Consider the following 72,089-nt stretch of genomic DNA (forward strand, 5'->3'; position numbering starts at 1 on the left):
TGAAGTATTATTCACGATAGCCAAGATATGGCCAACTGTTGTTGATAGATGAATGGTTAAAGGAAATGTGGTGTATATATGTAATAGAATATTACTCATCCTTAAAAAAGGAAATTCTATAATTTATGACAACATAGATGAACCTGGAGGATATTATGCCAAGCAATATAATCCACTCACAGAAGGACAAATGCTGCATGATTCCATTTGCATGAGGAAACCATAATAGTCAAACTCTTAAATATCTGCATCTTTCCATCTTCACTGCTATCACCCTCGTTTAGGATATCACTTTTCTACCCTAGACAACTGAAATAGCTTCCTAACTGGTCTCCCATTTACTTTCTTGCTGCCCTCCAATCTGTTCTCCCGACTTCAGCTGAAATGCTATTAAAATTCAAATATATTATTTCCTGCTTAAAACACACCAATGACTTCCAATTTTCTCAGGATAAAGACCTAAATATTTAACTCTTGGTCTGCAAGTATCTGCATGATTTCGTGTCTGCTTCCTCCTCCAGCTTTGTTTCATACCATACTCCCCCTCACAGTCTGTGTTCCAGCCATATCAATTTTCCTTCAGTTCCTGGAAATACGCCCTGCTTCCTCCTCCTACAGGGCTCTGCATAAACTCTCCCTTCAGCCTGAAACACGTTGCTTCTCCCTTTCTGATTTATCTTCTACTCATTCTTCAGAGTTCATTCTTCTTTAATGCTTTGATTAGGCCTAATGCTCTCTTATATGTGCTCCTAGTTCTGTGAACCCTCTTTGCCATTTTATCACAGTGTATTAGTTTGCTATGTCTGCCATAACAAAATACCACAATCTAGGTAGCTTAAGCATCAGAAATTTACTTCTCAAAATTCGGAAGCTGGAAGTCCAAGGTCAAGTTGTCGGCAGGTTTGCTTTTTCCTAAATCCTCTCTCCTTGGATTGCAGGTGGCTGTCTTCTTGCTACATCTTCACGTGATCTTTTCTTTGTGTGCATGCATCGTTGGTGTTTCTTGGTCTGTCCACATTTCCTCTTTTTATAAGGACAATAGTCAGATTGTATTAGGGCCCATCCTAATGCCCTCCGTTAACTTAATTACCTCTCTAAAGGTTGTATTCCCAAACACAGTTGCAGTCTGAGATACTGGAGGCTCCAACATATAATTTTTTTTTTTTTTTTTTTTTTTCTGCAGTGGAGTGAGAGAATACAATTCAGTCCATAACATACACTTATAGTTTTTATTCCGTTTTGTAATTATTACTGTCTTCTCCAGTAGCTTATAATCTCAACAAGGATAGAGATTTTGTCTGGCATGAACGACCATTGTTATTACATGATCTGGCAGTACTGCAGATGGTCTGTTTGTTGAATAAATGAACAATTAAGAATTAGAAGAGCCTAGCAGAGTGTGATACATAATAAATGTTCTGCAAATGTTAGATGCTATTAATAATGATGATGATAAACAGATGGTTCAGCTGACTCAGGGGATCTCTCTCAATTTTGTTCTCATGATGTAGTTGCTGCTATTAGCACTTACTTCTGAGGTCCTACAGCTGATTTAAATCTTCAGGTTTCCTTGAAAGGATTTAATCATTGAACACAAGGCAAACCAGTACTAGCACAGCTTTAGTAAATATAGACTGATAATTGTGGATTTTCTGTGACTGTCTAACTTCCATGTAAGAAATTCTCTTGACTGGGCCAGGTGCGGTGGCTCACACCTGTAATACCAGCAAATTGTGAGGCTGAGGCAGAAAGATCACCTGAGGTCAGCAGTTTGAGACCAGCCTGGCCAACATGGTGAACCCCTGTCTCTAGTAAAAAGACAAAAATTAGCTGGGTGTGGTTGTGCACACCTGTAATCCCAGCTACTTTGGAGGCTGAGACAGGAGAATTGCTTGAACCTGGGAGGTGGAGGTTGCAGTGAGCTGAGATCACACCACTGTACTCCAGCCTGGGCAACAGCGCAAAATTCTGTCTCAAAAAAAAAAAAAAAAGAAATTCTCTTGAAGCTTGTTTTATGATTGAATGTGTAAGCTCATTTCTGAAATATTATTTTTTCAACTCCTTTTTGTTAATAAATACACAAAACAGAAAAACCCTTGGCTGGTTACATTTTATCTAACACGATCATTTCAGTTCTGTGATCTTCATTATAGAATTGTGTAAAATGAAGTTCATAAATTAATATATAATATTCAAGGCCCATTAATGTATTTTATGCCTGCTATATCATGTTGCAATACTTTGCATTACTTTCCTAGACTTTTATTCTTGTCTTGAAAGTGAAATGAACATACTTTTTCTCTCCAACCACATTTCTCTTTTTCACATTTTTACGGCACATAAATCAATTAAAAGTGAAGGTTGATATGATACATATGATAATAGGGACGTCAGTTGTTCAAGCAACCAAAGGATTAGACATAACCAACATAAAAATATATCCATAAATCTACCTAGGATTTAACTCATTTCCCCTAAAAACCATAGGGCAAACTCATTGGGCCAAGAATACAGGCTTTTATACTGGCCAAAATATGTAGTTCATCTTTGTAATCACTAGATGTCAGTGTTGTCTCATTGCAAACACAGAGGTTGTGTGGCTCCAGAGGCGCCCAAGAGGATTTTGTATGACTAACTAATCAACACTGCACTCTTACTAGCTGGCTTCTAAAGCTCGCCAAAGTTCTTTTAGCATCACAGACTGAAAGAGACCTTACTTCTGCACAGGCTGCACAGAATGTATATTATTTTATTAAGCAAATGAAGAATGAAGGGCAACAAGTTTCAAAGAGCCAAAGGCAATTTTTGCTTAACAATAACAACTATCAAGCCATATTGAATGCTCATTGTGTGCGAGGCATGGCGTTAAGTGTTTTACACAGATCCTCTTATTTAATGCTGCTTAGACTAACTGCAGAGAAAATTTTACTCTTACTATACTCACATTTCACAAGTGAAGAAATTGAGGTTCAGAGAGGTTGAATAATTTGCTTAGGACAACAGAACCAGCAAGTAATGAAAAAATGATTCAAACACAATGAAGCCAATTGCTGAACTTAACTTTGCCTTTAACTACAGTACAGTACTATGTGGCCTCATCCTTTAATCACAACGAAGAAGAATCTTTGTTAAAAACTGCATAAAATAGTTATTTTGAAACTCATTTAAGAATTACTATGAGTATAAATTGTATATTGTGACTTATTAGTATAAAATTCCCTGAAATATGAAATCCTAATTTCTGAACATTTTGGAAAAATGTAGGCACTTTTATTTTCTTTTTTACTGCCACCCAACCACAAAGAGATGATGTTAATTAAACGACCCCTCGGGGAAGTTGTGGGTGATGTTAGAGATGTTTGCACAGACTTTCCTTCATTTGACCTCCGTAGCTATAGGTGGTGATGGTGGAGCTCTAATTGATGCCTCTTTGGTATAATGGAGGCCAGGATCATAAAACCCTATTGAATGAACCATGGAAAGATTCTAGGTGACTATGATTTTTTGGCTAATCTAGCTAGTGGCATAGTCAATTAAATAGAACACAGAACATTTAAAAAAGTTCCTTACAGAAGGTAATCTGGCAATGTGAATCAAAACATTAAAAAAGTATAATTTAACATAACAATTCACTTCTAGAAATATTTCCCAAGAAAACAGTTTTAGATTTATCAACTTGTATATGTATCAAAGCAACATTTATAATAAAGAAAAAATTAAACCACCTGTAACTTCAAATTGAGGAAATAAAATGTAGAGGAATAAAATGGCTAAATAATTAGTAGAATATTTAATGATGTAAAAAAGTGTATAATGCATTGTTAAGTTTAAAAAAGGTTAAGTTTGCAAAACTATTTTCAGTAGGATCCCAATTTCGTAAAAAAAATATATATGCAGAGGTTTCGAAAGGTTCATGGAAAAATATAATTAAAAGATAAAAGTAAAAATTATAAACTGTATTTCTCAACATATGCACATTAAGTTCAAGATACTTTTATAAGTAACGATACCAGCCATTTAGAGCATCCCTAAAGAATTAAGTCCTAGGAATTTAACCATGTCAATGCAGTCTTTCTACATTAATTTTTTTTTTTTTTTTTGAGATGGAGTCTTGCTCTGTTGCCCAGGCTGGAGTGCAGTGGCTGGATCTCAGCTCACTGCAAGCTCCGCCTCCCGGGTTTACGCCATTCTCCTGCCTCAGCCTCCCGAGTAGCTGGGACTACAGGCGCCCACCACCTCGCCCAGCTAGTTTTTTGTATTTTTTAGTAGAGACGGGGTTTCACCGTGTTAGCCAGGATGGTCTCTATCTCCTGACCTCGTGATCCGCCCACCTCGGCCTCCCAAAGTGCTGGGATTACAGGCTTGAGCCACCATGCCCGGCCTCTTTTTACATTATTAACTGAAGGAAAATGCATGCCATTTGAGACTTTTTAGGATTATGAAACAGAAAGATGTTAGAAAGAGTGAAATCAAGATTATAAGATGAATGCCTAGTGATTTCCCATCAAAACTCTTCCAGAATTACCCTGTTTGATGAGAAGGATGAGCAGGAATATTGTCATGGTGGAGAAGAACTCTCTGGTGAAGATTTTTTGGCTGTTTCTCTGCTAAAGCTTTGGCTAACTTTCTATAACATTCTTATACTAAGCAGATATTATCATTCATTGGCCCTCCAGAAAGTCACCAAGCAAAATACCTTAAGCAATCTTAAAAATTGTTGCTATAACCTTTACTCTTGGCTTGTCTATTTCTGCTTTGGCTGGATCACTTCTACCTCTTTGTAGCCATTGCTTAGATTATGCTTTGTCTTCGGGATTGTACTGGTAAAGCCCATGTTTCATCTCCCATTACAGTTCTTTCATGAAATTCTTCAGGGTCTTGATCCCACTTATTTAAAATTTCCTTTGAAAGCTCTGCTATTGTCTGCAGCTGATCTGGGTGCAATAGTTTTGGCACCAATCGAGTAGAAACTTTGCTCAACTTTAATTTTTTAGTCAGAATTATATAAACTGGACCAGTTGAAATGTTTATAGCATTGGCTATTGTTTCTGCTTTTCATCATCAGTCCTCTTAAATTAAAACACAAACAAGAGCCTGGGCAACATAGGGAGACATAATCTCTACTTAAACAAACAAACAAACAAACAAAAATCAGCCAGGAGTCCCAGCTACTCAGGAGGCTGAGGTGGGAGGATTGCTTGAGCCTGGGAGACTGAGGATGCAGTGAGTAGGATAACACCATTGCAGTTTAGCCTGGGTGACAGAGTGAGAACTTGTCTCAAAAAAAAAAGAAAAAAAAAAAAGACATGAACAAGATTAATTCTTTTCTCACAAATTGATGAGGATGGTCTGTGACTGTGGGCTTTATCTTCAACATGGTCTATCCCATTTTAAAATGAATTATCCATTTCTTTGGGGGCATTGTCCCCATAAAGTTTTTATAAAGCATCAGTGATTTCACTTATTTTCCACACAAACTTCACCATAAATTTGATGTCTGTTTTTGCTTTAAATTTAGCAGAATTTATGTTGCTTTGATAGGAACTCTATTGAAACTGATGTCTTATCCTTCTTAGTGCCTCAAACTAGCTCCTGTTTATTTTGGTGCAAAAAAAATTCAAACTCCATGTATAGTTTTTTTCATAATATGTGTTTCCATGAACCTTTAAACAAATAATTCAACTTTTGTTTTAGATTCAGGGCTACATTTCAGGTTTGTTATATTGGTATATTGTGTGATGTTGAGGTTTGGGATATGAATCGTTCCATCACCCAGATAGTGAGCATAGTACCCAATAGTTAACTTTTCAACCCTGGCTCTCTTCCCTCTCTCCCTACTCTAGTAGTCCACATTGTCTATTACTGCCATCTTTATGTCTATGAGAACCCAGTGTTTAGCTCTCACCTATAATTCAGAACATGTGGTGTTTGGCTTTCTGTTCTTGCATTAATTCACTGAGGATAATGGCCTCCAGATGCATTCATGTTGCTGTAAAGGACGATTTCATTCTTTTTAATGACTATATAGTGTTCCGTAGCATATATATACCACATTTTCTTATCTAATCTACTGTTGATGGGAACCTAGGTCAATTCCACGTCTTTGCATTGCACTTATTATTGTAAATAGTGCCGCAATGAATGTAGGAGTACATGTGTCTTTTTGGTTGAATGGTTTATTTTCTTTTGGATATATACCCTGTAATGGGATTTCTGGATAGGTAGTTCTGCTTTAGTATTTTAACATCTAAAGGTAATCAATATAATACATTTTATTTAGAAGATTGCATTATAAAACAAATGTTTTACGAAGACTAACTGTAATTGATTCTTTTGTTATATATGCCTGAAGAATACACCAAAAAGTTAGTAGTTCTTTTTTAGGTGATAGGGTAATAGATGACTTTTGTTTTCTTTCTTTGTGCTTATTTTTATTTTTCTTTTTTTAACATGTAAGTAATGTATATTATTTATAAATTAGAGAAAATCTCACAAGCTATTATATTTTTAAGAATTTTACACGTTATTTTAAAAACTAGGTTAAATGCTTATGTTTATTTAGAAAATCTGATTATTGCCATCTGTTTTCACATATCTTCAGTGTTGTTAACAATTCATGGTGTGTGTTTCTGTGTCAGGGGCTGGAGGAAGCTGAAAAGATGCAGTTTTATCTTCAAAGGAAAGGTAAGATGATTTTTAAAAAAATCTTGGTTACTGTCTTATGTAACTTGAGGGTGATCAGTGAGGCTTTGGCCTAGTGTTTCTCAAAAGAGTTCCGACTTTGTGTTTCTAATAAAGGGCATTGAGTTTTGTGGGTCAATGTATTTGAAGGCACTGTCTTTACCATCTTCATTGTTGAAAACTGCTGGTCATGTCTCGTTCATATTTAGTCTGATTTCTTGTTAACCATGAAAGCAAAGTGGTATATGGGATATTGCAGAATATGCTGCTGCTTTTAATTCTACATCTTTACTATTTTGATTGATTCTTTTAGATTTGTTTATCTTTTTTTTTTTTTAAATGTGAGGTTGCATAGTCCAAGGATTCTGGTTTATTTTATGAATGTTAAACATTATTGAAATCACATAATTCTAATTAGACAACAGATATCCTAAACGTTCATACATGAGTCTCAGCTGTTTGCTTGGTGCCCTATTATAAATATATTAATCTTCCTTTTTCAAATAAGCTTTCAGTTTTAATAGTGCTGAGAATCATATCAGTGTTCTTTGTCATTGGGTCATCAAATCATTGCATATGTCTCTTTACTAAAGTTGCAAGTTTTATGAGGCATCATATCAATCTAGGGCTGTGGATGGGACATTAACTCATTGATCACAACAGACACAGGCAGGGGATAGATGGATGAAACGACAGTGATAAATCCTGGTGCCTTGTGGGAACTTGTGGAGTGTTTTGACTCCAAACTAGCCTGGTACTGTTAAGTTACGCAGTTGTTGTTCAGTGGTCGTTAGTATAGGGTTTGCAACAAATCTGGCTCGTCAGGCTGAAATTTAAATATCTTGTTCCAGGAGTCTTCATTTTGCGGTGTCATTGGCCGTCTGTTTGTTGTACGTTGCTTTCTCTATGGTTCAACCTTCCTAAATAGGAGCACTGGACTGACTTTCTTCCTAAATAAATTATAGAATTTTATTATAAATATTTTATCCAACGCACCATAGTCGACCAACGGTGTGAATGTTGTGAAATCAGTTCAGGGTTTTCCTTACGAAAAATCCGATTCATGATCTAATCACATTATTGAAACCGTGTTCAGACCTGGTTCAAAATCAGATTCCATCATGGCGTGGTGTACATATCTCATCTCACTCACACTTCAGCACCCAGTACCAATTTCTTATTGAAATACCATCTAAGCTTCATCATCGCAAGAGCAGTCAGATACTATTGGATGGAAAAAATAGCCTTCTTCCTCTTTTTGTAGAAGTGACTTGGGTTCATTAGGCCAATGTAGTTTTTTTCTTCTTTCTTTTCCTTTGTAATTCGTCGCCCAGGCACTGCCGCAATGCTCAGCTCCTCAGGAGACTAAACCATATTTTGTAGGCTTTCCCTATATATTCAAAGTTCAAGAGGATGCATTCCCATTAGAAAGGTGTAATTTTGTGATTACTGATTTAAGTTCTAATGGTGAATTTTCATCATTGGTGTTCCGGAAAAAACAGAGGAAAAGGACTAAGTGCTTGCAATTTTGAGTTTATTTACATTATATAAAATGAAGAATAAGTTTAGAAGTTTCAGTTCCGGAAATATGAAATCAAGATGCAAATATACATGGTGGCTCATTTTAAATCACAAATGAGGTACATGATTCCAATCCATTTTTGCAAATGATTCGTTTCCATGTACTCAAACTTCTTTGACAAACTCATTTAACCTGGAGCCTTCCTTGACTGAAACTGAATTAAAACCACCCAGCATTTATGAAATATTCTTAGCCAATCCATAACCTCACAGATGCTGATGCTCATCATCAACAACCCATTCTAAATGGGTAGATTTATGTGTTGAAACCATTAGTGATTCAGCAAACTAAATTCAGCCAGGTATTGATTTGACTCTTCATGCACCAACAGTCACTTGCTCTAAAAATTACTAATTGGCTGATAAAGACCCCTGGGTTGGGGTGGAGGCCTGGGGGTGCCTCCTGGAGCTTGGCTCATTGCCAAGTGGGGTAGCCACACTCCCAAACCTAATAGCCACTAATGGTCAACAGCCTCTTCAGAAAGAGGAAGCCACCTTTGAAATTCAGTTCAGCCAAAATGCTCTGTCTTGGCAGGATGGGAGAATTTGTGGCAAAATGGGTTGGGAGGTGATTCAGGAAGTGCAGTCATGGTAATCACTGCCATGTTGACATGTACCCTGCGTTTGATTTTACTGAGCTTCATCTGGCTGGAATTTGAAAAGGGTTGAGCTGTATTCAGGATTACAGAAGAGGCTCTGTAGGTAAGCAGTCTCCAGTATACCTGTCCTCTGACCCATCCTTCTTCTCCTAACTACCCATCAGATTCCACCTCCTCCCGCAGTCTTTTTTGTCTTCCTTCTGCAAACCCTATTTATGCGTGGATTCCCACCCAGGATACATCCCTCTGGCATACCCCTTGCCAGCTAGCTGACAGTGGTTGGGGGATTTCATGGAAACTTTTACCGTTGGATGACATGGTTCAGTTTTTGAAACCAGTAACAGATTCTACTTGGGGTAGGTTGTGGAATGCCGAAAGGTGTTTTAGTATGGCTGCTGTTGCCATTATTAAAAGGCAGTGTCCGAGATTTGAGTAGTTGGCTGGTCTGGCTTGGCTGTGTGATATACTTAGTTCCTTGTGCTTTTAATTAAATTACTGTTTTTGGTAATTTTTTTATAATAATCATTAAGATGTTTAAGTGATTCTTCAGGATAAAAAGAAGTTTATATTATGTTGGAAAAGGATTCTGGCTTCAGAAGTCTTTTCAGTTGAGATAGGACTGAAATATGTAAATAACAAAGTTTCAAAGCATTATGTTTTGGTTTTTTATTGTTTCATGCATTCAAAAATCACTTTGTTATATTAAAAAAGAAGTCAATATTAGTGCGTTAATGCTTTTTTTTGTTGCTGTTTTTCTGAATTATCAATTATGTGGTAAATAAAACTTTCAAGCACTATTTCTTTCCCTTGGCTTAAAATTTGGCCTTAGATTGAAATGGACACTGCTGTGCTGACCCTGGGCTTTAAAGCTCCTGTTGTAAAAGCTACTCATCAGGTTTCAGCGCCTCCACATCTCAAATGTCTCTGTCCACGGACTGCCAGGCTGCTCGGCATGAGGCTTTGGCCTGCAGTGAAAATAGGAAAGGGGAGAGGGAAATTCACGTCTTCGTGGAGGCTGACAGTAACAGAGAGGGAGGAGCAAAGGGTGGTATTTTATTCATGTGCATTAATTCCTGTTAAAAGTCAGGTTTGCTTTTCTGATCCCATGCAAGGATTCAGTTGCCATGGCTGGTAGGTGAAAACATATCCCAATACAAAACATTTTCTTAAAAGAAAGGATTCTATTCTTAGATGTATTATTTGTCTTAGTTCTTACTGAACGACTCCTTGTATGAGTATTTCCTTTGCATACTGTAAGGGAAAAAAAAAGATATACCTCATGAGAGGGGTGTTAAGAACAAAGGTAAAGGGGAAAAAGTGCGACCAGGAAAGGATGAGAGACAGTGATGGAACAAAACAATTGGCATGAATAATTTCATTAAATAGCTTTCAAGTTTTGTGATATGAAGGCTCCACCATCAAATTATTCTTTAATATTGGAATTATATCAATCAATACATGTCTTTAAAGTGCTGAATTTTATGGAGCATCCATATATCAAATCTCAGGGCTGTAGATGGACATCCTTTCATTGATCACAGCTTGAACCTGAGCAGAGGATGATGGACAGAAACATGACTTAAGAAGTGATAAATCTGTTGTAGCAGACTTAATGATCTTTTGGCCTCAACCTTACAAATGCTATTGGTCACAATTGTGGCTAAATTGATTAGTTATTGTCCTCAGGTTTACAACTCTGACTCTAAACTCATATTAAGCTGAAAAATTTAAATATCTTGTTTCCAGGAGTCTTCATTTTTGGTATCAGTAAATAATCCACATTTATTTCCTTTTTGAGTGCTTTCTCTGTAGTTCCTTCCTAAATGAGGGCACTGGACTGACTTTCTTCTAAATAGGTATAGAATTTTGGCCCTTAGTATTTTTGTCAACACTGCTCTAATTAAGAATAACAACAGGTGATGTGAATGTTGGCTGGAAATCAAGATTCAGAAGAGTTTTCCTGCAAAGAAAAATCTGAAGTTCATGATGCAATGCATTGTGAAACCAGTGTTGAACCTGGTTAAATCAAATTACACTGCGCTCATGGCCGTAGTGTATAATATAGTACTGCTCACACTGGCCTTATTTTCCATTTTCTTCCATTGAAATACCATCCCAAACTGAAAATATCACAAAGAACTACATTCAAGATACCTATTTGGATGGAAAATGGCACCTTTAGCTGCATCTTTTTGTAGTGACTTATAGGGTTCAGTGACTGAAATGTAGTTTTTTTCTTCTTTCTTTTTCTGCTTTGTTGTATTCATGCTTGGAAGCACTGCCTGCAAATGACAAAACCATAGGAGACTAACCTATATTATATAGGCTTCCCTATGTCATTGAGAACAAGAGAGGATGTTATTAAGAAAGTGCTGATTTTTGTAGTAATTCACCCAAGTTTAAGTTCTATTGATAGGTACTGTAGTGTTTAGGAAAAAAAAGAGAGAGGAAGAGACAAGATGCTTACATAAACACAATTTTGAGTTTTATTTTACATTGTATAAACTAGAAGAATAAGGGCCCAGGGATTTCAATTCCAGAAATATAAAAATCAAAAAGGTAAAGTAATGAAGGTGACTCTATTTTAATCACAAATGGAGGTGATACATAAGTTACAATCAAAATTTTAAAATGAATTCATTTTAATATGCCTAAACTTTATTTGACAAGCTATTTAACATAGACTATGAGCCAGGCGCTAATTAAGCACTTTGGCATTTTATGAATATTCGCTTACTTAAACCTCATAATAACACTATAGATACTGATACTATCATCAGCAACCCCATTTTACAGATGGGTAGTTGCTTGTGTTGAAAAAATAGCTAGTAGTTAGCAGAGCTGGAATTCAAGCCCAGTGGGTGACTCATGTCCACCAGCAATCCCTTTGCCTCTCTAGTACTGGTGGTGGCTGTCAGAGCCCCTGGTTGGAGTGGGAGGAGCCTAGAGGTGCTGCTCACTAGACTTGGCTCAGAGGCTGCAAAAATAGGGTAACTGCACTCCCAAACCTAATGGCCACTGTGGTCAGCAGCTCTTCTAAGAAGAAGACCCTTTTGAGTTAATTCAATAAAATAACTCTTTATGTCTTGGGAGCAGGGTGGGGAGAATTTCTTGTAAAATGGATGGAGGAGTGGAAGTTAAAGAAGTGAACAAAACGTGTGGTAATCTTTCATATGTGGTATGTTTTCTCTTTTCCTGACCCCAATTTCCTTTGAAGGCACAAAATGCTTCATTGAAAAGGGATTGAAGCTGTATTTACAAGTTACAGAAGAGGCTCTGTCAGTCACTCAGTCACCTCCTAGAAATATACCTATCTCACTCTGACCCATCCTTCTTCTCCTAACTACCCATCAATTCACCTCTCCCACTGATCTTTTTGTCTTCCTTCTGCAAACCTATTTATGCATTAGTTCCCACCCAGATCCCATCCTCTGGCATACCCCTTACTTAGCTAGCCATTTCCGAATGTGATTCTGAGGGATTTCATGGAAACTTTTACAATTGGATAGCTTTTGGGTTCCTAGTTTGCCCAAAGGCAGCCAGTAAACAGATTCTTTTAAGGTAAGGATTAATAGAATGTAAAAGAATGTTTTTAAGCCCTTAAACTGCTGTTTCAATGTCTCAAAAGCTGAGTATCAAAGATTGAGTATCAAAGTTACACTTCAAGTTAGTAACAACCAAATACTGCTTTTTCATTCTGTTGTCTTTTGGTAAAAATTACATTTTTTGAAAGTAAATTTTTATAATAATCATTAAGATGTTTAGAAACCAAGTTCTTCAGGATAAAGAAGTTTATATTATGTTGGAAAAGTTCTGGCTTCAGAGATGTTTCTAAATTGAGGCCAGGACACAAAAATATTATTAAATAACAATTTCTAAGCATTATAATTTTTAAGTTTTTCATTTTGTACATTCAAAAATCACTTTGTTATGTATTAAAGAGTCAATAGTAGTGCACTTAGTTAATGCTTTTTTTTTGTTGCTGTTTTTCTGAATTATCAGTATGTGGTAAATAAAACTCAAAGCACTATTTCTTTTTCCCTTGGCTTAAAAATTTGGCCTTAGGTGAAATGGACACTGCTGTGCTGACCCTGGGCTTTTTAAAGCTCTGTTGTAAAAGCTATAAATGGTTTCTTAACATGCCCCTCACATCTCAAATATCTCTGTCCACAAGGACTACCGAATAACAAACTGTGCATCTGAGGCTTTGACACACACAGTGAAAATAGAAAAGGGAGAGGGAAATTCACGTCTTCATTAGGCTGGCTTAAGTAACAGAGAGGGAGAGGCAAAGGGGTAAATGGCCTTATTCATGCTTGATATTCTATTAAAGAATCGGGGTGCTTCTTTTTCTGATCCCATGCAAGGATTCAGTTGCATAAGCTGGTGAATGAAAACATATCCCAATACAAAGCATTTTCTTAAAAAAGGATTCTATTCTTGAATGTATTATTTGTCTTAGTTCTTACTTCAGACGACTCCTTGCTTATGAGTATTTCCTTTGCATACTGTAAAGGGAAAAAAAAGATAACTTCCCTCTCATGAGAGATTATTAAAGGGCAAAGGTAAGGGGAAAAGTGGAAACCAGGAAAGGATGAGGAACAAATGAATGGAGTAAAGCAATTAGCATAATGTATTCATCCTGCAAAATGTTTTGCCTCAGGTCCCAGTGGAATCAGTTGTAGAGATACAGATTCCAGTCTGTGTGTAGAAAAGATGCATAAAGTGACTTGTCTGAACACTTGCTTATGACTGAATTCAAGGCCTTTTGTGTCTGGTTCCAATTCTACATGTAAAATATAAGGGTACTCTTTATTGAAATCCTGCTTCAGTGTATCCCAGTGGCTTAGTGGGCTGCAGGGGAGAACAGAATGCCAAAAGACTGTAGCTTTAAAAATATATCTTGGTACAAGATACTCTTGACACACCTGTCTTGATCCTACAGACTCTATTAATGAGAATCTTAGCAAAACTGATTAGGTTACTTGTGTAAGGTCTGGGGCTATAACCCTGAGCTCGTGTGGAGCTGAAAACTTTTAATCCCTAGTTTCTAAATGTTCCCTTTAGCATCAACAGCTGCAATACAAACAAATCAGCTAATATGTTGTATATCCAGAAAAAAATAAGTCTCTGTAAAATATGATTCTGTAGAATGTTGCTTATTTATACCTTTGACATCTTCCTCTCCCTCAAATCCTGATTGTGGTTAGATGAGACCAATCCAGTAGGGCATAATGGTTTATTTCTTCTGAATTTTAATGAAAACATGAAAGGATATGTTGAGAGTTATAAAGACAATAACATGAGAAAGTATACATTTTATCAGGTATACGTATGTCTATATACAAATTGTAACCTCCACAAGAAGAGTTATCATGGTGTATTGTTTATTGTTGAATCCTTAATTCTTAGCACAGTACTTGACACAGGGTCACAGTATATGTTTGTTAAATAAATGAATGAAAAAGTGAAGTCTGATAATTTCTGTGAGTCCTAATAATGACTTTTATTTAGTACCACTAAGAGAATAGTTTTGAGAAGTTTATTCCATTAGAATCTCCCTCCTGTCTCCCTCCCCACTCCCTTCCCTTCCCTCTCCCCCTCTCCCTTCCCTTTGGCTTCCCCTCCCCAACCCCTCCCCTTCCCTCCCCCACCTTCCCTCCGCTTCCCCTCCCCTCCCCTTCCCTTTTCTCCCTTTACCTTCCTTTCCCTCTTCAATTCTCCCTTCTTTCCTCTCTCCAAATGACCTCTTTTCTTACCATTTTACCTTATTCTGTTCATTCCAGGGACACATTTCTACATTTCTCATGTCATCTGTTCTGGATTGTCAGCTTTTTGTTTTAGAACCCTAATAAGAATCACAGAAATTTCATAGTCTTTGCTTAGTATTTGCTCACAGTATAGTAATGAGTCTCTGTCACTTCGTATTTAGGGAGGGTCTGCTTTCTTCAAAATACTGGTGCCCTGCTTAATTCATTTACTCTTGCTGTATCTTTATTGTGCAGTTTTTTGATAGCTTCTTCTGTAGCACCATTAAGAATCTTCATACCTGAAATGGCAGTTCAGGTAGATTAATTACACTTTAATTATTATGCATGTAATATCATTTAGGTTTTACAGCTATTTATTGAGCACTTACCATATGTTGAGGACTTTTGAAGTTACAGTGAATGATGAGTTATAGTCCCCGGTCTCACATACCAATCTTACAAGCCAGAAAATATGTGAAAGATGAATTTTGAAAAGTTCAAATTATTGGAGAAAACAATAAACTATCAATATTTCCTGGTTCAGAAATTCCAAGGTTCTTTCATATTTGAAAAGACATTTTGTATCATCTATTACTGAACTGCCTTCAAGAAGAGTTGACACAACAAAGAGATGATTTTAGTGGAGGAAATATAGTATAAGAAATAGGTAAATTGATTTGATTTATCTAACTTTGTCAAAAGACTTTTTTTGAATAAATTGTTTTATATTTAGTGTATATTTTTCTCTATTTTTAAGGTAAAATTTCTGAATTATGGCTTGGAAATTACTTTCTGTTGCTGCCATTCTGATGTTTCTGAGCCCCCCGACTTCCTTTGGTGGAATTGTTTGTATCTCTGAAGAAAAAAACTTCTTCAGTAGCTGCTTAAGAAAGGATATTTGAGAAATAAGTTTTCATGCTTTTTTGCACATCTAAAAATTTCTTCCACCTTCAATTTGATTAATAGCTTTGTTCAATATAGCATTCTGTATTAAAAATGTGTCTCCTTCAGAATATTGAAAACATTGATTCCTTATAGTGCCAGCATTGCTATTGAGACATGACATTCTGTTTCCTATGCCTTGTATGTGACATATATGTGCAGTCATGCGTTACTTAATGAGAAGAATGCCTTCTGAGAAATTAATCATTAGATGATTTTGTCATGTGTGAACATCATAGAGTGCACATAGTACATAAACCTAGATGGCATAGCCTACTACACATGTAGACAATATGGTATAGCCTAGCACTCCTAGGCTACAAACCTATATAGCATGTTACTATACTGAATACTGTGGTATTGGTATTGGAAGACAATGGTATCTGTACATCTAAACATAGGAAATGTATAGTAAACATATGGTATAAGAGATAAAAAATGGTACCTCTGTATAGGACACTTATGAATGGTGCTTGCAGGATTAGAAGTTGCTCTGGGTGAGTCAGTGAGTGATGAATGAATGTGAAGGCCCAGGATGTCACTGTACACTACTGTGGAATTTATAAACACTGTACAGTTAAGCTATACTAAATTTGTAAAAAAAATTCGTTCTTTAATAATAAATTAACCTTAGCTTCCTATAACTTTTTTACCTTATAAAGTTTTAAAATATTTTAAAACTTTTTGACTGTTTTGTAATAACAGTTTAAAACACATTGTACAGGTATACAGAAATATTGTACAGCTATACAAAAATATTGTCTTTCTTTATATCCTTATTCATAAGCTTTTTCCATTTTAAAATTATTTATTTACTATTTTTTTAAAAAACTTTTTTGTTAAAAATTAAAACAAAAATAACACAAACACACACATTAGCCTGGGCATACTGATATGGTTTGGCTGTGTCCCCACCCAAATCTCATATTGAATTGTAGCTCCCATAATCCCCAGGTGTCATGGGAGGGACCTGGTGGGACATAACCAAATCATGGGGGCAGGTTTTCTCCATGCTGTTCTCATGGTAGTGAATAAGTCTCATGAGATCTGATGGTTTTGTAAAGGGCAGTTCCCCTGCACATGCTCCCTTGCCTGCCACCATGTAAGATGTGCCTTTGCTCCTCCTTCACCTTCTGCCATGATTGTGAGGCCTCCCCAGCCATGTGGAACTGTGAGTCCATTAAACCTCTTTTTCTTTATAAATTACCATATCTCAGGTACTTCTTCATAGCAATATGAAAATGGACTAATACAAATATGCAGAATCAGAATCATCAATATCAATGTTTTCCACCTCCACATCTTGTCCAACTGGAAGGTCTTCAGGAACAATAACATGCACGGAACTGTCATCTCTCCTATGATATGTATATCTATATTTCTCTTTCTGGATCCTTTTATAATCTTTCTTATCAGTGTTCTGAATTTCACAGTGATGAGTCTTGGGGGTGTGTGTGTGTGTGTGTGTGTGTGTGTGTGTGTATGTGTGGCTTGTTCCTAGCATTGGGCACTTAGTTGCCTTTTTAATCTGGGAAATATCCTTCAATTTCTTATAGATTAGGAAATTGAGAGTAAGGCAGTTAAATAACCTGCCAGATCACACAGCTAAGTGACAGAGCCAGGACTGTTTGACTTCCAAATTCTGTGTGTAGTGCATAAAGTTTAGCATAGTACTTTTGCTTGTCCCTAATTAAAGTGCCCAGGTGAATACAGACAAAAGTGACTCAAGGCACATGCTGAAGGAACCCAGTGCCTCTAAATTATTTTCTTTGCTTTCACGTTTTCTGCAAAATAGTTTTGTAGACCTTAATATTCTTATTCTTCTCAACTTTCAGCCTTTCTTAAAGCTTCCTCTTCCCTTTATAGCCTATCAACCACTCAGCTCACACACATCAGGGTCCCACATGCTTGACATGTGCCCATCTAACAGATGGCATTCTCACTCAGCATGGATATTAGCACATCTAAAACTCACATCTACAGTTACAGTGACTGCCATTTCCTGCGCAGAGGTTATAATATCTATACATATGTGAGAAGAGGGAGTTTGCCACAAAATATTACAGATTTTTAGTCTATAGCATGTGCTGCACAGTTTGTTCATAGACAAAAACTTGTTAGCAATCAAGTTCATTTAGTTTCCCTTAATTTAAAAAGTTAGGGATGGGTCGGGCGCAGTGGCTCAAGCCTGTAATCCCAGCACTTTGGGAGGCCGAGATGGGTGGATCACGAGGTCAGGAGATTGAGACCATCCTGGCTAACCCGGTGAAACCCCGTCTGTACTAAAAATACAAAAACTAAGTGGTGGCTGTAGTCCCAGCTACTTGGAGAGGAGGTTGAGGCAGGAGAGTAGAGCTTGCAGTGAAGCTGAGATCAGCCACTGCACTCCAGCCTGGGTGACAGAGGTAAGACTCCGTCTCAAAAAAAAAAAAAAAAAAAAGTTAGGGATTACTACATTTTGATACTCCCTAAGTCACTTCTGACAGAATAAGCCTGGTACACATCTGAAAATGACACTTGTATAATAGCTGCTTATAAAACAAAACTGGAGATTAAAACTATAAGCTTGCATTTTGATGTTCAAATACATAAAAGGAACCTAAATAGTAATGCGGATAGCCTTTGTTACACAGAAACTGCTTGTGTAGAATTTTGGAGATTACAGAATTAAAAGGCCCAGGAAAGGCCTTGATATCTAATGAATCAAATGAAAAATAAAAGTAGGATGGATTTGCATTTTACTCTGTTTTCAGGCTTAATTTAAATACTTACTTTTTCCAGGATACTCAAAGAACATTGTATATTTAAAGAAATAAATGCTCAGACCATCCGTTGATATTGGTGAATCTGCTTCTCCAGCAGTTGATGTGATTTGCTGTTCTGTTAACAGAACTTTGCTTTCTTTCTTCATGTGCTCGGTTCAAGCTGACCCTTCTATGCCTTTCTTTTTCTCAAATCCTATTCATCCTTTTTCAAGGACACCTCAAATCCTCCTCTCACTAAGAATCCTTTGCTAATAACCTTGGTTTAGAAGTTTTTCTTCTTAACTCATGGAGTTTTGTTCTACACATTTGGCTAATTTAACTATTGTTTACAAGTCAGTAGTGCTAAATATGTCTCTCTGGATTTATGTCTTTGATTTCCTATCACCGGGTAAGTACCTTGGCTACCTGTCATTGGCAGTGCCTTGCTTATGCACAGTTACATATCTGTAGAATGACAGATTCACATTTTGTAGCCATACTTCATCTGAAGAGATCATAGCACTGAGAACTTGGGTTAAATAGCATAACATCACCGTTAAAAGTCCGGGGACTGGAGCCCACGCTGTCAGGTCTGAATCTTGGTTTTACTACTTACCAGTTGTGTGATGCTGGGCAAATTACTTAGCTTCATGTTGCTTAGTTTTCTTGTAAAGTGATTAAGACACTTACCTGCTAGGATTGGCAGGAGGATTGAATGAATTAATAGTTTAGGGTATTTGAAACAGTATCTGCTATATAAGTATTGTAGAAGCATATGTTATAAATTTTTCTAGATAAAGATCTATAAAAGAGACAATTGTCATCATTTATTTACTTAAAATACTGTGGACCTATAAAGTAGGCCAAATCAAATGGTTTTGCTTTGAAAGTAAGCATGAATGTGCTAAAATCCATTCTCTCATCTTCTACAGTAGTAAATTCACAAATGCTAAAAGTATCTGAAGAAGGTGGCACCACACCTACTCTGGCGTTCTCAGCTGTGAAGAGGTGATGATGGCCACCGCAGGCCCTATTCAAACTCCTGTGCAGGATAGGAGAGCTCCTCTTCCTTCTTTGATAGCAACTTTTCTAAAGGTAGCTGAATTCTCCAGCTGGGTAGTTTGAATGCAATCAGATTCCCTGTGGGAGAATAATAGGATAAATGACTCATCCCAAGCTCATAGGCAGTCAAGATATATTTGTTTTAGAGCAAAAGTTCCAACATTTTGATGCAGTAGATTTTAGTATTTTCATATAGACATTCCAGTGGGGCAATTGGAGGGATATAAAGTCTATCAAAATAAAATTTCCATTTTGATACACATTACAAACCTCAATCCACTATTTCTGACCCCTAAGAATATAACCCTTTTAAGGTATACTCTTTCAGACATACTCTGAAATTGAGACAGGTGCTTAATTTTCTTCGCACAAGCAATACTCTTTCAGGAAATTTCTTGTATTACAGAATAAAAATCTTCTAAAAGTTGAAACTGGTACTTAATATGTGTAGCACATTTTTTAAAATCTGAGATTTAGAAAGTGCTAGAAATATATGACTGGCATCACTTTAAAAAATTAGTAACAATATGAAAATACAGTTCCTTATAATCAGTTATTTAAAAGCAAATTTTCTTATGCTATATCAAGAATTCTATTGTTGTTATTGTTTTATAAAACATTACATATAAGAAACTCCCTTCTAAAAATATTGTTACACTGCCCATTTAAAAACTTGGTAAGTATGAGTTTTAAAATGTAACTGAGCATTGTGAAAAGAGTCTATACTGAGTAACCACACTTAATGTAAATGATCCATAGTAATTGACTCTGTGATAATCAGACTATTATTCAGTAAATAATTTTTGTCTTAAAAAAACATACATAGCTGAGAACTTTAGTCTTTCAGTCATTTGGCAAGAAAATTGGATGTTTATTCTATTTGGAACAATTTTCACTCTGCTTCCCCAAATGTCGTTAGAAACTATGAGGGTCAAATGTAAGTTTTTTATGTTATAGATGAATGTTGAATAAATGAATAAATGGTGCCTAAACTGTGACAACATCACATTGTTTCAAATCACTCCAACTGTGTGGGATCTGAGCACACCAGGTAAGTGCTCCAGCCAGACAACAATACTTTGTCATCTCCCTCCTGCTACCCCACCCCCACCTATCTGGCATGTTCTCCCCCTAAATATCAACATAGTTGTTTTCTTCCCTCCTTTAGACCTTTACTAAATGTCACCTTCTGGGCAAGGTTTCTGAGGCTTCCTCGCTATCCTTTCTAAATTTGCACCTATTCCTTCCACCTCACACTCTTTCCCTCCTTCTGTTCTTCAGTGCTTGTCACTCTTAAACTTGTTTACATCGGTCTTCCTCCCCTTCAAACTGTAAGCTCCTTACGGGTAGAAGCTTTGAAGATCTAGTTTACAGCCATATCTATAGGGCCTAGAATAATGTCTAGCACATGGTAGGCATTTAATAAATATTCAATGAATGAGAAAATGAGTCCAAAATCTTTTATATATGACTTTGTACTTATGAGTATGTCTGATGTCCTGGAAATAAATGCATTTCAAAAAGATAATGAAGCTACCATTTAAAGAACAGATATATAGAACAAATCATTATTTTTGTAACATTCTGTGCATTTCAAAGGCTATGCTGTTCTGGTCTTTTCCTTCTTTAGGCTTTCTTCCTTTTTTTTTTTTTTTTTTTTTTTTTTTTTAACATAGCCATTATTTTCAGAAACAGCTCTGTTGGACTCTGCCTAATTTTTGTTCAGAGCTCTATTGTAAAGGAATCTGTCTTTGAGGATGTTGACCTTCTTTCCCGTCATTGTCTTGCTTTTTATTTTATACTGTGCTCTTCCTTTGGGACCCAGTCTCTCAAAAGGTTTTCATATATAGATAAAATTGGATTTGTCTAATGACTTTTAATAAGGTGCTGTAATTTAAAATTTAACAAAATCCATGTGTGAAAAACAGTGCTGTTCTTTTGTGCAGACAGGTACACTGAGTGATTGTAGTAAAAGACACTGCTGTGTTGGTACAAATTTCTGTTAGGTACTGAGTTCTGCTGCATGAAACAGAAAACCCAAATAACAGTGGCTTAAACAAGATAGGGGCTTATTTTTCTTATGTAATGAATGATGCTGGTATTAGCTTAGTGGCTGAGGGTGTCAGGGCTGCAATATCTGCAATTCTTTCAGCTCTTTTCTTTAGATTTAAAGAAGGAAAATGGAGGGAAAAAAAGAACAAAAATCACTGTCAGCTGAGTCAAATTCCCTTTTTCTGAAACTTCTCCAAACACCCAACTTTCACTTCCAAGCGTTGGCCTGCTCTATATCCCATGGCCACCCCCATCTGCAAGGGAGGTTGCTTTTTCTTCCTTTGGAGTCAACAAAATTGGAATTCCATTAGTGAAGAAGGGGAGAATGGATATAGAGTGGGCAACCAGCAGTCTCTGACAGAGTGAAATATACCTAAAAGGTAAATAACATTTTTATCTGCCTTTTTTAGAAATGAAATTGACCAGGCCACATCACTTGGAGGAAGTGTTTGGAAAATTATCTAAGGAAATTAATGTTTCAAGTTTTTAGAAAGCATGGAAGTAAAATATTCTTTATAATATTGTGCAAATGTAGACTAGGGCAAAGAAGACAGCTTAAATTCTACGCCAAAGAGCAATTTGTATAACATCCATGTGGTTGTGTCTGTTGAAAAACATTGCCCAGAAATAGTTCTAACTGTAAGATTTAAATTATAATTCATAGTAATTCTAGATAGGTCAGTGTGTATCATATAGACTATAAAATATAGTGATAAATTATATAATAATTATTTAGATTATGTAATTATTTAAGGTCTATTATTTAATATTTACAATTAATATTTGACAAGGGAGATTATGTAATAATTAAAACAATTATATTTTGTAAACATTAACAGTTTAGAATATTTGTAGCTCATCTGTTTGAAAACTAAAACAGATAAAAATATTTGAAGTAATGAGTTTGTATGCCTTTAAGGTGTTATTGATTCATTTAGAATTACTTAAACGCAGAGTAATTTTAATTTTTTTCTATCTCAGAATTTAATTCTTTGATTTAAAATTGTAGTAACCTGGGAAATTTGTTGGAAAGTCATTGGCAGGGTTGAATTATTATTCCTAAGGAAAAATTTTAAGGTATTTAATTTAAAGTTTCTTTTATTTTTGTAACTACTTAGGAAATGACTTTAAGGGGCTTATCATAATGCCATAAAAATAGTAAATGGAATGAAAGAAATCAGGTCCCTAAAGAAGCAACACACTTCAGTTTTTAAAAGGTAGTCTATAATTATACAATAATGTGTTTTAATCCTAGGGGAAAAGTATTTTGGGTCTTACGCTTCCTTAATCTTAAATGAATGGGAACCTTACTGAGTTTAAATTAACATTGCACATTGAATTGCAGTTGTCTTCATTTTTCTTTATTTTAAATGATGGATAAAGAGAGCTGTTTTATTTTCTATAATCTTGTGGTTTAGAAAATGAATTGTAGGTATAATGATATTTTAGATTAAGTAAGGCTCAGGGGACATAAGTGTGACTCACATGTAGTTATTGTGTTCAAGAAGCTTCTAGTCTGATAGGAGAAACATGTCTGAAACATTTACTTCCTTTGTAGCTAAGGGCTTTGTCCTTTCTGAATGCTCTACAGAATATCATGAACTGGGTAGCTTGTAAACCACAAATATTCATTTCTTACAGTTCTAGGGGGTGAGAAGTCCAAGATCAAGGTGCTGGTAGATTCTGTGTCTAGCGAGGGCTCACTTCCTGGTTCATAGACCACCGTGATCTTGTTGTGTCCTTGCATGGCAGAAGGGGCAAGGGAGTTTTCTGGGGTCTCTTTTATGAGGACATTGATCCCATTTATGAGGCCAGAACCCTAATCACATCCCAAAAGTCCCACCTCCTAAAACCGTCACTTTGGGGGTTAAGATTTTAACATATGCATTTTAGGGGGACATAAACATTCAGACCATAGGGTTTATGCTAGAGGTATGAACAAAGAGCCGTGGGGGTCTGGAGGAGGGCAGGTGGTGCCAAAGAGATTGAGGGAAGAAGATGACATTTGACGTGGATCTTGAAGGAATTTTACCAGATGAAAGATTAGGGGATGGACATTCAGAGAGGAAACAGGTGATAGAAAGGGAGAGTTCCCTGAATGGACCCTCAGTGGGAAGGGACAGTTAAAGGTGGTGCTTAACAAAAAGTTGAGGCTGACCGTGAAGGGCTTTGTATGTCTCGCTAAGGGCTTTGTATGTCTCGCTTTGTATGTCTCGCTTTGGATCTTACTGGTAGGCAGTGAAGGACTTACAGAGTTTTTAGGCAGCACAGTGATATGACTAAATTCTGCTTTCATGGATATAACTGCAATGACAATTAAGAGGATGAACTGGGGCAGATATGATTGTTGGTAAGGAGACCACCAGGAGGCTTTCGTAGCAGCCCAGGTGGGATGATTGGAGCATGAGCAGAAGGAGTAATCATAAGGACATAATTGAGAAGGTGGCTTTATGAAGTATTTCTCTTAGAACTAGGCATTTGCTTGTGGAAGTATGTGTGTTTGGGTGTGGAGGTCATGAGTACTTGGAGCTGAGTATAACTCTGATGTTTCTAGCTTGCAAAATGATATAGGTCTTATCTAATGAGTTTAAGATTTTAGAAAGAAATGCAAGTAGTTTGAAGCAAGATAAGTTCAATTTGATGTTAATTTTTTTAAGTATCTGTGTAGGAGACAGTTGGAAATATGAATTTGGAAATAAGAGTTGAGAGAGAGAGATTCTGGAGTCATCCTCACAAAGATAATTGTTAAAGCTCTGGGAGGAAGGTGTCTTATCTCAATTTTGCACATTAACTGAGACTGAGAGAGGTTAGTGACTTGTTTAAGGTCGCAAGAGATATTAGGGTAAAAAGTCAACATCTAATCCGGGTCTTCTGATCCCACGGTCAAATATTTAATTTCTTTGACCCTCAGTTTCTTTACATGTAAAGTGAGGATAATGATATCTTCCTCATAGTACTTATGATTAAATAATATAATACGTATATGCAGTACCATGCAGTGACACAGGGTCACAATCAGACAGTCATTAAAAGTGTGTTAATTTCCTTCTCCCTTTCCTTCTTTTGTTTACAAATGCTATTGTGGGTTGACAAAGACTCTCTCCTTGACCAAACTTTAGACAGGCTTCTCTGAAACCTCTTTCAACTAGAGCTCTGTCTTCCAGCCTGCTGAGTCTGGTCTTAGCAAGAGTCCTGTTAAATCAGTTTATGAAGCGTCTCTCCACAGTTGGAATCTGATCACTCTTTATATCTGATCATATTTCTCATCCCACACCCTTGATACCTGATCATCCTGAACTAACTTCAGCAGGAATCATGTTAAGATGGTTTAGCAAGAATTCTCCTACACTTGATGCCTCTTCTTGATAATTTTCTATCCATTGACACCCCTCACCTCCTACTCCTTGGTTGTAAATTCCCAACTACTCTACTGTGTTTGGAGTTGAACGGAATTTCTCTCTCCTATTGTCTTGACACCTATTGCAATAGTCTTGAATAAAGTCTTCATTACCATTTCAACAAGTGTCAGAATAATTGTTTTTCTTTAACAGGACCTTAATATGACTGTACCCAATAATATTCCAAGAGGTTCATTAATTAGACAGCTTTCAATATGTCTAGCATGACACCCTTACTACCCAGGGCTGGGAGTTCAAACATGGGTCAAAACCAGAAAGCACCAACTGGGCATAAGATTGAAACTGGGAGCCAATAGATAGGATTGTGAGAGCAGTCAAGGTTGAAGATATGAGTCATCAGAAAATAAGGAGAGCTGAACAGTCGAGCCAGAGCTGTGGTTGCAAGAGAGCCTGGAAACTGGGGAGACAGCCAGGATAATGGGAAATAAGAATATGAGAAGCAGGTGTTAAAGTGATCTGACTAATTCCACAGGATGAGAATTTTTTCTTTCCCAGGAATGCTTTTGACAAGTTAAATGCTTTTTGGCTCCATGTGAAGCCTTTTTTGCTACCTTGAAATCTTACACACAGACTCTGCAGGGGATAGAGTTTGGCTATGTTGTTCCATAAGCGTATTTTCAACTCAGCACAATGAAGACCATTGTCCTAGATGGCCTGCTGGGGAAACAGATTATATAATTATGAAGAGCTGAGATTTAACACTTATGCCAATATCTGCTGGCCAGGCTGGAGAGCAGTGGTGATCATAGCTCACTGTAGCCTTGAACTCCTGGGCTTAAGTGTCCTCCTGACTCAGTCTTCCAAATAGCTGGAACTACAGGTATGTGCCACCATGCCTGGCTAATTTTTTAAATCTTTTGTAGAGATAGGGTCTCACTGTGTTGCCCAGACTGGTCTCGAACTCCTGACTTCAGGTGAGTATTATTAATTTTTAAATACCAGAATAGAATCACATTACTCAATATTAAAATTATATGTCCATAACTGATTTTTAAAAATAATCTAGTAGGCATTGAGTGTTGGGAGGACTTCAGGGCTTCCATCAGGAATGCCAATGATCTGTGTTATAGATATGTGAAAGGCCTGGTGGATAGAATTCTAGTATTTTCGGTGCCCCTTACCTTTCTTGAGTGCTCAAGACTGACCTTAGGAGAAGGTAGAATAGACAGCAAGGAGAGTTTCAAGGGCCAAACATGAGGGAAATGAATGTTTGGGGCAGAATCAAAAGAGGAGAAAACAGTTCAGCAGCTACAGCAAATCAGGGTGTACTCACTGGAGTGTTCGAAGGATCAGGTTATGTCATTGTGAAAGCTGGCAATTTGGAAGAGATAAAAAGCAAAAACGCTAAAAAGGTTGAAGAAAGGGCTCTTATGAGGTCCTTAGGGTGTTAGCTTTGCAATGCCGTATAAGGCCTTGATTAAGATTTCTAACAAGTTAAAAAAATTAAACCTGAACTGAAAATGTGATGATTTGACTGATGGCATAATTTGTATGGATTATTCAGGAGGAAATGCCAACTATATTTACGGCCCAGAGAAAGATCGGCAGACAGACAACTATATGTGCTATGCTCTATGGGATCCTGAAGAGAGCCTGGGCTAAGAGGCGTTGCCCCAGTGCCCATTCTCAGGAAGGGACAGAAACAGTTAACTCCTGGCTTCCAGTTTTCTGTGTGCCTTTGGGCAAGTGGGCTTCCTTATTCACATAAACTCCCCTTCCTCCAATTCTAGGGGCAAAGATAATCAAGAATTAACTACATATCTCTGGGCAAATGTTTATGTTTGGTTGTAATCAGAATGATGGAACTGAATTATGATGCTAGGCATTAATTTACCATGATAGTATTAACTGATATTTTTTGAAAGTCACCCAGATAGCCCAATCTTGAGAAACTAACTTGCCTATAAAATAATTTGATTAGTAACAGTATGTGTGATCTTCTCTGAAATACAAACTTTGAGGAGAGATGTAGAATGAATTCCCTTCTCTGTGTTTACCATATTCATAATCTCATCAAATTAGTTAGATCTCTGAGTGTTTCCTTGTCTGTAAAGTGAAGAGAGCTATACATATATGAAAAATATTGTGAAGATGATATATTAAAGGAGGCTATCATAGTAGAAGGTGATTTTTTTTTAATAAAAGTGAGTTTTTAAAATATCTTTCAATTTAAGATGTCATCTTGATAACTGTCAGATTTTTGGCTTTTCAGCAGCCTTTTGCCAAAATAAGATTCAGAATAGTCGACCCCACCCTCCCAAATCCCCCAGCCCACTCTGTTTTTCACCCTGGCACAGGATAATTTACCTTCTGCTGGTGTGGGGCTTGTGAAGTAATCTCTTCCAGAGACACTCAGAACGGAGTGTTGAGACTTCTGTAAGCCACAGGCAATTACAGAATTCACTCCATCTTCACTTCTTTGCCCTTGAATCTGACCTTCTAGTTGTATAAATGGTCAGATGCTGGGTTATCATTTGCTTTTTAATTTTAAAAATTCATATCCTTTCTTTCATAAACCCACAATAATGCTTGTAGAAAAGTTAGAGAACTCATACAAACAACTACAAAACTCTTTTTTTCTTATGCATATATATGTGTTTCAACAAAATCCAAATTATGCTATATAAAAATTATTTGCTAAGTTGCTCTTATCTGCACATTTTTTGCATGTAAAGGCATTTCTGCTAAAATGCAGTGTATGCATTTCAGAAAACCTTATATTTGGCAAAATTGTACACCAAAAATGACAGGGATAAATTGGAAAATAAGGTTAGGGCAGAGTGTTCAAAGTCCAAGCAAACTTGCAGCCAGAGAACCAGCAAAAACAATTGCTAGTATCTGGGTAGGTAAGATAGACTACCAGACAGACAATTCAACGTGACTGTAGGCTGGTATGTTGGAGATTTTTAAAAATGCAAGGACAATAAAGTGGTAATGCCATCAAAACTTTCATTAGAACAGGAAGGACTGGGCGCAGTGGCTCATGCCCGTAATCCCAACACTTTGGGAGGCTGAGGTGGGCGAATCACCTGAGGTCAGGAGTTCGAGACCACCCTGGCCAACATGGTGAAACCCCATCTCTACTAAAAATACAAAAATTAGCCAGGTGTGGTGGCAGCCGCCTGTAATCTCAGCTACTCGGGAGGCCAAGGCAGGAGAATCGCTTGAACCCGGCAGGCGGAGGTTGCAGTGAGCAGAGATCGGGCCACTGCACTCCAGCCTGGGGGACAAGAGCCAGACTTCATCTCAAAAAAAAAAAAAAAAAAAAAAAAAGAACAGGAAGGACAGGAAGGAGCACGCTCAGCAGGAGTATGCACAATACAGATGGAAACAGATTTCTGAGCCACTGGGGCTACTGTCAAGGTAGGCATTGGTAACAGTGAAATCTGCCATGAGCTGAGAGCTGCACCTCTCTCGCCTCTCTGGGGCTGTGTCTCTCTGAGTAGAAAGGTCTGCAGGCAAACCTTCTTTTACAATTTATTTATTTGTTTTTCAACTTTTAATTGTGGAAATTTTTAAGCATACCCCAAGTTAAAAATATATATATATATAATGCATTCAAAATCCAGCTTCAACAATTATAAATATTTTTCCATCCTGTTGCAGCTATCTATAATTTTACCTGTTAATAACTCAATATATATTCCTACCAGATAAAAACTTTAAAAACCGATAAACATAATGCCACTTTCACGCCTAACAAAATTGATCAAAATTTTTGATATCATCTAATACCAAATCCATGTTCAAGTTTTTCCAGTTAAAAAAATCTTTTTGTCATTCCTTTCTTCAAATCAGAATTCAAGAAAAATCCATTAATTGGATTTGGCATTATGTTTTTAAACAGTTTTTGGGTATCTTTGTAAGTTTCTTTTTGAAAATATTAGCAAATATTATACATATTGATATTTCCCTTCTTTTATGAGGTTCACTGTTCAGTTCCTTGGTGTCTTTCACTTAATAGTTAAATAGCTAAAGATCACTCTGCATTGCCATAATGAATTTTCATCAGTTCTTATTATATCTGCATAGTCTTTCATTGGTTGGTATACCATAGTTTACTTAATCGATCTTATACTGATGGAATGTGGGTTTTTTAAAGCATTTTCTTGCTATAAATCTTGCAAATCATGCTTTAATAAATAGCCTTGTCTATATTTTATATTCTTAAGCACTCGTTTTAGATTTCTTAAAACATAGCCAATGGGCTCCTGCTGTCAGTACAGCTGCTGAGCAGAGGGTTTTTCCTTTCCTGCTGATGATTAGAAGTCCAGTCCTTCTAGTCTGGCTTTGCTTATCCAGAAAAAGTCATATATGAACCAGCACAACTCCAACTTATACTGCCGTAATTCCCCTATTTATTAATCATATATTAATCATATGTCCTGTTGCAGCAGGACAGGCGACATGTGCACATACCCACACATCTATACCCCCGTTGTACATGCAAACTACACATCTGCATTATCATTTTTAATGGCTGCTGCATTCATTATTTATTGCTGCATAGCAAATTACCCCAAAGATTAGTGTCTTAATACAATAAACTTTTATATGGGTTGGGGCTGTAGAAATCTCAAAGCACGACTCGGGGAGGATTTGCTTACAAGCTCACACATATGGTGCTGGGAGAACTGCATTCCTTGTAGGTCACTGGACTGAGCCTCCCTTAATTCCTTGTCACATGAGCCTCTCAGTAGGGCAGCTCACAGCATAGCAGCTGGATACAATCAGAGGAAGTGAGAGAGCAAGAAAGGATGACCAAAACAGAAACAGAATCTTTTTGTAACCTCATCTCAGAGGCAATATCCCATGGCTTTTGTCATATTCTGTTTGTTAGAAGCAAGTCACTAGATTCATTCAAGGGGAGAAGATAATACAAAGGCATGCATATGAGGGGCTGGGTATCACTGTGGATGATTTTAGAAGCTGCCATGATTTTAGAAGCTGCCTACCACAATTGCATAGCATCTCATTTTGTGTATTATATTATAATTCACTATTTCTGGACATTCAGATTGCTTCCATTCACATCACACATCCACACTTTCCACTGTCTTTCTCAGCCTATTGTGTGCCTCAAGCTTCCGAAAATCAGAGCTCCAAAAACAACTCTTTCTTCATGTAGAGACTGCAGAGAAATACACTTTCCCCCCACCAACTCCTCTGGAATTTCAATGAATAACATTTTCTCTATCCTGTTGCAGGCATTTCAGATCAAAGAGATATTGGTCATTTATCCCATAATATATTCTCAACTTTAGAATTGGTATTCTGTATATAAAGTGGTCTTCCAATTCACTAAAGACAATGCCCTCAATAGAAAAACAGGCAGAGAAAGTGAAAAGTGAAAAATAGCAGTGACAAATTAAGATATGAAAATGTTAAGCTGCATTCATAAGAAAAACACGGATTGTAACAAGATATTATTTTTAATTAAATCAATTGACAAAGATTTTGAAGTATCATAATACCTAATATTGGCAAGGATGTACATAAAGGCACTCTCAAACATTCCTGGAAGGAGTTTGTCTTTGTACCCTTTGACACGTCAATTCCATTCACCTATGTCTTCTGTGTTTTCTTCTACATCTTGTAGTTAAAATTGCATTGTAGAATTTTTCGAGTGTTAGCTGTCAACTGTGGGATCACTGTTGCTATATTCAAGACATCAGAAAATATCTGTCAGTGAAGTGAGAGCAGTTTATCAACAAAGGCCACGCCATGGCCACTTTATGGGTGCAGATCTTGACAAAACGATTCTCAAGTTGCCAAGCAGGTTAAAGGCAGTCAAAATAACAGTGACAGCCATAACAGAAACACAGACTTCATTGCTTGCAACAAAGATGTGGGTGCTGTGAAGCAGAACCACTGAAATGCACCTTGGAAAACATGAAGTGCACTGCATAATACAACGTACTATTTCCATTATATGAGAAAAAAGCCTTTTGTGCAACTTCACATGATAGAAGCTTAAGTCTCTCCAAGTGAATTTATTTTGAAGGGAGGACACATTGGTATAAGCCAAAGAAGTCTTATTGAGTCTTTTGTGCTCATCTTAGTAGTCAGTACGGTGAAATGGGTTAAAACTAATTGATTTCTAGATCACTAAAGGAAATTCATATCATTAAATGAGCATTTCATTCAAAGGGTATGTTATTCTTTGCTACTGTATTTGCAAACAGGCTTCTGCTTATCTTATGATTGTTCCCCAAGCACACAGTAGAAATGGGGTCAAAAACCTTTTCCCATCTTTCTTTGTGTTCAGGATGTAATCCTCAACAATTACAAAATACAACAATTAAATCTTTTGACATTTCTGGATCTCTGTGATTCTTTACAAGATTAGTGTGATGATTAAGAAGGGAGAGATTAATGTACAAAAGACCTTTGAATTTGTAGGCCATGGTTCTCTCCCAATTAAAGACATCTACATATTGCCTTTTTTCCCCAAACAGAAGACTGTGTTGATTTTTACTGTTTATTGACTATTAAAAAACAGAGATTATGGGAGTGAATGTGTAATGCAAAAGGCTTAAAATACATTTTCATTCTGGTTCTCAAGAAGCTTGATATCTGAGAATACAATTTAGTCTTAGAACAGGAAAATTATACCCCTTCTGTTTCTCTAAGTTTCCTTTGAAATGCAGGTGAAAGTTCTACTTCTCTTCATGCTTCACAGGGATCAGACCAAACGGCAAACACAAAATGTATTGATTCTCATATCTATTAGGTATATGATGATCAATTACCCAATGTGTATTTTACTTACTGTCCTTCCTCTTTTCTGTATTTTTCCCTCGTTTTATTTTGTTTATATATTCCTATATTTTCATATACAACTAACTCTAAGTAGTTTGACATAATGAAGTTAGTGACATAGCCTCAAAAATCATGTTATGTGCCAATTTACTAACATAAGGCATCTTTTGACTTCTACTAGTTTGACAGTGCTTTAATAACTTCAGACTTCCAGTTAAAGAGTAATTAAAAATTTATCTCCTTGGTTTGAAAGGTTCACTCTATCTTCATAGCTGAAAAAATTTCTAGTTAACAATATTTAGTTACACATTTTCTCCATATCTTGTGGAAAATTTACAAATTCTTATCAGCCTGTCTTATTAACAATCTACTTAGCATATTCAACAGATAAAATCACTAATTTGAACATCTTTGGGAACTTTTTCTTTTTTTTGTAGCTTGATAATATTTTTATTTTATTTTATTTCATTATTTTTTATGGTGCCATATGCATTTATTTTTTATTATACTTTATGTTCTAGGGTACATGTGCACAATGTGCAGGTTTTTTACATATGTATACATGTGCCATGTTGGTGTGCTGCACTCATTAACTCGTCATTTACATTAGGTATATCTCCTAATGCTATCCCTCCCCCCTCCCCCCACCCCACAACATGTCCTGGCGTGTGATGTTCCCCTTCCTGTGTCCAAGTGTTCTCATTGTTCAATTCCCACCTATGAGTGAGAACATGCGGTGTTTGGTTTTCTGTTCTTGCGATAGTTTGCTGAGAATGATGGTTTCCAGTTGCATCTGTGTCCCTACAAAGGACATGAACTCATCCTTTTTCTTGGCTGCATAGTATTCCATGGTGTATATGTGCCACATTTTCTTAATCCAGTCTGTCACTCATGGACATTTGGGTTGATTCCAAGTCTTTGCTATTGTGAATAGTGCCACAATAAACCTACGTGTTCATGTGTCTTTATAGCAGCATGATTTATAATCCTTTGGGTATATACCCAGTAATGGGATGGCTGGGTCAAATGGGATTTCTAGTTCTAGATCCTTGAGGAATCACCACACTGTCTTCCACAATGGGTGAACTAGTTTACAGTCCCACCAACAGTGTAAAAGTGTTCCTATTTCTCCACATCCTCTCCAGCATCTGTTGTTTCCTGATTTTTTAATGATCGCCATTCAAACTGGTGTGAGATGTTATCTCATTGTGGTTTCGATTTGCATTTCTCTGATGGTGAGTGATGATGAGCATTTTTTCATGTGTCTGTTGACTGCATAAATGTCTTCTTTTGAGAAGTGTCTGTTCATATCCTTCTCCCACTTTTTGATGGGGTTGTTTGTTTTTCTCTTGCAAATTTGTTTGAGTTCTTTGTAGGTTCTGGATATTAGCCCTTTGTCAGATGAGTAGATTGCAAAAATTTTCTCCCATTCTGTAGGTTGCCTGTTCACTCTGATGGTAGTTTCTTTTGCTGTGCAGAAGCTCTTTAGTTTAATTAGATCCCATTTGTCAATTTTCGCTTTTGTTGCCATTGCTTTTGGTGTTTTAGACATGAAGTCCTTACCCATGCCTATGTCCTGACTGGTATTGCCTAGGTTTTCTTCTAGGGTTTTTATGGTTTTAGGTCTAACATTTAAGTCTCTAATCCATCTTGAATTAATTTTCATATAAGGTGTAAGGAAGGGATCCAGTTTCAGCTTTCTACTTATGGCTAACCAGTTTTCCCAGCACCATTTATTAAATAGGGAATCCTTTCCCCATTTCTTGTTTTTGTCAGGTTTGTCAAAGATCAGATGGTTGTAGATGTGTGGTATTATTTCTGAGGGTTCTGTTCTGTTCCATTGGTCTATATCTCCATTTTGGTATCAGTACCATGCTGCTTTGGTTACTGTAGCCTTGTAGTATAGTTTGAAGTCAGGTAGCGTGATGCCTCCAGCTTTGTTCTTTTTGTTTAGGATTGTCTTGGCAATGCGGGCTCTTTTTTGGTTCCATATGAACTTTAAAGTAGATTTTTCTGATTCTTTGAAGAAAGTCCTTGGTAGCTTAATGGAGATGGCATTGAATCTATAAATTACCTTGGGCAGTATGGCCATTTTCACCATATTGATTCTTTCTATCCATGAGCATGGAATGTCTTCCATTTGTTTGTGTCCTCTTTTATTTCATTGAACAGTGGTTTGTAATTCTCCTTGAAGAGGGCCTTCACATCCCTTGTAAGTTGGATTCCTAGGTATATCATTCTCTTTGAAGCAATTGTGAATGGGTGTTCACTCATGATTTGGCTCTCTGTTTCTCTGTTATTGGTGTGTACGAATGCTTGTGATTTTTGCACATTGATTTTGTATCCTGAGACTTTGCTGAAGTTGCTTATCAGCTTAAGGAGATTCTGGGCTGAGACGATGGGGTTTTCTAAATATACAATCACGTCATCTGCAAACAGGGACAATTTGACTTCCTCTTTTCCTAAGCTTTTCCTTTATTTCTTTCTCCTGCCTGATTGCCCTGTACAGAAATTCCAACACTATGTTGAATAGGAGTGGTGAGAGAGAGCATCCCTGTCTTTGCCAGTTTTCAAAGGGAATGCTTCCAGTTTTTGCCCATTCAGTATGATATTGGCTGTGGGTTTGTCATGAACAGCTCTTACTATTTTGAGACATGTTCCATCAATACTGAATTTATTGAGAGTTTTTAGCACGAAGGGTTGTTGAATTTTTTCAAAGGACTTTTCTGCATCTATTGAGATAATCATGTGGTTTTTGTTTTTGGTTCTGTTCATATGATGGATTACATTTTTTGATTTGCATATGTTGAACCAGCCTTGCATCCCAGGGATGAAGCCAACTTGATCATGGTGGATAAGCTTTTTGATGTGCTGCTGGATTCGGTTTGCCGGTATTTTATTGAGGATTTTTGCATCGATGTTCATCAGGGATATTGGTCTAAAATTCTCTTTTTTTGTTGTATCTCTGTCAGGCTTTGGTATTAGGATGATGTTGGCCTCGTAAAATGAGTTAGGGAGGACTCCCTCTTTTTCTATTGATTGGAATAGTTTCAGAAGGAATGGTACCAACTCCTCCTTGTACCTCTGGTAGAATTCGACTGTGAATCCATCTGGTCCTGGACCTTTTTTGGTTGGTAGGCTATTAATTATTGCCTCAATTTCAGAGCCTGCTATTGGTCTCTTCAGGGATTCAACTTCTTCCTGGTTTCATCTTGGGAGAGTGTAAGTGTCCAGGAAATTATCCATTTTTTCTAGGTTTTCTAGTTTATTTGTGTAGAGGTGTTTATAGTATTCTCTGATGATAGTTTGTACTTCTGTGGGTTCGGTGGTCATATCCCCTTTATCATTTTTTATTGTGTCGATTTGATTCTTCTCTCTTTTCTTCTTTATTAGTCTTGCTAGTGGTCTATCAATTTTATTGATCTTTTCAAAAAACCGGCTCCTGGATTCATTTATTTTTTGGAGGGTTTTTGTGTCTCTTTCTCCTTCAATTCTTCTCTGATCTTAGTTATTTCTTGCCTTCTGCTATGTTTTGAATGTGTTTGCTCTTGCTTCTCTAGTTCTTTTAATTGTGATGTTAGGGTATCAATTTTAGATCATTCCTACTTTCTCTTGTGGGCATTTAGTGCTATAAATTTCCCTCTACACACTGCTTTAAATGTGTCCCAGAGATTCTGGTATATTGTGTCTTTGTTCTCATTGGTTTCAAAGAACATCTTTATTTCTGCCTTCATTTCGTTATGTACCCAGTAGTCATTCAGGAGCAGGTTGTTCAGTTTCCACGTAGTTGAGCGGTTTTGATTGAGTTTCTTAATCCTGAGTTCTAGTTTGATTGTACTGTGGTCTGAGAGACAGGTTGTTATAATTTCTGTTCTTGTACATTTGCTGAGCAGTGCTTTACTTCCAACTATGTGGGCAATTTTGGAATAAGTGTGATGTGGTGCTGAGAAGAATGTATATTCTGTTGATTTGGAGTGGAGAGTTCTGTAGATATCTATTAGGTCCGCTTGGTGCAGAGCTGAGTTCAATTCCTGGATATCCTTGTTAACTTTCTGTCTCATTGATCTATTTAATGTTGACAGTGGGGTGTTAAAGTCTCCCATTATTATTGTGTGGGAGTCTAAGTCTCTTTGTAAGTCTCTAAGGACTTGCTTTATGAATCTGGGTGCTCCTGTATTGGGTGCATATATATTTAGCATAGTTAGCTCTTCTTGTTGAATTGATCCCTTCACCATTATGTAATGGCCTTCTTTTTCTCTTTTGATCTTTGTTGGTTTAAAGTCTGTTTTATCAGAGAGTAGGTTTGCAACGCCTTCCTTTTTTGTTTCCATTTGCTTGGTAGATCTTCCTCTATCCCTTTATTTTGAGCCTATGTGTGTCTCTGCACGTGAGATCGGTCTCCTGAATACAGCACACTGATTGGTCCTGACTCTTTATCCAATTTACCAGTCCCGGTCTTTTAATTGGACCATTTATCCCATTTACATTTACGGTTTATATTGTTATGTGTGAACTTGATCCTGTCATTATAATGTTAGCTGGTTATTTTGCCCATTAGTTGATGCAGTTTCTTCGTAGCATTGACGGTCTTCACATTTTGGCATGTTTTTGCAGTGGCTGGTTCCGATTGTTCCTTTCCATGTTTAATACTTCCTTCAGGAGCTCTTGTAGGGCAGGCCTGGTGGTGACAAATCTCTCAGTATTTCCCTGTCTGTAAAGGATTTTATTTCTCCTTCACTTATGAAGCTTAGTTTGGCTGGATATGAAATTCTGTGTTGAAAATTCTTTTCTTTAAGAATGTTGAATATTGGCCCCCACTCTCTTCTGGCTTGTAGAGTTTCTGCCAAGATAGCTGCTGTTAGTCTGATGGGTTTCCCTTTGTGGGTAACCCGACCTTTCTCTCTGGCTGCCCTTAACATTTTTTCCTTCATTTCAACTTTGGTGAATCTGACAATTATGTGTCTTGGAGTTGCTCTTCTCGAGGAGTATCTTTGTGGAGTTCCCTGTATTTCCTGAATTTGAATATTGGCCTGCTTTGCTAGGTTGGGGAAGTTCTCCTGGATAATATCCTGCAGAGTGTTTTCCAACTTAGTTCCATTCTCCTCGTCACTTTCAGGTATACCAATCAGATGTAGATTTGGTCTTTTCACATAGTCCCATATTTCTTGGAGGGTTTGTTTGTTTCTTTTTACTCTTTTTTCCCTAAACTTCTCTTCTCCCTTCATTTCATTCATTAGATCTTCAATCACTGATACCCTTTCTTTCAGTTGATCGAATCGGTTACTGAAGCTTGTGCACTTGTCACGTAGTTCTCGTGCCATGGTTTTCAGCTCTATCAGGTCATGTAAGGACTTCTCTACATTGGTTATTGTAGTTGGCCATTCGTCTAATCTTTTTTCAAGGCGTTTAGCTTCTTTGTGATGGGTTCGAACTTCCTCGTTTAGCTCGGAGAAGTTTGATCATCTGAAGCCTTCTTCTCTGAACTCATCAAAGTAATTCTCTGTTCAGCTTTGTTCCATTGCTGGTGAGGAGCTGCATTCCTTTGGGCGGGGAGAGGTGCTCTGATTTTTAGAATTTTCAGCTTTTTTGCTGTTTGTTCCCCATCTTTGTGGTTTTATATACTTTTGGTCTTTGATGATGGTGTCATACAGATGGGGTTTTAGTGTGGATGTCCTTTCTATTTGTTAGTTTTCCTTCTAACAGTCAGGACCCACAGCTGCAGGTCTGTTGGAGTTTGCTCAAGGTCCACTCCAGACCCTGTTTTCCTGAGTATCAGGAGCGGAGGCTGCAGAAGAGTGAATATTGCTGAACAGCTAATGTTGCTGCCTGATTGTTCCTCTGGAAGGCTTGTCTCAGAGGGGTACCCGGCCTTGTGAGGTGTTAGTCTGCCCCTATTGGGGGGTGCCTCCTGGTTAGGCTACTCGGGTGTCAGGGACTCACTTGAGAAGGCAGTCTGTCCATTCTCAGATCTCAAACTCTGTGCTGGGAGAACTATTACTCTCCTCAGAGCTGTCGGACAGGGACATTTAAATCTGCAGAGGTTTTGCTGCCTTTTGTTTGGTTATGCCCTGTCCCCAAAGGTGGAGTCTTCAGAGGTAGGCAGGCCTCCTTGAGCTGTGGTGGGCTCCACCCAGTTTTAGCTACCAGGCTACTTTGTTTACCTACTCAAGCCTCAGCAATGGTGGGCACCCCTCTCCTAGCCTCGCTGCCCCCTTGCAGTTAGATCTCAGACTGCTGTGCTAGCAATGAGGGAGGTCCTGTGTGCATGGGACCCTCCGAGCCAGGCATGGGGTATAATCTCCTGTTGTGCTTTTTGCTAAGACCCTTGGAAAAGTGCAGTATTAGGGTGGGAGTGACCCAATTTTCCAGGTGTTGTGTGTCACCATTTCCCTTGGCTAGGAAAGGGAATTCCCTTCCTCCTTGCGCTTCCTAGGTGAGGCGATGCCTCGCCCTGTTTTGGCTCTTGCTCGGTGGGCTGAACCCACTGTCCTTCACCCACTGTCGACACACCCCTGTGAGATGAACTTGGTACCTCAATTGGAAATGCAGAAATCACCTGTCTTCTGTGTCGCTCACACTGAGAGCTGTTGCCTGGTGTCATTCCTATTCGGTCATCTTGAAACTGCCCCCTTTGGGAACTTTTTCAAAGCAGTCATACCTCATCTGTTCCTTTCTTGTGCATGTGGACTCTTCCATATGATGAAAGCAGCAGGTATGCCCAGTACAGTCTTCAGATTTGATCATTTAAAAAATTATATATTTTTCACTTTTATAGATTTAGGTGGTACAAATTCAGATTTGTTACATGGATATATAGCTTAGTGGTGAAGTCTAGGCTTTAAGTATAACCATTACCCAAATTATTTACACTGTATCCATTTGGTAATTTCTCATCCCTCACTTTCCTCCTCCCCCAACATTTTCAAATCTCCAGAGTCTATTATTCCACTTTCTATGTCCATGTGTATGCATTATTTAGCTCCCACTTGTAAGTGAGAACATGGGTTTCAAGATTGTAAAGGGCTGTGCACTTGGAAACCTAAATGTGTACTTTATAGAGTTTTTTTTTGGGACAGTGTCTTGCTCTGTTACCCATGCTGGAGTGCAGTGGTACAGTCTTGGCTCACTGCAGTCTCTGCCTCCTGGGTTCAAGTAATTCTCCTGCCTCAGCCTCCCTGGTAGCTGGGATTACAGGCACCAGACACCATGCCCGGCTAAGTTTTGTATTTTTAGTAGAGACGGGGTTTCACCATGTTGGCCAGTCTGGCCTTGAACTCCCGACCTCAGTGATCCCACCTTGGCCTCCCAAAGTACTGGGATTATAGGCATGCACCACCACGCCTGGCCTTAATATGTACTTTGTGTGGATAGCCTATGGGTAGGCTAAATCATTTAAATAATGGTGAGCTAGTTAATAGTCCAAATATTCATTTGAGTGAGTCAAGTTGTGTCTCCTGAGGAATGTTTGGTTTGGAAAGTTATGCCTCTGTAAGCATTGAGTCGATCAGTATTCCAAATGAAGTGGAAAAAGGCCACACCAGGATAGTGTGAGATTTTGAGAAGTGGCATGTTGATCAATTGCAGCTCTTCTGACAGGGTAAATGTGACAACTTCCACCGTAGCATCTAGTAGAGGCAATGTGATCACTTCTGATTAAAACGTAGAACTAAAAGACTTGTAAGGAAATTTGATCCTTTTGACTTGAATATAAATTCTACATCAAACAAGCAATTTAAAAATGTCTCTTAACTGCTCTAATTTTAAAAATGCTTTAGCGTTTTTTTTTTTTTGTTTGTTTTGTTTTGTTTTTCTGTTTGATCTCAGCTTATCTTGTATGGTGGGAGACAGAGCAGTGTGATTTTAAGTCTTGACTCTGTCATTAGGTCGCAGTGTGACTTTGGGTAAGACTGCAAACTTCTCCATGCTCTCCAGGCGTCTTCAATCATGAAATTATGGAGTTGTGCTAAATGATTTCTAAAATAGTATTTGACTTGAAACTCTTTGATCATATCTTGTATAAATGGAATAGTCTCAGATTTCTGATTATTTGAAAAAAGCACTCAATTGGATTTAAAACGAAAAATAAACAAATGTGAACATTTAAAAATTTCTATGCTATTGCTATTATTTTAATTTTGAGGCTCATTTTTAATTTTTGCCTTAGTCTTTTAGAAGCCTAAGACTGGCTGTTAAATAGTTCTTCTAATTAGTATGAATGTTTCTTGCATTTAAATCCTTGTCCTACGTTTGATAAAATCAAAATTAGACTAAATAATATGCCTTGGTTGAACATTAGCATGCAAACCATGTAACTTGAAAAGATGTGTTTAAGAGCTGAGAATAAAGCAGAAGCCAGCACGTCCTGACAGCTGTGAGAAACACAAAAAATATTAATGGTGGCAGTTAGAGAGTCAGACAGAGAATAGCAATGCACAGGTGCATTTTCCCTAGTGCATATATTTCTTCTTTAGTATTCATGCTAAGTTTTCAATACCTTCATCTTTTCATAGGAATTAGAAAACAGTTCAGACTTATTAGTTTGGCTGAGCAATAGCCTAGGACAGCTAAAAGAACAATGCCTAAAGGGGTATATATATATTTGTAATAAAGTAGTCTTCTATGATAATGCTTTAAACATCAGCATAATGCCATTTTTCTTTTCTAATAAAGTCATCATCATAACAGTTTTATGGTTCTCTTAATTTTACTGTTAACATCTTATCTGAAGGGAGTGAAAAATTATATTAATTGCAGGCTGTTCTACTTGCCTCACCAGCACTATCTTTTAGTACAAGTTTCCAATATCTATCTCTCAACATTTTGACTGTAAAGGTTAAGGTGTCACTTATGGTTTAGGATAATTATGTGAAGAAACCTTTCAGTAAATATAGAAACCCATCACTTCAAAGCAACAAAATGCATAGAAATAGGAAGCATGAATTTCCACTTGAGCACATGATCACATTGAATCTTTCAGCATATTCCTCAAAAACCCCAAACAAACCAGAAACAGATAACTGAAGTCCTATATTCCCAGAGTTATCAGTGATATTGCGCATCTCTGAAGTTCACTGTCAATGAACAATGTGAAACATTTGGGTCTTGAGTGCTTATATGGATCTCTTCTTCATCCTCCAACTTTCGCAACTCAACTAGTGGAAGAAAAATGATCCAAGTGGTGTCATGCTGCCTTAGACACATGAATAGTAGAATTCAGCCAAACCACTGAAGGAAATTTTCTTTTCTTTCTCTACGAAATTCAGAAAGAAAACTTGTATTTAGTTTTCCTAAATTTATACTTTAGGGAAAAATGTCAGTTCTCAAATCATGCTTTATAATTGCAACCAAATATATTAAGATATATATCAAAAATACCTATTTAGAATTTGTATGAAAATGTAAATGAGCTCTAATTTCTAAGTGTAACTGAGCTTTAATTTTTAATTCTGTAATTTTAAGACTATTAAATGCTATTTAAAAGATCTCAGCTTAAGCATGGTGATACTCTAATGACAGCAAGATGGATGATATTTGTTGGTTAAGATGGCATCATATGATACCTTTGGAGTTTATCCTCTTGGGATTAGCATATTTTATAATTTTGGAGAAAAAACATATCTTCCTTGAAGACACAATTTTTTTTCTTGCTTCTTTTTTGAAGCTATCTCCCACTCTCCCACCCATGCCCAACATTTCTCTTTCTCTAACAATTATGTTCTTGAAGTTCTGAAATTTATCCTTGCCTGTTTATAATGTAGTGATACAGGGTAGTACAACTTCACCAGTTTCCTAATTGCCAGATGTGATGTGTCAAGTGAGACTTGAGATTGGCTATAAGATCAGTAATGAGTGCATATGTACATGCACACATAATTTTAAAAATAACAAAATTGTTCCCAATCTGTTTGAAATGATTTTGAGTATCAAGTTTCAAATGAGATCATGTTGTTTGTTACACAGCAAACTCTATATTGGCAACCCATATTGCTAAGTTTTAAGCTGTATTCTTAGAAAAGCAGATATTAACTCATTGACTAGAATTTTTTCTTTGATGTAAATATTTTGATCCAGTTATGTTTTTTTCAAATCTAAAAATCTTTCTTTTAGTTGTTTCCAATTTGAAATGGTACCTTCATTATCACCTTTTCTTCATGACTTTTTTCTTTTTAATTCGGCCAAAGTGGTACTCAGCATAAGATTCATTAATTTTCTGATTTAAAACCACTGATGGATGTCCTCACACTTTTCCCTGCCTTCTTCCTGAATAATAAAACCTTGAGAAATTTCAGCACATAGGTTTATAAGTAATTTTTTTACTGGATAGATTTATCTGAAATTTTGAACAGTATGTTGAATATTATAAAAGCATTTATATATGATATAGAAAATAGATGCTAGTTCTTCTGTACTTTAAAATTATTTTTTCAATCAAAACTAGTTCTGCAAACTTACAGATCCTGTGGTGATATATTGTTAAGACAGTAAAAACAAATGGGTAGATGGTACTGAAGACTTTTCATTTAAGATATATGGTATGAGCTCAAGTACCAGAAATTGGGACTGCTATAGCCACAAAGGTCTCCTTGATAGCACAGCAGGTAATTGATTTCCTGGGTTACTCAGGAGCCATGAAAATAAAATCTTTGTGTCTGTTTTGATTTCACCACAGCTAGATCTTATATCTTCATTAGTCCTTTATCTGAACAAATAAAATTAGTTCAATTTCTCAGTCCCAAATTAGCTCCTGGAACATAATGACCCTCACTTTTTTGACAGGACATAGAATCCATAGCTACTAGCCTGACTACAGGAAGCAGTCTCTACAGTTTCTGACTCTGAAATCCTGAATCAGACCTGTAAGGTGCATATTTTATGGAGTCTTCAGGCACTTAACTTTGCTTTCTCATTTGTAAATGCAAGCCAAGCCAGTTTCACTCATCTAGCTAGTCTTACAACATTCTAGAGTTTAGATTAAAGATAAGAACAAAATGGAAGGCTGTTTTACAGAGTATTTGTTGTGTGTCTATAGAAGAGAGAAGGTTGTGTAGGAGAGAGAAGACAAAATTATAGGCTTGTGGATGTGAAGTGCATCTATAACGATGAGCAATGGGGAAATGTAGAAGGCTGTAACTTAATAATGGGAACATATTGTATAAAAATACATTCTGACCATAGGAGATAGTACTATAAACCTATTAGAACAGCTAAAATAAAAAATAGTGATAATACCAAATATAGGTAATAATGTGGGGAAACTACATCTCTCATATATTGCTGGTTGGAATGTAAAATAGTACAGTCACTCTGGAAAATAATATGACAGTTTCTTACAAATCTAAACATGCACTTTCCATATGGTCCAGCAATTGCACTCTTGGGCATTTATCCCAGGGAAACGAAAACCTATGTTTACACAAAAACGTACTGATGAATTTTCATAGCAGTTTTATTTGTAATAGTAAAAACTGGAAACAACCCAAATATCCTTCAGTGATTTAATGATTAAACAAACTCTGGCACATCCATACAATGGAATACCATTCAGCAGTAAAAAGAACAGACTACTGATACAGGCAACAACCTGGATGGATATCAAGGGTATTATTCTTAGTGAAAAATGTCAATCTCAAAAGGTTATGTTGATATGATTACAATTTATTTAACTATGGATGTGGAGAACAAACTAGTCGATCCAGGGAATAGGACAGGGAAAGCGTGTGGTGGATGGGTGGTACAAATACAAATGGGTAGCATGAAGCAGTTCCTTTATGCCGATAGAACAGATTTGTATCTTGCTTGCAGCAGTGGTTTAATGAATCTATACATGGGAAAATTATATAGAATTATATGTATGCACACAAACATACATAAACATATGCATGTAAAAATGGTGAAAATAAAATAAATTCTGTAGGCTAGTTAATAGTGTCACTGACAGCATTTTACCAATATCGATTTCCTGGTTTTGATATTCTAGCACAGTTTTATAAGATGTCACTTTTGGGGGAAATTAGGTTAAGGGTGCAAGGGAGCCTATGTACAAGATTTTTTTAGCTTTCTTTTTGTTATTTTAAAATGAAAAGTAAAACAAACAAACTGACAAAAAAACACCCGGTTTGTTTCTGTTTTAATTATGCTCATCGAAGGCCTCCCTCCCTCTATATAGTATACACACTTAATATGTCTTTGGTCATTTACAATGTATTTTACTCTCTTTTGGAGGATTATAGTCAGTCATAATTATGTGAGAAAAATGCCACTGGTTGTCAGCACCAAATCAAGATGTCAAAAGGATGTTGAACTGAAACATAGGGTAAGCACCACACTGAGGAGAGGAGAAGCAACTCTCTTCACTGGACTCTATAAAGCTGCATCTCGCATCTGTTCCAGTGGACAAAGGAGTAGGTATATGTACTGTCTTGTTCTATGGATGGAACACAGCACATAGAATATTAATTTCCTGTGTTTAGAACAATGATGATCTGTGCATAGAAAAAGAACAAGAGTCTTTTTTTAAAGAAAATTATTATACTTTAAGTTCTGGGATGCACGTGCAGAACGTACATGTTTGTTACATAAGTATACGCATGCCGTGGTGGTTTGCTGCACCCATCAACCCGTCATCTACATTAGGTATTTCTCCTAATACTATCTCTCCCCTAGGCCTTCACCCCGCGGCAGGCCCCGGTGTGTGATGTTCCCCTCCCTGTGTCCATGTGTTCTCATTGAAGAGCAAGAGTCTTAATGGCAATCCGTATTGTAGGGGAAAGAAACATGCAAGAAAATAGTGTAAGATTAAAGTTAGCCAAGAGAAACAAGCAGGTCTTTAATGTTTGTTTAGAAAGGAAAGCGATTATCTTGAAAGCTGGAGGATGAAATAGCAAGGTAAGCATAGGAATATTCTGATGGACATGAACTATAAGTAGAAGCCTAGTAAACAAATGAACTTGGACTCAGTGCTTTCATTCCCTGTTGTGTAGTAACCACCTTAACAAGCTGGAAGCCCCATCAGACAAGATATTGGATTCAATCAACAATGATTTCTTAATTATTTTGGCTCTCAGTATGTCTCCACTGTTTTCAAATTGTTAAAAATCCAATAGTCCCCCCGGAGGCTGCACACATGAATACCCCTACCTTGTTTCCTTTTGTCTGAGCAATCGTGTGTTCCATCAAGTAAGACAGGTATTAGTTATATATGACGAAGTATGGCTAATTTCTTTTTTACAGGCAAATAAATAATTTTGCGGCTCATTTGGCTGATCATTTCTCTGATTTGCTTGACCTTTGCTGTGCTTTTTTATCGGCTGGTTTTCTCAGACCTCATTTTCCCCTGCAAAGCTCCAGTAACCAAATGAATTTCTGGACCTGTCAATCTGATGCCATAACCTGTTAAAATGGATTCATCAGAAGAATTTCATTATGTTTTTGTTAGAACAGTTGTCAGAAATCTTTCATTCCTGCTCTCTAGACCCATTGCATGACAGGTGACTGATACACACGTGAAGGAAGTGTAAGTTTTAAGTTGAGATGCCAGTTGAGTTGAAAGCTTCCTACATATAATATCCTTTGCAGAAAAGATTTTCCAGTGGCCAACTGTGGGCGATTAAACTTGAGATCTTCTCCTTTTGAAAAATTAACCTAGGTGTGAAAGTACTATCAGTTTAAACATTAAATGTATGTTTGGGGAGCAGCAAGTCCCCAGGGAAGATTTAGATTGAAAGTGGAAAGTAGTATGTGCAAAGAGTAGTTTAGTGTGATTGCCATTTGCCTTATGAATAATCTTTCACTGAAGCAATTAACCTGCAAAATAGAATCTGAACCAGGAAAAAGGAGGGGGGGATCTTTGTTGCATCAGATGCAAATAGTTCTAAGCATACTCTTTCCCTACTTAACATTCCCTCAGCTTGACTAAATTTTAAACAGACTTCTTACTGACCATAGGTTTCTGATCTCCCTATTCTTAAAACAATTTCTTAGAAAACTTACAATGATAAATTCTTTCTCTGTCCCTTTGAGATGTAAATCTTCTACAATCCAGAAATATTTTTCTCAAGGACCTAGGACCCTTTGAAATACAATCATCAAGAAAGCTAGAATTCTTGTCTAGCTGTGGGAAGGCAGGAGCCTAACTTCTATAAGCAACAATTAGTAAACACAGATGGCCTAATCATGTTGACCAACAGCTCCACTAATGTCTGTCAGAACTTTTCTGTTAGCTCACTCCAGCATTTACAAATCCTCCTGTCTTTTGTTTCAGTGGAGTTGAGTTCAATTTTTGTCTCCTGTTATAATAGTCTTCTCTCTCCTATTGCAATCATCTTGAATAAATCTTGACTGTTTAAGTGATTCAGTACAAAAAATTGATCCCAGATAATTTCTTTGACTTTATTTTTAACTTCTACAGATATGTTTGGATATATTTCAATAATGGGAAATTTCTGCATTTGGTTTACCTAGTTTTGACTCTGTGTCACAATAAGATCATTTTTTTTTAAATAAAACTTTTAGAAACGAGGTTTTGCCATGTTGCCCAAGCTGATCTTGAACTTCTCTGCTCAAGTAATCTGCTTGCCTTCCAAAGTGCTGGGATTACAGGCATGAGCCACCAAGCCCAACCATGATTTATTAGATCACTTTAAAAAGCTGTAAGTGTCATTTAGGAGCTAAGGCCCTGCCCTCCTCCCTTTTTAAAGAAAATATGTAATTTGAGGGTCAACCCTAGGCAAAATGATGTAGCATAGTTCTTTCCTATCAGCATGTCCCTCTCTCCGGTTTCCAGATAACCTAATCAACTTTCTAGGGGTGAAAGGCCCTCCTTGCAGAGCTGAGTCAACAAAACCAGTAGTGGCAGTTTCTACTCTGTTCTGAACTTGATCCCCTGCCCTTTGATATTTGGCTGCATATCTCATTACTGATATAGTTTTGTCCTAAGAATGGCCTTCTGCCTTTTACAGAGGATATCTACCACTGACTTCTCTGGCTCCTAGTGCAGAGTCACAGCCCACTGCCCACAGAACTTTAAGATATTGATCTGGTCTGTCCTCCAGAGTCAGTAAATATTAAGTTTCAATGTTTCAGAGAGCAGTAGTGGCTGCTCATCTCGAAGAACCAGGGCCTTGGCTGATAATCACTAACCACTTTCTTTTCCTTGATAGGGTTGATATTTTGGGTCAGGGAACCAGGTTCAACATGTCTTTCAATTATACAGTGCAGTAAGCAGCATTCTTATAAAACTAGGCAAGGGTACATACAGCCCTCAGTCACAAGGGTCATGAGACACAAAGTCTCAGGTAAAAGGCAATAGTTTTAAGCCATTCTAATAGGTGCCTGATAAAGTGTATTCTTAACAACCACCTTGGCTATAAAGTGCTGTACCCAACAGTTAGATTGGACAGGCCTGAGTCTTTTCAATTCCTGTCTCCTCGGCTCATTTGCCTCTGCCATTTGCCACTGCTTTTGGCTATTGTATCCTGACCCTTCACTGGGCATCCAAAGGCTTCTGTTCTGATACCTGGGTGATGATATGGCTTTATTCCTCAATTCCATCCTTGCCTCTTAAATTGAGTTTGACATTTGGCCTTAAATTGAGTTTGACATTTGCTCAAACTTTTACAGAAATGACCTTACTATGGCCACTATTTTGGCCTCACCACTGCTTGCCCTAGAAAACCCTGGAATTCAGTCATTTTGTAAGACAATAATTTTTATTAAATTATTATGATTTTAAAGATGAAGCCCAGAATGAAGTCAGAAAAAAATAGCTATCAGTATTACTAAATGACATCAACACATCAACTGATGCTAATTGGGAAATAAGTCCACATGTAGTACATATAGCATGATATCCCAGATTGACAAAGTCTGTGACCATAAAATATGATTACACTTACTTTTAATAACCAAATGATGGTAGTTAGAAGCCTTCCTGACAAGTTGCCCCCAATTAGCCCCTTCCTAATGCCCACTGGTTACTTCTATGAGACCCTGAGACATCCACAGTCCAGCCTGCCATTTGGGGAAGGCTTCCCACTGACTGTGCCTATTTTCAGAATGCTAATATCCATGTCAAGAGTGGTGTCTCAAAGTGCTTCTTTGGCATGCCAGAGAATCCCTGGATGCTGTGTTGAAGTGGGAAGTATAACTTCTTTCTTTTCTGCTGACTGTCACACTTCATTGCTTGGGCCTAGAAACTTTCTCTTGAACAGTTCTCCGTGTTAGCCCCTTAGCTATAATCTTAACAAATCTCATATGAAAAAAATGCTCTACCTGTTTCCAGTGGTCTTCATTCTTTCCTCTTCCAACTTTCTCCACCTCCAAGCCAACAAGTGCTTCTTTGCACCCCAGCTCTAAAACAAAGCCCTTGGGGACTCGATCAAAGACAGTAGTTGCTAAGAGGAACAGGGAGCATGGAAAGAAGGTGAGATATTGTTGGCCTTAACAGCATCTGAGCTCCACTCAGTGAGACGAAAATGCTTGATAAGCTAACAAAAAGGGATTTGGTAAAATGTAATCCTTCACCTGAGTAAAGGCCTTTTCCTCTTTTATTTTCAACTCTCCTTGGTTGCCCTGTACCACTGATTTCTGCCAGGAGATGGGCTAAAAGCTATCACCTGGCAACTCTAGAAGAGGTGGATGTCAGGGAAATGGATTTACCAGGTCTCTGGATCTCTGAAGCTGGGGGCACAGTGCACTTCAAAGATCAGGCTGTTAGTGGATGCTATTGATGTGATTTTGCTGCTACCTTTGCTCATGAAAAGAGATGAGCCAGTTGGGAAAAGCAAGAACAAGAAATTAAGGGGAGAAAACCAATAAGAGTAGAGAAGTCTGAGAGATCTGCCTGAAGCAGGGGCCTCTCAAAACAAAATGAAGCATTTTTTTTTTTTTCTGTAGGTAATCTGAAACAACATAACTTGAATCACGTTAGTTTGTTTTTTCTCTCCCCTGCTTAGGAAGGTTGAATGATCAGGGAAACTGCATTAAATCCTGTTTTCACAGGTGCTGGGTGTGCATACAGCTAACCTGGTAACACCAAACTGGATGAGCTCATTCCTTGAGACTGGAATTACAAAATTGGAACAACTCACTAATAATTGAAGATGATTTGGAAAAATCATTATCCTTCCTCATGTTTTACAAGGTTTTTATAACTCGTTTATAAGGTCCTACAGCTAAAAAAAAAATCATGCTGTATTTCAGAGAAGTTTAACTTGAAAATATCTTTTTCACAAATTAAAAATCCCCATTTTATACATTATAGTTGCAATTGTATCCTTATTGTTGAAAGACATCCATACTACCTGCCACTTCTTTAGAATTTAAAAAAATCTATAAATAAAAAATATAACAATTGCAAATATGTAAATAACTTCCAACATAAAACAAAATTTATAGTAATTATAAAAAGTTCTTTTATACTAAAAATTAAGTTGTAATTATGATAGAAATGATCTGTAAAAGGTATTTTTAGCAAATTTATTAATATTGGTAGCAATAATAATACCCAATTATATATGCATATTGTTTGTATTTTAGAACCTGTGATAAATGAAAATGGTGTTCCTAGATAAGAACGAAACTGTGTTCTATGGCTAACAAGGTTGAAACTCACCTGACTCTGAGAAATAAATCAATTTGGTTTGTTTATTTATAGTTGTCATTTTTCCTTTTACCAATATCTAAATTATTTCACTGTAAAACTTTCATGGAAGAGTTTCAGGAAAGGCTTGTATTTACATACTATAGATGAGGTAATACAACACAGTGATTTAGATCAGCAGTCCCCAACCGTTTTGGCACCAGGGACCACTTTCATGGAAGATAATTTTTCCACAGATCAGGAGTGGGCGGAGTTTGGGGGGAACGGTTTCGGGATGATTCAAGCGCGTTACATTTATTGTGCACCTTATTTCTATCATTATTACATTGTAATATGTAACAAAATAATTATATGACTCCATAATGTAGACTCAGTGGGAGCCCTGAGCTTGTTTTCCTACAACTAGACAGTCCCATCTGAGGGTGATGGGAGACAGTGACACCCAAAGTGTGCTGCTTATGTCCAGTCTACTTCATAATTTCATTTTGATTGCTGTCCCTGCAGAAAGCCCTGTAACATTCTCAAAATTCTATTCTCTCTAGGGTAAAATGAAACTGTGGGAAATAGCACAGAAGACTCTTCACAATTTAGGACCAACCTACCAAGACTTCTTGATCTCTTTCCACTCCTTGCCCCTCACTGTGTTTGATTTCTACCTTCCAGTCTGCACTTCTCACTATATTCCAGAAAAGGCCTGTTAAAGAGATCTGGTAGTCAAAACCAACCTCTTTTTTGCTTGTCCTCTCTGTTATACATAAGAAACCAGCTCTGTTGCAGTTCCATATGTGCATTACTAATTTAATCAGTTAGCAGGACACATACTCTTTATAACCAAAAAAATTGAAGCGTGAAATCTGGGAGTCATGCTCATCCCCAAATATGGCATAACAATGTTTTTCTTCCCCCCAAAGTAGTGCCCTTCACCAAAGAAATTCTGGGGATTGGCATTTTCTTCATCCACTCCTTTCATTATTTTCTTTACCTATTTCTCTGAGTCTATTAGCATCCTTGGAAGGGGGGAATGTATCTTATTTATTGTTATATCTCCCAGGCTCACATATCACTCAATAAAGATTTGTTGAATGAAACAATAAATGGATGCAAGACCAAATGAACAAAGAAAAGCCACGGGGAAGATAACAATGTTATGTCATAATTCAAGATCATTTTTTTTTTCTGTTTTTTTTTTTTCCCTCCAGCTTTATTGAGGTATAATTGACAAATAAAAATTATATATATTCAAGGTGTCCAACAAGATGTTTTGATATACATATACATTGTGAAATGATTATCACAATCAAGCAAATTAGCATATCCATTACCTCACATAATTACCTTTTTTGTGTGTGCTGAGAATACTTAAGATTTACTTTCTTAGCAAATTTTAAATATACAATACATTATAATTAACTATAGTCATCATGTTGTACAGTAAGTCTCTAGAACTTTCTTCATCTGCAAGTTTGTACTCTGAGCAACATCATCGTATTTCACCCCCCACCCCAGTTTGAGCACTGGTAACCACATTTCTATTCTAAGTGTTCTGGTGAAATTTCTTCCTTATTTCACTCCCAATGAATAACACAAGAGAAAAATAAACAACAAAAGCCAGTCAATAATTATAAAGTGAATCTTACCAGTATAGAGTTATAAGCCTTGTTTGTACTTCACTGCTAATGTTATAGTGAACAGTGTTTGAATAATGAAGAGTAAAGGAATGATGGCATGCTCTGAGAGTTCTTGATGTGGTTGAAGCAAAATTCCCAACAGACAGACTTTTTGCTATTTCATTTGTGTTTATAGCTGATAAATACCTTGTATGTTCGCCATAGTATTGTGTTAGTAACATAATTTTATGTAACACTAACAATAAATAGATAAAAGCAAAATTGGGAGGCCTAAAATTTTAATTTCAAGTTGTTGTTTAGAAAAAAAATTACATTTTGTTTTTAAGTAACTGAATTTGAGCTCCAAGGATTTAATTCAGTAAATTGTCTCTCAGGATGCATGAATATATAAGCAGGTTAACTGATGGGCAGTGAAATGCAATTACCAAATGAGTTTTCAAAATTTTTCTCTAATGGAGCCCTGGAGTAGATTTTGTATTTTAACAGAGACATTTACTAGGCACATGCTGACATTTTAAGTGATCCAAGATAAATAAAAAGCAGGACAGTCCTAAAATAAATTAGTTTGTAATATTTTGTTAATTAGGATGTTAATTGGGTACTTTTAGATCAAAATAAAAATAGCTTAAATAAAATTGGAAAGTTTTCTCTGACATAAAAGTCTGAGTTGGAAGACAGTCCAGTGTGTCAAGGTGGGACCACTCCACAGGATATCTCAGGGACTCAAGCTTCTTCTCACTTACTACTCCACAGTCTAGGGGGTGTTAACCTTGGCTGCCTGTTCTAAGCTGGTTCATCACTAACACACCTGAGTTCTAAACCTAAGAAAGGGGGAAAGAAGAAGTAGAAGGCAACTGGCTTAAGTGGATCTCATATTACTTTAGGCCATCCTATTGGCTGCAGGGGATGGTGGGGAACTTAGCCTACACCTAGCTGCAAGGGCCTGGGAACACAGTCTCTAGCTAGGTGGCAGTACACAACCCCTGTACCATTTGAGGAATGGCAATACTAAAAGAAAGAAAAGGATGGGCGGGTGCAGTGACTCACGCCTCTAATCCCAGCACTTTGGGAGACCGAGGTGGGTGGATCACGAGGTCAAGAGATCGAGACCATCCTGGCCAACATGGTGAAACCCCGTTTCTACTAAAACTACAAAAAAATTGCCTGGGCATGGTGGTGTGTGCCTGTAGTCCCAGCTACTCAGGAGTCTGAGGCAGGAGAACCGCTTGAACCCAGGAGGCAGAGGTTGCAATGAGCCAAGATCGTGCTACTGCACTCCAGCCTGGTGACAGAGCGAGGAGCGAGACTCCTTCTCAAAAAAAAGAAAGAAAGAAAGAAAGAAAGGGATAATGGATATTGAAGTGCAATTAACAGTCTTTATCACAAGTGTGCAGTTTCAAAGACACCGAAGTTTTTTGTTGATCTCTAGCCTGTACTTTTTAAAGTAAATCGATGTTCAGAATTGAAGAAATCAAGGAAGAAGGTCAAAGAACTTGGAATTCTTTCCTGGAAGAATCAACCAGATGAGGAGGATTTAAGTATCTTGCCCACTGTTTTATGTTTTTGATTTATAGTTTCTGTATAGCAGTGATGGACAACATGGAAAGAAAGAAGAAAATTGAGAGGCAATAGCAGCAATAATTGGATCATTAAATATTGATTATATACAGTACAAGTCATTTTCTTCAGAATGCTCAAATGGCAAAGACAACACCAACATGAATACCTCAGCAACTACCTGCAATGCTTAAGAAATAAGAAATCAGATCTCTCTGGAAATGTGCCTTGAAGAGAAATGGCCCGAGTTGTTTGACATTACTCATTGTCCCTCAGAGTCACTTCCTAGTGAAATTTCATGTTCTGATTTCATCGTAGTTGCTCTTTAGGAAGAGAAAACAACTCCTGGGAAAATGAAATTCTTTCAAGTTCTTTAACAGGCTTCTGTTGACCTAGCTACCACTGACTTCAGTTCAACCAGATTTTCTTGCTTGTTTGTCCAAATTCTCTATCACATGGTGACTAAAGCGTATCTTTTGACATTTCTCATGGATCATCGGAAACACCTTTAGGCAATGGATGACATCAGAATAATTTATATTAGAAATCCTTTTATTCACTGAGATTAAGTAACAGTATGGCATTCAGGGAATTAGCAGTACAACTCCTCTTGATGCTAGTTGGAGTTTGTGTCCCCTGCAGGGATGACACTCAATGAAATCTTGCAAGTCATTTCAAAATAAAATAACTCTCTGTCAGAAGTAAATGTGTGCCAAGCCAGTCACAGAAAATGCTTTAAAAAATAGCTTGCAAAACTCCCTTGTTTGAATGTGTTAGATTTTGGTTAGCTTTGCTCTAATTATAAGTTTATAACCAACCTGAAAGTGAGAGAAGCTTAGCATCTAGAGCTGCATACAAAAACATCTGCTTCCAAACTCACTGAATGGCTTTGCTAAGGGAATGGTTTTTTCGAGCTCTTCTGAATGTAGGTGGTATATCCAGCCTAATGATATGTCTCAGTTTGCCTCAGTCAGTCCTGGTTTATGTCTGTTGCCTCAGTATAAATATTAATAGCACCCCTTTTTACTTCCCAAAAGTGTCCCTGGTTGAATGATAAGTTATATGGTCCTGTTAACTACAGTGAACCTTGAAATTAAAGATATTTCTCTTTTTAAAGAAGTACATGTTCTTAGATAAGCTTAGGATGGGTTGGATGTAATACTAGTAGGTTTAGTACTGGCTAAGGGACATGAAATATTGAGCCATTTCCTCCGTCTGAATCCTGAGGGCAGGGTTCAAGTCTATCAGTGGGAACTTAGACTTGAGGTTTTGTAGACCTGACATTTGAAGATCCATGCATGTCAGAATTTAAAATTTTTTGAGACACACACTAGAATTCGGCTGCTTTAGGCCCACTGCACTGCAGCTACATATCGGTGGAATTTTGTTATTACTCTAGTCTCTTGAAGTCTTAAAAACGTTTTATTTTTGTTGAAAGAACCTAATGTTGGCATTCCTGCTCCATGCCCATATTAACATAAATATAATTTGGAATTTGAGAATTGAGGCAGCATACCTTGTACACACTAGGTTCTCAATAAATATCTGTTCAGTTGAAAGTTACTCTTTTTCTAAACTGTGTTCATAAGTCACTGAATAATTAACCTTTAAGCCAAGCCTTATTGAGAACTGTGAAGGGTTTGAGAGTTTACCTTATGAACAAGTTAAGAAGTTAACCTGTCATAGTTTCATGGATGCTGACCAAAGTCATGAAACTTCTGGGCCAGAAAAAAGACAACTATTACTCATGGCACAATAGGAACCTGTAGGAAATAGACTGATGTATAAAAAGAGAGTTATTATAAAGAGTTGTCTCATGGGATTATGGATGCTGAGAAGTTCCACTATCCTCTATCTGCAAGTTGGAGGCCCAGGAAAGCTGGTGGTACTGCTCCAGTCCACTTCCAAAGACCTGAGCACTAGGGTAACCGATACTGCAAGACCCAATCTGAGTTTAAAGGCCTGAGAACCAAAGAAGGCTAAGGTCCAAGGGCAAGAGAAGATGGATGTCCCAGTTCAGGAAGGAGAATACATTTTCCCTTACTCCATAATTTTGTTCTATTTGGGCCCTTAATGGATTGGATGATGGCTACCCACATTGATGGAACAGATCTTTTTCACTCAGTCTACCAGTTCAAATGCTAGTATCTTCCTGAAACACCCTCACAGATATACCCAGAAATACTGTTTTACCAGCTATCTGGGCATCCATTTTCCCAGTCAAGTTGATATGTAAAATTAACTATCACAGTGTGCATCTCAGCTAAGGAACTCTGAGCTTAGGGGACTCCAATCTTTCATAATGAACTGCACACAAAACTGCTCAGTCTTTACCTTGGAAGGAGACATTCTTATACTGGACAGCAAATAAATCTGTCCACTGTTCCCAAAGGTGACTCTAGATCCATTTTCCAAAGCTGTAATGAAAACAGCCTTGAAAAAGGAGACTGCATAACTAAAACAGCACCACTTAATCAGTATCTTCCCATTTCCGCCTCCCCCTAGCCCCTGGCAACCACCGTTCTACTTTCCATTTCTATGTTTTGACTATTTTAGATTTTACATATAAGTGAGATCATGTGGTATTTGTATCTTTGTGTCTGGCTTATTTCATTTACCATAATGCCCTCTAGGTTTATTCACATTGTCACCAAGGTCAGAAAATTTTTTAAAAAGACTGAATAGTATTTCATTATGTATATACACCACATTTTCTTTACCTTTTCATCTATCAGTGGGTATTTAAGTTGTTTCTGTCTTTTGACTATTGTGAGGAATATTGTAATGATATTGAAATGAACAAGGGCATGTAGATATCTCCTTTAGATAATGATTTCTTTTCCTTTGGATATATCCCAGAAGTGAAATTGTTATACAAGATGAGTAAGTTCTGAAAATCTAATGGACAGCAATGGGAATATAGTTACCAATACTGTATTGTATACATGAAATTTGCTAAGAGCATAGATCAGTATTTTCACCAGACCTACCAAAAAAAAAAAAAAAAAAACTGGTAACAGTGTCAGGTGATTGATATGTTAATTAACTTGATTTTGTGGTATTATTTCACAATTTATATGTATATCAAAACATTAACTTGTATATACTGCAAGTATATATAATATTTACTTGTTAATTATGTCTCCATAAAGATGGAAAAAGAGGGAGAGAGTACTGCAAAAGAGATAAATCATTTTTAGGAAACACTGTAAAAGAAAAAAGTGTGGAACAAACACTCTCAGTGCTACTGTTTGTAAGACATGCAGAAACATAAGAGACCCATGGAAAATTTTCTCCCAATATGTATATGTAATACAGATTTGAGTTTCTAAGTATAAATGTAATTTTATGTATAACATTAGTTATCTAATTGCTAAATCTTCATTTCCTAATCAGCTGTGATCACAGACTAAAGAAAGGTTATTTTTATCGTTTGACTGTATTCTTATTTTATTTTACCCACCAAAAAGAAATGCATGTAAAAGTTTGTTAGGGATTATATCTGCTCTTGTTTCTTCATATTATACTATATACTTACTATTTAAAGTATTGCATAGATATTTAGTAAACATGGTTACTGTTTTTGAGTAATTTATGTAACCAAGAGGTAAAATAATTATCACCCAGGCATTTATTTAGCTACGGCATAGTTTGCTTTCCTTGTATAAGGGAGAAGAAATGTTAAAGATGATTGTAATATTTTATGCCTGAAAGAATCCTCCAGCAGTAACGATAGGTCAATGTATATTTTGATTTGATGACTGGAGTGGCTGGATATCTTTGAATCCTTCATTTTCTTATATATTTTCTACTTTACAATGTTTTTGTTTCTCTTCCTTTCATTTCATCAAAACCTATGAATTCCTATTGATTCTAAATTCAAATAATCAAAAAGCCCAGATGCTGAATTTGTTTTCTGGTGGGGAGGTTAAGTTTATACTATACTTTTACAAGAAAAACAATGCATAACAAAATCTTAATAAGGACTCAAAAGCGTAACTGCAACAGCATGTTTTAGGGTCAGAGCAGGTTCTGTTTAGCTTCCTAATTCTAGTGGTAACAAATACATTGTAATGATAACAACTACTAGTTATTGAAGACAAATTATTTGCCAGGTGCTTTTTTGTGTTATTTCTAATCCTCAGAATAGTCCTGCAGGGAAGGCTTTATCACCATTCATAGATCAGAAATTGAGGCTGGAGGTTAAGGTTACTTGCTGTAGGTAACAACTCAAGGCCTTTTATTATCCTGCAATTCTCTTTGAATCATCAAAGATAGAGGTCATTATGTTTAGGGTGGCTTTTAAAAATGGATAATCCTAAGCATTCTATGGCTTACTATTTCTGTTCCAAAATATCATTTTATTTTCACGTTTTAGTTAAATGAGGACATAAATTATACATTTAAAGTAGCTAAAATCTGTATAAATATATACATATATATGCATGTATGTATGTATATCCTTCTAACACTCTGTCACTATATATGTATATGTATGTCTATATAATTTCAGCAACAATTAATAGCATGGAGGTTTTTTTCTTCCTAGAGGCTTTCTCTGACACATTTTGTTAATTATTATTTAATCTTCTGTTGTCACTTAAAGCTTTATTTATCCCTCTACTATAGCACTTAACACATTGCCCGTGATTAATTTTTTTTTTTTTTTTACTGTGCCTCTATAAGCTCTGAAGGGCAGGGACTATTTCCTATTTATCTTTCTATCTGTGGGTCTAGCTTAGTGCCTGGAATTTGGGAAGTGATTAATACATGTTTTTGAGTAAAATAAAAAGTGTTTAGTTTACTCTGACTGTGTACATTTTGGCCACTGCTGTGGTCTTTCATTTTTCCAAGTAATTTATATAAGGCATTGTTATAATTCATCAATGTTACTTTAATAGCATTGAAGTCACTGTGAATCTTAAAATAACTGACATATTCTATAGAAATTGCTGACTAACCTAGAATATGAACCATATTGTTTCTTTTCTGTAACCTACTTCTTTCCAGAATGGCATTATACTAAAGCGTGTAAAACCATAAGGCTTGGAGGAAATTTGAGTGGTTATGTAATCTACTGCCTTATCATTAGGCAGCTTGAAACCTAACCCGGATTAGACACTTTTCTCAAACACTGCCTACAAAGACAATTCTATAGGTTTACTTTGCACGACATTCTGTGATTTTTGTGTCACTGAGAAAATATTTCTGAATACATAATCTGCATCTTGCACTTCAGAGTTTAAGCACTATAGGTTAGGCCAAATGTTTTTTGGAAGTGTAGAAACTCTTTACTGCCTGTGTATTAATCACAAGAGGCTGGTTCATGCTCCTTCAACAAACAACCTCCAAATCTCAGTGGCTTAAAATTACAAAGGTTTATTTCCCGCTCGCAGTATATGTATATCATGGGGCAGCTTTGCGGGCTTTGCATCGCTTTGTCTGGGTTCCAGGCTGATGGGTGGCTACTATGTGGAACATTGCTATGGCAGAGGATAAAGAAAGGTAGTGGCTAAACATGGTGAGAAGTTGGCCATCTATGAGGAAGCAGGCCTTCAGCAGACACTGAATCTGCTATCACTTTGATCTTCCTCGCCTCCAGAACTGTGAGAAATAAATTTCTGTTATCAGTCACCTAGTTTATGGTATGTTCTTATAGCAGCCTGTAAAGACTAGGAGATACAGCACTTCTGTCTCTTTGATTTTAGCCCTATAAGCCCATTTTGGATATCTGACCTCCAGAACTGTAAGAGAATAAATTTGTGTCATTTAAAGTCACTAAGTTTGCAGTAATTTGTATAGCAGCCAATAGGAAACTAATACAATGGTCTGTGACTCTGTCTCTATATCTTCACCACCAGCATCTTCCACCCTCTGCTCTGACCACTGTGCCCAACCCACTCTCTCAAAGGTGTCTGTAATCTACCCATCAGCCAACAATTCACGGACTTCTTTGTAATTGTGTTTAATGTGAGGTTTACTTTCTTTAGGGAGGTTTCTCTGCAGAAAACACTATTCAAAGTTCATCAATATGAACTGTGATATGTAAAATTACTATACTATTTATTGAAGTTACAAATAAAAAATACAAACAACAAACAAAACAATAATTCTTTCTTTAGGTCTCAGGTTCAGCTTACAAGTTTTTTTTTTTTTTTTTTTTTTGAGACGGAGTCTTGCTCTGTCGCCCAGGCTGGAGTGCAGTGGAGAGATCTCGGCTCACTGCAAGCTCTGCTTCCCGGGCCCACGCCATTCTCCTGCCTTAGCCTCCCGAGTAGCTGGGACCACAGGCGCCCACCAACGCGCCCGGCTAATTTTTTGTATTTTTAGTAGAGACGGGGTTTCACTGTGTTAGCCAGGATGGTCTCGATCTCCTGACCTCGTGATCCGCCCGCCTCTGCTTCCCAAAGTGCTGGGATTACAGGCGTGAGCCACCACGCCCGGCCACAAGTTTTATTCTGTTTATAAATCAACACATTTTAGCTATTATTTAAGGGGCCTTTAATTAGGCAAATGTAGTTAATTGAACTCACTTAAACATTTCAACTTGTATTTAGAAATTTAATATTTTTGATTTGTCTCATAAACACTACAATCATCTATTTCTATAAAAAGATTATCAGGCTTTAATGCTTATAAATTAAAAAAAAACTACTGCACATTAATATGGTGAAATTTAATTTCTCTAAAGAGTAATATGCCAGCTAAAACCAGCCGTCTGTAATTATTTAAACATTTTAAATTGGGATTACAAGTCTGGACTGTTATTTAAATAGGCCAAATAGTCTTAAATGATGAGTACATATAAACCAAGGCAAACACATATTAATACTACAGTCCTAGTTCTTTTAAATATTTCCATACTACTATTAAAATCTTCCTGGGACCTAAAACCATTCACCCATTTAGGAAGCAACTCTGTTTTCCCAAACAATTTCGAAAGATTACCTTCCAACTGGTTGAAATTGTATAACAAGACATTTTGGCTAAGACAAACTAGGTTCTTGTTATAGATGCTGATGGGACACATTCTTTTGATTTATAGTCAATAATAGAGATGTTAAAATAAACCAGCTCCCTTCTGCTCTTAGGCTTTTGAATCTGAAAAGTCAGTTTTTCCACATTGGTATAATCATTCACAAAACCCTCCATGTTTATCATATATTAATGGTATTTCACAAACTGGGTTAATAGTATTCTATTAAAAATTCTTTTAAAAATACTTTGGGCAATGCTGTTTTCTCTGTCTCACTGTGGGAGGTTCTTAGTCCATATTAGCATAGTAAAGGCTTTTCGAAATCCTATATAGTGAAGATATTTATCTTGGTTTAACCTAGCACTTTCAAAATTAAATGAACAAGAACTATTTTCCCTCCTCTCATCACTCATTAACCCTACAGAATTATCGGCTGGAGAAATGCTACTCAAATCCATCTACTCCTTTCTGTTTTCATTACTCTCACTTTGGCTCAGGCTCTTACTATCTCCCATGTAGACTAGTCTATTAGGTCTTCTAAATAGAATCTCTGCTTCTTTTCTTTCTCATTTTCAATCCATTTTTCAGATGCTTTTGAGGTGATCTTTGCCTAACACATTTCTAAGCCTGTCTCCCCTCTACCCAGAAGCAAAGGAGTGGAAGGAGCATTGGACAGGGAGTTTGAGAGACCTTTATTCATATCTTGACTTTGCCACTAGTGAGTGGTGTCATTCACATTATCTGTCTGGGCCTCTGTTTTTACAACTGAAAAATCAGCAGGTTGTTCTAGATGGCTCTATAGTTCCTTTCAACTATAAAGTTCTGCACTTCTATGAAAGTACAAATTCCTTGCTTTGCTTCCCATAAAATTACCTTGGCTTACCTATTTCACACTTATTTTCCCATTCTCTTTTTTCTCCTGAACTCTACAGTTCAGTCAAATCAGATTGCTATTACTGGTCTCTCCATACCTCAGGCCATTGAAATGCTTTTCTTTTGACTTCAACTCTCTTATATCTTACAGATGCCTTATGTGTGTCTTTACAATTCATAGTGAACTTTTAAGATACATCTCAATTACTTTTTTTTGTTTTTCCAGGAAAATCTTAACACTTCCCCAATCTGTTGGAATTTCTTTCAACTTTGACTCTTATAGCACTTTATGCCTCCAATCTAGGTCCTATTCTTCTGCCTTAATGTATATTGATTTACATGTCTCATTCACCCATTAAACTATAAATTAAATCAGTGACTGCTATCTTATTCACAGGATCTAAAGAACAGTCAGCAATGACTATTTTATACATACTCATTCTCCCTAGGGCATCTGTTGCCGATCCTTGAGATAGTTGGGTGCTAAGTTTATAATTTGAAGAGTAATGTTTAATTGAAGAGTAAATTTGGATACATTAGAGATGTGCTGAGTTAGAACCTAGTGGAAATACTAATTTTCGACTTAGAAATAAGATCTAACATGAAGAGGATTAAGAAACCATTTTTTGGGAGATATATATATATACATATATAGTATAGCAGCCAATAGGAAACTAATACAATGGTCTGTGACTCTGTCTCTATATCTTCACCACCAGCATCTTCCACCCTCTGCTCTGACCAGTGAGCCCAACCCACTCTCTCAAAGGTGTCTGTAATCTACCCATCATCCATCTATCTATCTATCTATCTATCTATCTATCTATCTATCTATCTATCTATCTATCTATAGATATATATATCTAAAAAATATATATTTATTAGACTGAGTTTTTATTGTCAACTATACATGAAGTGTAAGTTTGAAGAAATACTAATTCAAACTCCTAGGGCTTAGGTGTTTATATTTCCCATATCTGGATGAAAGTTCCTTTTTTTTTTTTTTTTTTTTTAAAATAGGTTTAGAGCTCTTTAATTTTCTCTCATAATGCTTCCTTTGAAAATAGCAAGCTAAGTAAATAAAGATCTCTCTATTGATAGAGAGGATGAAGGCTGGAGTAATCTTATCAATTTTGCTATTTCATTACCTCCCAATTTGTGTTTGTCTGAGATCTGAGTCCTTCACTTGAGCTTCGTTTTGTAGGTGTTCCTTAGACAATACATTCCGTGTCCCACAGTAGTCAAATTAAGCCAGAATAATTCTAATTCAATACATAGGTCCTATGTATTGCTTTTGTAACAAAACAAAAAAGCTTCAAGCAACACTTTTTGTGTTTCTTGTATTTTATACACATGTATGTACATTAGAGGAATGAAATCCTGCCACCTTAAATTTCTCCTCACAGATTAAACATGCTTTTTTTTTTTTTTTTTTTTCCCCAGGAGCCTTGGAATAGCTTCTGTTAGAGGATGGCCGCTGTGATTAGAGAAGGGAGCAGTGTCGTGCCTGCCATTTGAATAAGGATTCAGTGAGGTCTATAATGCTGAGCTAGTCAAAGGGGGAAACTTGAAATATACATCAAAGGGAATTTAATCTAGGCAAAGCTAAGAATAAAAAGGTCCATTTCATGGAGAAGTGCTAATAAAAAAATTGTGGAGTGTGAAAAAAGGCTTACTGGAAAAAAAAAGCCTGAAAAGGGAGGACATAATGTTAAATGGTGACAAATAACATCCAATCTTTTATGCGCATCAAAGGACTAGCGTTCATACTGTAGAAGTATATGCTAATTTAATGGTTCTTTTGACTTAGCTCTTTCATAAGTTGTCAGCATTTACTGATGACTAGAGCTTTGGAATTTAATTTTTAGGTAGGAACAACCATGATCATGATACTGACATCACTGTAATACGGGAGCATTCATATCACATTCAGAATTGTGCATTCTCAATGCACAATTTGCTTTGTTGAGTTATGGTTAGTGCTATAGACCGAATGTTTGTGTCCTCCCCAAAATTCATATATTGAAACTGAATTCCTGGTGTTATGGTATTTAGAGGTAGGACCTTTAGAGGTGATTAAATCATGAAGGTGGGGCCCTCATGACTGCAATCAGTGCCTATATTAGTTCGTTCTTACATTGCTACAAAAAAATGTTTGAAACTGGGTAATTTATAAAGAAAAGAGGTTTTCATTGGCTTATGGTTCTGCAGGAACCAAAGTGGCTTCTGCTCTGGGGAGGCTTCAGGAAACTTACAATCATAGTGGAAGGAGAAGGGGAAGTCTTACATGGCACGTCTTACCTGCGTGGAGCAGGAGGAGGAGAGGGCGGAAGACCATAGATACTTTCACTACATACTTTTAAAGGACTAGATCTCAGGAGAACTCACTATCTGAGGACAATACCAAGGAGGATGGTGCTAAATCATTCATGAGAAATCTACTCCCATGATCCAATCACCTCCCACCGGCCCCATCTCCAGCACTGTGAATTACAATTCAACATGAGATTTGGTGGGGACACAGATCAAAACCATATTAATGTCCTTATAAAAGAGACCCCAGAGAGCTCTCTCAATCCTCCCACTATGTGAGGATGAGGCAAGAAGACTGCTGTCTATGAACTAGGAATAGAGCTCTCACCAGATGCCCAATCTGTTAGCACAGCCTCCAGAAATGTAAGAAATAAATGTTTGTTGTTTAAACCACCAAGTCTATGGTATTTTTGTTATAACAACCCAAATGGACTAAGACAGTTAGTGTATCTTTAAGGCTAGCTATCTTGGTTGAAGCCTGCTTTTGAAGGACCTCCTAGATCTCCTGAGATCCAGTTTGAATTGTTTAGCACCATTCCCCTTGGTACTGTCCTTGGATAGTGAGTGAGTTCTCCTGAGATCTGTTCCTTTAAAATATTCTGTCCTCTCAAATCCACTATATTATGCAGAATAAATCTCTATTATGTGGCTATAAACAATGCTAGAATTCCAGGTAGCCATCTCCCACATACTTGTCATTGACCAAAACATGGGTGGCTGAGAAAAAACCTATTATTAGTGTTTGGAAAAAGAGCATAAAATGCAAGTTACACTGTTGGCATCTCAAAAGCCTCATTTTCATACATAAAATAACACATGCCTTAATGTGAAAGGCATTCCAAATCATAATATGAAGAGACAGTTAATTGAGCACAGGACACACACAATTCATTGAAATAGAGGAGTTTTCTATAATTATAATATTTATTGCTCTATGTTGTGTGTCTAGCACAATGTTTGTTTAGGAAGAACCCTTTTACAACTATTTGGAAAAATATATATCCAATATTTCTGAAAATAGGAAATACTTAGCAAGGCAGAGAAGGGACTATTTTTGTCCTTTGGACCTGCATATTATTTTTTTTAAACAATTAGCCATTGGCAAGTTGAACAAGTAATCTTCGACACGTAGATATATTGTGCACTTTTAGAAAGTTTAGCTCTGGAGGGCATTTTATGAAATTTCTATGTGTTTTACAGCACAGAGATTTCTCACATTGGAAACATATTTACCTAAATTAAAATTTGACAAAAGAAAGGTGACTTTCATTGCAGTTCCAGTGAGTTTGTGTTGGTGTGGGTGATATCACCATACCTTTTGTTTTAAGATTCTTGGAAGGTTTGCTTTGGTAGTAGCTATAGACAGCTAAGATCATTCTTTGTGAAATGTATGGCATGCAACTTAGCATTAATTCTGGCAAAATCATAAATGTTAATACACCAAATGTCTGGTATCAAGGCTAAAAATCTTTATCGTTATGTAAGCATATTTTGTGTACAATACAATGGAAATTGATATTCATGATTATGCCTATGTGGCATCCCAAGATAATGAAGAAGGTGCCGAATTAATAAAAGTTAAATTATATTTGCCTCAGTTTTGGAGTTGGTGTATTTGATTGTATTCTGTTTGACAACTGATTATTCATGTATGGTATATGAAGTGACTTTCAATTTTCCATAATAGAGCCTATAATACTTATGAACAGATTGAGTTCACAAAATATATTTGTATATCAATTTGTTTGGAACTAGGAAAATATGTTTCTATGAAAACAATGTTATATTGTTTATGCAGAAAATTTGTTGTGTATCTATTATGTAGCAGGCAGTACAGGGATTAAAGAAAGATGACTAATACTTTCTCAAAGACCTTTATAGTCTTACATTCTCATAGGGGTGAGAGCAAAGTAACAGTGGATGAGTGGTGGAGGTAAATGCAGGTGCTTTGGGGATAAGATAATGGGTATATACATCATTCTAGGGACCAGGAAAGGTTTTCTTCACAGAGCAATGCCTGAGTAATTTTAAAGAACAAATAAATGTTAGCATGTTGGTTGTGTGGGAAAGAAAAAGGGTGACCCAAGGAAAGGGGATAGCTATGTGAAATGATGGTGGCATGAAATAGTAGGGTATATTCAAGTAACGACCAGTGACTTGATGTAGCCAAGCGCTGAGACTGACAGGAAGACTATGATAGTAAATTGGATATGCCAGTAAATATATGGACAACTTTTGATGTCTCATGAACAGGAGAATGAAATTATTAAATTAATTCATTGGAAAGACTACTCTGGTAGCTTTGTGTAGGGTCAGTTGAAGGGGTGTCATGAGATAGAGTAAAACCAGGTAGTAGGCAAATGCAGGTTATCCAGGGGTAAAGTGATGAGACCAGAACTATTGAATATCTTAGTATCACCCTCATCAAAACAGCACCTGCCTTTGGGTTTTGTTTGTATCCCATTCTCTATCAAGATTCAGGACTAGCTCTTTGGGTGGCAAATAGATACTTCCCTATTTCCATACTACTTCACTATCTCTCCTGAGACCTGGGACCCACGTCCTTCCTCTTTCAGTGAAATCCCCCACTGCCCCGCAGCTAAAGAAAAATAGATTCCCATATGTGTAGGAGGTGAGACAGTGGAGATGGGATTGGAGACATCTTCAGCTCCTCGTATCATATTTCTCCTGGACTCTGCTGGGGCCATTCTTTCAGAACAAATCCACAGGATTCATTTTCTGCTTGAATGCTTGGGGGATGAGAAAAACTGAAAAATGTAGAATAAGCCTCTTTTTCTCTCTTTGGAAGTTACCTTTTTAAATTTTTAATTTCTCTGGGTACATAGTAGGTGCATATATTTATGGTGTACATGAGACGTTTCGATACAGGCTTGCAATACATAATAATCACATTATAGAAAACGAGATATCCATCCCCTCGAGCATTTATCCTTTGTGTTACGAACAATCCAGTTATACTTTTAGTTATTTTAAAATGTACAATTAAATTATTATTGACTACAGTCACCCTGTTGTGCTATCAAATACTAGGTTTTATTCTTTCCAATTAATTTTTGTTCACTGATTAACCATCCTCCCTCCACACCACCACTCCTACTACCATTGTTAGCCTCTGGTATCCATCCTTCTAACTCTTTGTGTCCACGAGTTCAACTGTTTTGATTTTTAGATACCACAAATAAATGAGAACATGCCTTGTTAGTCTTTCTGTGCCTGGCTTATTTCACCTAATATAATGACCTCCAGTTCCATCCATGTTGTGGCAAATGACAAGATCTCATTCTTTTTTTTTATGACTGAATAGTACTCCGTTGTGTATAAGTACCACATTTTCTTTATCCATTTATCTGTTGATGGACATTTAGGTTGCTTCCAGTTCTTGGCTATTGTTAACAGTGCTGCAACAAACATGGGCATGCAGATCTCTCTTCAATATACTGTTTCCTTTCTTTTGGGTTTATACCCAGCAATGGGATTGCTGGATCATATGGTAGCTCGATTTTTAGTTTCTCGAGGAATCTTCAAACTGTTCTCCACAGTGGTTGTACTAATTTACATTCCCATCAATAGTGTATAAGTGTTTCCTTTTCTTCACATTCTTGCCAGAAATTGTTATTACCTTTTTGATATAAGCCATTTTAACTGGGGTGAAATGATATTTCATTGAAGTTTCAATTTGCATTTCTCTAATGGTCAGTGATGTGGGGAACCTTTTCATATGCCTGTTTGCCATCTGTATGTCTTCTTTTGAGAAATGTCTATTCACACCTTTTGCCCATTTTAAAATTGGATTGTTAGATTTTTTCTTATGAAATTGTTTAAACTCTTTAAATATTCCGTTTGTTAATCTTTTTTCACATGGATAGTTTGCAAATATTTTCTCCCATTCTGTGGGTTGTCTTTTCACTTTGTTGATTGCTTCCTTTGCTGTGCAGAAACTTTTAAACTTGATGTGATCTCATTTGTCCATTTTTGCTTTGGTTGCCTGTATTTGTTGGGTATTACTCAATAAATATTTGCCCACACCAATGTCCTGGAGAGCTTCTTCAATGTTTACTTGTAGTAGTCTCATAGCTTGAGGTCTCAGATTTAAGTCTTTAATTGATTTTGATTTGATTTTTGTATGTGGTGAGAGATAGGGGGTCTAGTTTCATTCTTTTGCATATGGATATTCAGTTTTCCCAGCACCATTTATTGAAGAGACTGTGTATGTTCTTGTCACCGTTGTCAAAAATGAGTTCACTGTCAGTAAGTGGGTTTGTTTTTGCATTCTCTGTTCTATTCCATTGGTCTGTGTGTTTGTTTTTATGCCAGTACCATGCCATTTTGGTTACTACAGCTCTGTTGTATAGTTTGAAATCAGGTAATGTGATTCTTCCAGTTTTGTTCATTTCGCTCAGGATAGCTTTGACTCTTCTGGATCTTTTGCGGTTCCATATAAATCTCAGGATTGTTTTTCCTATTTCTGTGAAGAATGTCATTGGTATTTTGATAGGGATTGCATTGAATCTGTAGCTTGCTTTGGGTAGTATGGACATTTTGACAACATTGATTTTTCCAGTCCATGAACATGGAATATCTTTCTTTTATTTATTTTTTATTATACTTTAAGTTCTAGGGTACATGTGCACAACGTGCAGGTTTGTTACATATGTATACTTGTGCCATGTTGGTGTGCTGCAACCATCAACTCGTCAGCACCCATCAACTTGTCATTTACATCAGGTATAACTCACAATGCCATCCCTCCCCCCTCCCCCCTCCCCATAATAGGCCCCGGTGTGTGATGTTCCCCTTCCAGAGTCCAAGTGATCTCATTGATCAATTCCCACCTATGAGTGAGAACATGCGGTGTTTGGTTTTCTGTTCTTGCGATAGTTTGCTGAGAATGATGGTTTCTAGCTGCATCCATGTCCCTACCAAGGACACGAACTCATCATTTTTATGGCTGCATAGTATGAACATGGAATATCTTTCAATGCTTTGGTACCCTTTTCAATTTCTTTCATCAGTGTTTTACAATTTTCATAATAAAGATATTTCACTTCTTTGGTTAAGTTAATTCCTAGGTACTTAATTTTATTTGTGACTGTTGTATATGGGATTACTTTTTGATTTCTTTTTCAAATTATTCACTGTTGGAATATAGAAATGCAACTGATTTTTGTATGTTGATTTTGTATCCTGCAACTTTACTGAATATGTTTATAAGTTCAAATAATTTTCTTGTGGAGTCTTTAGGTTTTTCCAAATATATCACCTGCAAATAAGGACAATTTGGCTGCTTCTTTTTCAGTGTGGATGCCCTTTATTTCTTTCTCTTGTCTGATTCTCTAGCTAGGACTTCCAGTACTATGTTGAATAATAAAGGGGCATCCTTGTCATGTTCCAGATTTTACAGAAAAGGCTTTCAGTTTTTCCCCATTCAGTATGATACTAGCTGTGGGTCTGTTGTATATGGCTTTTATTGGGTTGAGTTATGTTCCTTCTATCCTCAGTTTTTTGAGAGTTTTTATCATGAAGGATGTTGAATTTTATGAAATGCTTTTTCAGCATTGATCGAAAATGATCATTTTTGTTCTTCATTCTGTTGATATGAATGTGTCACATTGAATTGTGTATGTTGAGCCATTCTTGCATCCCAGGGATAAATGACACTTGGTCATGATGAATAATATTTTTAAAGTATTGTTGGATTCAATTTGCTTGTATTATGTTCAGGATTTTGCACCAATATTCATCAGAGATATTGGCCTGCAATTTTCTTTTTATGATGTATCTTTGGTTTTGGTATTAGGTATTCAAAATATCTCTATTATAAAACACTGATGAAAGAAATTAGAAACACTGATTATAAATTATAAAACACTGACAAAAAAATTAAAAAGGACACCAAAGCATTGAAAGATATTCCATGTTCAAGGACTGGAAAAATCAATATTGTTAAAAATGTCCATACTACCCAAAGCAAATTTGGTATTTGGTGTTAGGAACTGGCCTTGTATAAAGATTTGGGAGTATTCTCTACTTTATTTTTGGAATAGTTTGAGTAGAATTGGTGTTAATTCTTCTTTAAAGGTTTGGTAGAATTCAGCAGTGAAGCCATCAGGTGCCAGGCTTTTCTTTACTGGGAGATTATTTTATTACAACCTTGATCTTGTTACTTGTTATTGGTCTGATCAAGTTTTGGACTTTTTACTGGCTCAATCTTCTAAGTTGTATCTGTTTAGGAAATTTCTGCCTGAAAGGTCACATATTTCTGTTTCTCCAGGATTAGTCACTGGCTCCTAATTTAGTTCATTTGGTGAGATCATGTTTTCCTGGATGGTGTTGATGCTAGTGGATGTGTTCAGTCTCTGGGCATTGAAGAGTTAGGTATTTATGGTAGTCTTCACTGCCTTGGCTTGTTTGTATTTATCCTTAGGAAGACTTTCCAGAAATTCAGAAGGGTTGGTGTTCTCATCTAAGCTGTCACCTAAGACTCACAGAGGTATTGCCTTGATGGTGTGGACAAGATCCAGAAGAGTTCTCTGCATTACCAGGCAGAGGGAGTATGGGGATGGGAGAGGGGTGATGTCTGTGATTCAAGACTGTTTTTTCTACCTCTTCAGTGTCTCTTTCAGTGATATGAAGTTAAAACTACTACTGTGAGAGCTCACCTGATTTTTGATTCTTGTGAAGGTGCTTTTTTTTGTATAGATATTTACTAAATTGGTGTCCTTGCAGAGTAGATGATTGGTGGAACCTTCTATTCCACTATCTTGCTCCACCTTCTGGAAGTTACTCTGTAGGATAACTTTTCTAGATCTGGTTTCTAGCTCAGGTGATGGGAGTGTAATTTACTGATGTAAGACTCACAGCAGGGGGTATAAAATGTAAGAGAAAGATATAAGTTTAGTTATGAATCTCTGAGACATCGAGGCAGGCAACCCAGTAGGCAGTTTTATGGTACTAGAGTTCAGGAGAGATGTGGTTACTGGAGTAAATAGTGGAGTTGTTTGCCTTGGGAGACCAAGGTGGGTGGATCACATGAGGCCAGGTTTTCAAGACCAGCATGGCCAACATGGCGAAACCTAGTCTGTACTAAAAATACAAAAATTAACCAGGAGTGGTGGTGCGTGTCTGTAATGCCAGCTACTCAGGAGGCTCAGGCATGAGAACTGCTTGAACCTTAGTGGGTGGAGGTTGCTGTGAGCCGAGATTGTGCTACTGCACACCAGCATGAGCAACAGACCAAGATGATCTCAAAAGGCAAAACCAAAAACAACAAACAAGCAAACAAAACCACAAGACAGTTTTGATTTCTTAAAGAAGAGACTGTATATACACAATATTGGGCTTACTGTGACCTCACATAAGATCTATAAATTGCAAAGTAGAAATAAGGAAAGAGCAAAAAGTCATGAATGAGGTGTAATACAAATATGTAAGTCTCCTCAAGGACTGTGTTTCTTTTGAGAGCAATTTTACCCAATAGAGTCAGAACAATTCTAAACTGTAGATAAATATGCCAAAGATAAACAGTCCAAGTTCAGAGAATTCTACATAATAAACTTTTTCCTGAAAGTGTTTTGTTCTAATAATCATGGGATAACATGAAATATTCTGAAGTCAGCAATTCTGAATAAACCTAGCTGTTCTGAAGGGCAGACTTCTTCCTGTTGATTGTAGTAGAACAAAGTATATATAATGAAAAGAAAGGAAGAATAACAGTTTTCCTTAGGAGAGTTGTTTGTGGAAATTCTCTTTAGTCCTTTGATGTTTGATAAAAATCCTTCTGGCTGGGTATAGTGACTCACAGTAATCCCAACACTGGAAAGCCAAGGCGGGAGGATCTTTTGAGGTCAAGAGTTGAAGGCCAGACTGGGCAATGTAGCTCTACAAAAAAATTTATTTATTTATTTGAGACGGGATCTGCCTCTGTCACCCAGGCTGGAGTACAGTGGTGTGATCACGGCTTACTGCAACCTCCACTTCCTTGGCTCAAGTGTCCTCCCACCTCAGCTTCCCCAGTAGCTGGGACTATAAGTGGGTGCCACCACACTTGGCTAATTTTTGCATTTTTTGTAGAGAAGGGTTTTTGCCATGTTGCCCAGCTGGTCTTGAACTCCTGGGCTCAAGCGATCAACCCACCTCAGCCTCCTAAAGTGTCGGAACTACAGGTGTGAGCCAGTCACCTTGCCCGGTGACTACAAAAATTTTAAAAGCTGGCCAGGCATGGTGGCACGTGCCTGTAGTCTCAGCTACTCATACTTAGGAGGCGGAGATGGCGAATTGCTTGAGCCCAGGAGTTTGAGGTTACAGTGAGCTACGATCACTCCACTGCACGTTAGCCTGGGTGACAGAGCAAGTTACTGTCTCAAAAAAGAAAAAGACAAATCCCAATCCTTTCCCCAAGTAAACACATTTGCATGGCTGTACTTACTAAAGAAGTCTGACCTTTTACATGAACAAAGAAACTTAATCATTACCAAGGCAAGAGTCAACTAAAAGCTTTGCTACTGTAATCTTGGGCTAAAATTTCTCAGTTTAGAGGCATCTGTCATACAGGCTAATTTTAATTGGGAAAAAAATGTAATTTTTTTTGAAACTCAATGTGATAGGGTATATGCCTGTTTTCACACATTTTAATATTAATGCTTAAAGTTTAGAGGTCTGTTGGTTGGACAAAAGCTATTTGTTAAATTATTTCCACAGAAAGCTAATCTTTCATAATCGATAAATTTTGTGAAATCGCCCATGAGATTGATAACTTCTTTTTGTCACCACCTCTTGTGGCTGAATGTTGTTCCATACTGTTCAATGGCAAGATTCCGTACATTATATTTCAGGGCTTGGCATATAATATTCTCTTTGGCAAGCTGACATCTTCCCTCCATGAGATATGACTAGCCCAAGAAAACACTGCTGACATTAGGCTCTATTCTGCTGATGTTACACAAAACTGAAGGATTTCAGACATGGCATTGCTCCAGAAATCTATGCTATTTTTCTTAGAAATATATGTATGTCAAAGTAATCCAATAAAACAGTCACATCTGGCGTTAGTTTTTATCTTATTTATCAGTTCACACTTTCATCACCATGACATCAACTTTTCAGGTGCTTTTGTAAATCTAGAATTTCATTGGTCAGATGAATTAAAGAGTTAAAGCAGTCTCTCCAGTATAGGTTTGTGTTTCAAAAGTATTCATCACTCAGTTGTTTGGCACCAAGAACATATTTTCTCATAGAAAAACTATGGTGTAAATGATAGTTACGTGCCCAAGCTGCATTAACCTGTAATGCAGCTGAAATTCCAGACATATTAAATAAAATACAAGATAACTTTGTGACATTGCTTTTTAAGTATCATAGAGTGTACATAAATAGAAAATATGTTAAATGGAGACAATACTCTTCTGATATTTTAAATAATGAAAAATGAAGTAGATATGTAAAAAGAAAAAAGTAGTTTAAACTTTTTTCCAAATAATACTGCCTATGGAAAAGCAGGTTTGACTAGAAGATGAAGTGATGGATAAAGAAGC

Source organism: Papio anubis, chromosome 7 (assembly GCF_008728515.1).
Source record: "Papio anubis isolate 15944 chromosome 7, Panubis1.0, whole genome shotgun sequence".
NCBI lineage: Eukaryota > Metazoa > Chordata > Mammalia > Primates > Cercopithecidae > Papio > Papio anubis.